The 61,750-nt window shown below is 39.2% G+C and overlaps 3 protein-coding genes across 3 annotated transcripts; 1 reads left to right on the top strand and 2 right to left on the bottom strand.

The window, feature by feature from the left end:
- The first annotated feature begins 9,374 nt into the window (after positions 1-9,374).
- Positions 9,375-11,375, top strand: LOC106056951 (fibrous sheath CABYR-binding protein-like). Its single transcript, XM_013213907.2, has 2 exons — positions 9,375-9,384; positions 10,702-11,375. Exons 1-2 carry the CDS (start codon positions 9,375-9,377, stop codon positions 11,373-11,375), a joined length of 684 nt encoding a protein of 227 aa, XP_013069361.2.
- A 7,548-nt stretch (positions 11,376-18,923) lies between these two features.
- On the bottom strand, positions 18,924-19,433 carry LOC106056952 (uncharacterized). The gene has a single exon (XM_013213908.2). The coding sequence runs from the start codon at positions 19,431-19,433 to the stop codon at positions 18,924-18,926; it is 510 nt and encodes a 169-aa protein (XP_013069362.2).
- A 1,411-nt stretch (positions 19,434-20,844) lies between these two features.
- On the bottom strand, positions 20,845-22,143 carry LOC106056953 (uncharacterized). The gene has a single exon (XM_013213909.2). It carries the CDS (start codon positions 22,141-22,143, stop codon positions 20,845-20,847), a length of 1,299 nt encoding a protein of 432 aa, XP_013069363.2.
- Positions 22,144-61,750: the final 39,607 nt, after the last annotated feature.

Here is a 61,750-nt window from a genome sequence, read left to right as displayed (position 1 = left end):
TCTAAGGGTCCTTCAGTAGGTACATATTCATTTATTATATTATTATTATTCAAGATTTTAATAAATAAATATTCTAAGAACATTTTGCATACCAATGATTTGTTTCCTGGCTTTATATATTAATTATCTAGCCCTTTCCTAATTTAAATACAAAACAATTCCACCTCATTGCATCCTGTAATCATAAAGAAATTTTGGGTAGAAATTGCAAATAAAAAAACATTTGTATTAAATTGAACCGCCGCTGTGGCTTTCATCTTGAAAATGTCTTTGTTGTCCTCGGCTTATGGTAAGCAAGAACAGGTTCAACGTTCGTATTGAAGTGTTCACGGCAAGTTGGAGGAACGTTATTAGGGGTCAGTGAGTGGTCAAGAATTTATAATGTCTAAATATTAACATAAGAAATAAAGATGAGAGTTGTTTTTTTTTCCCATTAAAATAAAAAAAAAAGCATCTGCATTATCTGTGTGTGTGTGTGTGTGTTGCACTAGCTGGGAATGCGCTAAGTAATTGTATGGACCAAATGACTTTTTGAGAAATTTAGTTCTTGAGTTTGTTTCCAGAAAGTTGTGTGAGACGAGATTCTCTGAGAGATACGCGAGTAATTCCTAATGAAAGTTCCTCTCAGCAGAACGATCCTGTGTAAGGCGATACCCAATGCTCCTCGCTTCTTCGACCCTCCTTGTCCCACCTCCCCTGACCCCCTTCACGTTGAAGGTTTGTTCTGGAAAGCACGGCTACTATGAGGAGGGAAGTGGTTAGGTGCATAGCGTGATGATTTCCTGATGACGTGCCCTTGCATAGTCTCCTCACCACGGTGCAGGCTCACTAGACAGTTTCTACCTCTTCCATCGTCCCTTTAGCCAGGCCCCTGCGAATTCTTGCGGTGCTGGAAAGGTATGTCGCGGGTTCAGAACCGAAGAACATTATTTGGGCTGGTGGAAATAAGAAGGAAGGGGGGGGGAGGTGAAAGTCCTCTTTCCCCCCTACCCCTAGCTTTTTTCTTTCCTCAACCATAACCATTTCTGCTCACTCCTACAGACATGAATACAGCCAACTCTTGGTCTCTTTTGTGTCTACTATCAGCGGGTGCGGAAAATGGGGGGGGGGGGGGGAGGGAAATAAGCGAACTGTTTTCGGGCCGGGGGGGGGGGGGGCTAAAGAAAAGATAAGTTAAAAAGGAGAACTGGGGTGGGATGGCGCGAGGTGGCAGGGAGCCAGAGCCATGTTGACGTGTGGCGTCTTTGAGTTTTGTTTATTGGTTCATCATGTACGGAGTCGTCACCGTGGCGCATTCCTTTCGCCCCCCTCCACCACTGGATACCCAGCAGAAGTCAATTTGTTGAATACAAATATCCATTTGTATGAGCCAGTACTATTATTTGATAAAGTTTGACACTTTGTATTGACTTGCGTGCACTATCTCGCGGTATACAGGGAAGAATTGACACTTCAGAAGGCCCTAGTCTGAGCTTTGGGGCCCTAGTCTGAGCTTTGGGGCCTTAGTCTGACCTTTGGGGCCCTAGTTTGAGCTTTGGGGCCTTAGTCTGAGCTTTGGGGCCTTAGTCTGACCTTTGGGGCCCTAGTTTGAGCTTTGGGGCCTTAGTCTGACCTTTGGGGCCTTAGTCTGACCTTTGGGGCCCTAGTCTGAGCTTTGGGACCTTAGTCTGAGCTTTGGGGCCTTAGTCTGAGCTTTGGGACCCTAGTCTGAGCTTTGGGGCCTTAGTCTGAGCTTTGGGGCCTTAGTCAGAGCTTTGGGGCCTTAGTCTGAGCTTTGGGGCCCTAGTCTGAGATGTGGGCCCTAGTCTGAGCTTTGGGGCCTTAGTCTTACCTTTGGGCCCTAGTCTGAGCTTTGGGGCCTTAGTCTTACCTTTGGGGCCCTAGTCTGAGCTTTGGGCCCTAGTCTGACCTTTGGGGCCTTAGTCTGAGCTTTGGGGCCCTAGTCTGAGCTTTGGGGCCTTAGTCTGAGCTTTGGGGCCTTAGTCTGAGCTTTGGGGCCCTAGTATGAGCTTTGGGGCCTTAGTCTTACCTTTGTGGCCCTAGTCTTACCTTTGGGGCCTTAGTCTTACCTTTGGGGCCCTAGTCTGAGCTTTGGGGCCTTAGTCTGAGCTTTGGGCCTTAGTCTGACCTTTGGGGCCCTAGTCTGAGCTTTGGGGCCCTAGTATGAGCTTTGGGGCCTTAGTCTGACCTTTGGGGCCTTAGTCTGACCTTTGGGGCCCTAGTCTGAGCTTTGGGGCCCTTGAAGAATCTACGCACCCGACTGGCTACGACCGGCGTCCATGTGCAACATCAGGCAATTTATACAAAGCTTATACCAACTCACTTTGTCTGCTTGTGGGCAGTTTTGACCAATAGCTTGTTGCCATGTCACAGGTGTGTCCTACGTGGCAACGAGCTATTGGTCTAAACCGCCACAGGTTGTCACGTTGCAGATCAGTGTTTAGACCTTCTATAACTACTTCCAATCCATAAATACAAATGTTTGATATTTCAAATTGTTCTTTCCGACTATACCATGGTCAGTGCGCTATGGTCTTGTGGGCGGAAGGTTTAGGGTTAGGCGTTCAGCATAAACAGCTCAGCAGGAGTGAGGATTCGAGCTCGGGCCCTCTTAACATGTCGCCAAGCGTTTGTTTGTTTGCCACTCAACCATATATCCACATCTTCTAACGTGATCCACAACACAACAAACAAAAACAAACAAAAACAAAGAAACAAACAAACAACTCTCCAATACAAAGTCCGCGATGTTGATATTTTCTAGTGCTTCACCTCAGACCTGAAGCAACAATTAAACTTCTCACGGCACTCAATCTTTCCCATGACTGACCTACGATACACGATACACCTACCTACATAGGAAACTATCTACTTATCATGACCTACAATACATTCCTCACAGAAGACTAACTATCATGCTTTAAACAACACACACACGCGCGCGCACACACACACACAACTGGTGATGAGAATGGCTTTAGACGTTCAGAATGTCTTTCCTATGTGTCTTGGCAGTGTTTCGCCAAGCGTGACCGAGAATGTGTACCGAATACCTGGCCAGCGCTGCATGTCAGTTCGCGAGTGCAGACTGTTAGAGGGCAGACTGTTAGAGGGCGTATTGACATGGAGATTTGTGGAAATAATGAAATATGCAGAATTATTAGATCTACTTACTTCATTTACATTCCCCGTTAAGTCTTAGAAATAACAGGTAGATGCTATTATTTTTAAGTAAAGCCTTTATTTCGTACTGACCTGTAACGTAGCAACGAGTTATTGGTCTAAACTGCCCACAGGTTGTGACGTTGCAGGTCAGTGTTCAGGCCTTCTCTAACGATTGGTCTCGATGTAGAGTGGATCATCACGAAAAAGGAATTGACACCACTATGGGGATCGAACCCACCACATACACGATATAAGTGTGACAATCTATCGATTGACAGTCTTCTTACCACCCAACATCTTCAACCCATGAAGCGACTACCAAATAAAAGTTGGCACTACAAATATATCTATATCTTTATCTATATCTATCTATCTATCTATCTATCTATCTATCTATCTATCTATCTATATATATATATATATATATATATATATATATATATATATATATATAACAATTAAGGCTACGAAAAGATACACTGACATATATATATATATATATATGAAATGATCTAATTTCCCTTAAAGTGTTTTTTTTTTAATATGACTAGTTTCTATCAATGAGCATATTAGAGTAGTATTCAACAAGAAGACAGACCATGATCTCTAAAACTTAAGTAGCTATTGAGGAGTGAAGCACAATACAACTTACTTTGAAATCAACTTTACCTAAGCTAGTTTTGTTTTCGAGTCAGTAACATGACAGACAGACACACACAAAGACAACTGAATAACAACTGTGTGTAGGATTAAAAAAAATAATCAAATAATGAAAAAAAAAGTGAAATTGAATAAAAAAAAATTGGATCAATCATGTAATTAATTTTTAACAGATTTAAGGTCTAGAGTCTAGACTAACAATAATACATTTGTGCTTCTCTTTCTTTTCTCTCTCTCTCTATCTCCACATATCACATTTATCACTGCCTATTACATTAGGTGTTAGAAAAATGTGTATACAACAAAAACACACTAGATCTAGTTGTAAAAACTTATTCCACCAAGAAAAAAAAATCTTGGAATTGTGACGTAAAAGGGCGGGACGGGAGGTGTGACGTAGGCGGGCGGAATGAAGGATGAGACCTAGGTGGCTCTGATGGGAAGGGGGGGGGGGGGGTTAGCTGCTGTGTCTAGTTTATGACAGCACTGATAGCGTGACATGACTTCAAGGTAACTGAGCCCTCGCCTCCACCTCATCTGACAGTCCGTTTGACTGACAGCTCATTATTTACTCGCGGAGACCTGGACTCAGCTTGGAACCAGTCTTCTGCCCTGGCATTAATTTCAAGACTGCAAACTACAATTTGCGTTCTCAGGTTGACTTGAAGTATTACTCTTTTTTGTTTTTTGTTGTTAAAGAGAGACACTACTTTTTCGTGTTCAGACCCAATAGCTACAACCCAGAACATTGGTCTGAAAAAACACTACATTGTTTCCTCGTCGTTACCGTAACCTACTCCATGTGATAAATCTTACAGAGAAGTGTGTTGATGGGTTTTCAGGGGAGATGATTATCTCTGCTCCTGATCTACCAGTCCGATGACCTCCCCTGGGTAATATAATTATGTTGACAAAAACATGGCGTTTTGTTGACCAAATTAGCGCCTTGTCAATATGACCTGGAGCCGAGGGTGAAAGATACTATCAATTATGACCTTTTTGAGGGTGGTTGAAACTCTGTCCGAGATACCCGGATGCTATCAAGTTGGTTGCACTGCAGACAAGATGCTGGTTTCCGTCCTGATATTAAATTAAATACGTCAGTTATTTGTGGAAACTTGTTGACTTCAAGATAACTTTAAAAGGTGATAAGAGTCGCGGTGGCTGAGTGGCAAAGTGCGTGGCTTCTGAACCGAGGCGGTCCTGAATTCGAATCCTGGTGTAGACTGGGATTTTAATTTAGGGATCCTTAGGGCGCCTCTGAGTCCAACTCTAATGGGTATCTGACATTAGTTGGGGAATGTAAAGAAGGTTGGTCATTGTGCTGGGCTATGTGGGCCATATGACATCGTTGTTAACTGTGGGCCATATGACATCGTTGTTAACTGTGGGCCATATGACATCGTTGTTAAGCGTGGACCATATGACATCGTTGTTAACTGTGGGCCATATGACATCGTTGTTAACTGTGGGCCATATGACATCGTTGTTAAGTGTGGGCCATATGACATCGTTGTTAACTGTGGGCCACAGAAACAGATGACCTTTACATCGCAAGGTCTGAAAGGAGAACTTGGCTCTTTTTTTTTATCTAGCTGATAGGAATAGGAAACATGTCAACTGTGTAGTTCGTTACCCACCCTAGCCCTAACCGTGGCCCTAACTCAAACCTAAACCTTAATGTTAGAAACATGTCTGTTCATTAGTTGAATTAAAACCAATGCTTAAAGTTTGAATCTAGAAGTTAAAAAGTTTCAATGTTTGTACCCATCACAATAAGAAAAAAGAAAATCACTATCACAAATACAATAAAAAAAAAACAGAGAATGAATACTCGTTTATTTCTAACATAATAATAATAATAATAATAATAATAATAATAATAATACTTTGTCTTACAATTTTGGCATTACACCAAACAAAACATGATAACTATAGAAAAACAAAAATATAAATTTATATTCACGAACATTAGCAGAAACATGAAAACTAAACCTGCAGAGAACACAAAGTATCTGTAAAGGGAGTTGAACTATCAAGACTTAGAGTTCCAAATGTTAATTAGTTAGTGATTAGAAAGCAGACAAGTACTTAGGTTAGTATGACATCCAAAAGTAGACAGACAGTTTATTTAGTTAACTATTTATACACGACGACTTCTTCTCATTAAATTTATATATATCTTGTAGTGTTTTATATTCAATGTTCAAGGAATAATGAGTTGGTTGTTGTGGTGTTTTATATTCAATGTTCAAGGAATAATGAGTTGGTTGTTGTAGTGTTTTATATTCAATGTTCAAGGAATAATGAGTTGGTTGTTGTGGTGTTTTATATTCAATGTTCAAGGAATAATGAGTTGGTTGTTGTGGTGTTTTATATTCAATGTTCAAGGAATAATGAGTTGGTTGTTGTGGTGTTTTATATTCAATGTTCAAGGAATAATGAGTTGGTTGTTGTGGTGTTTTATATTCAATGTTCAAGGAATAATGAGTTGGTTGTTGTGGTGTAAGTGTTGTCGACACCTAACCGAGGGACTCACAACTAGAAGTGTCTTTTGTTTAATGTCTCAAATCTTTCGCTTTATATTTCTATTTATAGCACACAGAAAAAATTAATGAACAATAAAAAAAAAAAGAAAAGAAAAGAAGAAAGATTGAAAAAAAAAAGTTAACACACACACACACACACGCTTCTGCGTGCGCGCGCAGACAAAATTGGTTGACCTGAGCTAACCTACGGGCGGGAAATATCCGTCAGCAGGCGACTTCCAATACTTCAGCATTTGTCTGGAGCCCGTGATAGATGCAGGCGATCTGGGGGCCCCTACGTGTCCTCTTGCCTGACAAATGAACGCTAAAAGTTGACACAGCAAAAGGCGCAATCATAGCAGACGACGAAATTGAATTCCGAGTCAGCCTGAAGTCTGGAGAGTTTTCCCGCTAAGGTTAACGGTTAAGGAAACAAAAAAAGTCATCTTAATCTCGGACCCAAAAGGGATTTCATTTTTAAAGATTTTTTCCCCGTCTCTTACTTTGATGGTCAATGTGTTTATTTTAAAATCTAATTTGTAGCAGAAGCGAGGAGATGGAATACATTTCAGCCAGATCAAACAGTGGCGCACAAACTACTGCCTGCTGGTCAGATCCGACCCGTGTGCCCCTGGAAACTTCTGCTTACAGTCCATGATGAAACCACAGAGAACGGGTTCCATCGGATTTCTGCTGGTGATACGGCTTGCTATATATATGTTGGTCAATTCTTTGGACCCGAGTTAATAATCTATTGGGCATTACTATGGCACAACTAAGACACCACTAAGACAATACTAAGATACCACTTAGATATCATGAAGATACCACTAAGATACCATTAAGATACTGTTAAGATACCATTAAGATACCGCTAAGATACCATTAAGATACCGATAAGATACCATTAAGATACCAATAAGATACCACTAAGACACCATTAATATACCACTAAGACACCACTAAGAACCAGCCAGGAAAACCAGTGACAAGGCAGAATTAAAGTTATTGGTTAAAATGCATGACTAAATGCATGACGCGTACGACATAATCATCTTTTTTTTTTGAAGTAAAGTCTGTATTATATAAGATAAGATAAGACACCTTTAAGATACCACTAAGACAACACTAAATTACAACTGAGACACCAATAAGGTATTACTAAGACAACACTAAGACAGCACTAAGACACCACTAAGATACCACTAAAACACCACTAAGACACCACCAAGATACCACTAAAACACCACTAAGGTACCACTAAGACACCACCACGATACCACTAAGACACCACTAAGGTACCAATAAGACACCACTATGACAGCACTAAGCTAAAAGCTGACTTCTTTAGTGTGAAATGTCCGCCCAAATCTAAAGGGTACCTGACATTAATTGGGGCAAAGTAAAGGCGGTTGGTCGTTGTGCTGGCCACATGATACGCTCGTTAACCGAAGGCTACAGCAATAGATGACCTTTACAACATCTGCCCTATAGACCACAAGGTCTGAAAAGGGAACTTTACTTTTTTTTATAGTGTGAATTGCAAGTGACAATCGATGATTTAACATCATCAAATAGGACATAACTAAATAGGACTACACATGATACAACTAAATAGTAGTATACATGATACAATAAATAGGACTATACATGATACAATAAATAGGACTACACATGATACAACTAAATAGGACTACACATGATACAACTAAATAGGACTACACATGATACAACTAAATAGGACTACACATGATACAATAAATAGGACTATACATGATACAACTAAATAGGACTACACATGATACAACTAAATAGGACTACACATGATACAATAAATAGGACTACACATGATACAATAAATAGGACTATACATGATACAACTAAATAGGACTACACATGATACAACTAAATAGGACTACACATGATACAACTAAATAGGACTACACATGATACAATAAATAGGACTACACATGATACAATAAATAGGACTACACATGATACAATAAATAGGACTACACATGATACAATAAATAGGACTACACATGATACAATAAATAGGACTACACATGATACAACTAAATAGGACTACACATGATACAACTAAATAGGACTACACATGATACAACTAAATAGGACTACACATGATACAATAAATAGGACTACACATGATACAATAAATAGGACTACACATGATACAATAAATAGGACTACACATGATACAACTAAATAGTAGTATACATGATACAACTAAATAGGACTACACATGATACAACTAAATAGGACTACACATGATACAACTAAATAGGACTACACATGATACAATAAATAGGACTACACATGATACAATAAATAGGACTATACATGATACAACTAAATAGGACTACACATGATACAACTAAATAGGACTACACATGATACAACTAAATAGTAGTATACATGATACAATAAATAGGACTATACATGATACAACTAAATATGACATACATGATACAACTAAATACGACTACACATGACACTATTGAACATGATCGAACATTATAAACAATGACTAAACATAACCGAACATGACACTTTTAAAACATTTTTAAAGATTTTTATGTTGCTGGAAATTTTATTGTAGAAAAACGTTTCTTTCCATTTTCCAATCTAATCTTTTTTTAGACAGGATTCTTTTCTTCCCCTAACTACAATGACAGCGACAAATGTTTATTTCAGATTGGTCTTTAGCATGAAACCGTTCAATGAAATCCTTACTCTCACTAATAACGACAAAATCAAATGACGACAATCAGCCTTTTAGTGTCACCAACTTTAATAATTTAGTGACAATTTAGTCAAATGTTTTTCTGTCCAATGAAAAAATAACTAATGCCAACTCTTCAGAGTTCTGTTCCTGGAAAAATGCACAATAGAGGCTACCCAATGATTTTTGGTTTTTAACGCATGTCTTTAAATCACTGGAATAGTCAAGTGAAAAGAAAACTGGAATCCAAATAACTAATACGTTGAACGTTTAGAATAATGTCAGAAGGTTAGCTACGATGGATATATTAATTTGATAGATCCAAGACCAGGTTAGGATTTTACCTCATCTAAAGTTGACGCATTGACTTTAAGATTTATTACAAAAATCAAAGCAGTTTCGATAATTTATAGACAAAATAAAATCGTAGGATTTCGATTTTAAGATTTTAGGGCGTCCTGGAATTCCTAAATGAATGGTCCATCTGTTAGGTGTGTTGACCACACGAGACCCTCGTTAACGTCGTACCAAAAGATCAGGTTAACTTAGAAAGAAACAATTTTTAAAAGTACACACACACACACACACACACAAGATTGGTGACTGCGTGGTCTAGGGGAATAAAGATCTTACTTTCTTCTAGCTCTCTGTCTCTCAACTGTGTGGTCTAGGGGAATAAAGATCTTACTTTCTTCTAGCTTTGTATCTCAAGCAATTCATTGTCAAATACATTTGGAAACATTACAAAAGGAAAGCTCGAGACAGTGTTTTGTGGAGAGTTATTTCCTCCCATGACAAAAGGAAAGCTCGAGACAGTGTTTTGTGGAGAGTTATTTCCTCCCATGACAAAAGGAAAGCTCGAGACAGTGTTTTGTGGAGAGTTATTTCCTCCCATGACAAAAGGAAAGCTCGAGACAGTGTTTTGTGGAGAGTTATTTCCTCCCATGACAAAAGGAAAGCTCGAGACAGTGTTTTGTGGAGAGTTATTTCCTCCCATGACAAAAGGAAAGCTCGAGACAGTGTTTTGTGGAGAGTTATTTCCTCCCATGACAAAAGGAAAGCTCGAGACAGTGTTTTGTGGAGAGTTATTTCCTCCCATGACAAAAGGAAAGCTCGAGACAGTGTTTTGTGGAGAGTTATTTCCTCCCATGACAAAAGGAAAGCTCGAGACAGTGTTTTGTGGAGAGTTATTTCCTCCCATGACAAAAGGAAAGCTCGAGACAGTGTTTTGTGGAGAGTTATTTCCTCCCATGACAAAAGGAAAGCTCGAGACAGTGTTTTGTGGAGAGTTATTTCCTCCCATGACAAAAGGAAAGCTCGAGACAGTGTTTTGTGGAGAGTTATTTCCTCCCATGACAAAAGGAAAGCTCGAGACAGTGTTTTGTGGAGAGTTATTTCCTCCCATGACAAAAGGAAAGCTCGAGACAGTGTTTTGTGGAGAGTTATTTCCTCCCATGACAAAAGGAAAGCTCGAGACAGTGTTTTGTGGAGAGTTATTTCCTCCCATGACAAACTCTGATCTGTGTTCGTCAACAGGAAGACACTGGTGTCGTGTAGAGATACAAGCAGAGTAACCAGCAGACATCACAACAGTCATACATGCAGAGATACCAGCAGATATACCAGCAGAGATACAAGAAGAGATACCTGCAGATATACCAGCAGAGATACAAGAAAAGATACCAGCAGATATACCAGCAGAGATACAAGAAGACATACAAGAAGAGATACCAGCAGACATCCCAACAGTGATACAAGCAGAGATACCAGCAGGCATCCCAACAGTGATACAAACAGATATACCAGCACATATACCAGCAGAGATACAAGAAGATATACCAGCAGGCATCCCAACAGTGATACAAACAGAGATACCAGCAGACATCCCAACAGTGATACAAACAGAGATACCAGCAGACATCCCAACAGTGATACAAACAGATATACCAGCACATATACCAGCAGAGATACAAGAAGAGATACCAGCAGACATCCCAGCAGTGATACAAGAAGAGATACCAGCAGACATCCCAACAGTGATACAAACAGAGATATCTGCAGATATACCAGCAGAGATACAAGAAGAGATACCAGGCCCAACTGATAAGCATCAAATTTACACTGATACTGATAAAGGAAATAGCAAGCTAACAATATTGAACTTATTGAACTACCGCTGCAGTGATTCTCAAAGTACGATTAACGGTTCCAAATCCGGACCCCTGAAGTGCACAATGAAGCCACACAATGAAGAATTAATTTGTTATAATTATTTGTAATTCTGAGGCCCGTGACTCGTATGTCTGTATTTCATAAGACCGCAAGTCTGATAAAGATATGCAGCACTTTAACACATTTTTTTTTACTGGAACTGTGTAGATCTCAGGTTACATTGACAAAGATCTAGTAGATTCTTCGTACCAGTATTTCGTTGTTTGTGTAAAATACACACATTCTAAGTATTTCTTTTTAAAGTCATGTTTACCTTTAAAGTAATGGGGGACCTTATGGTGGACACTGGTGTCTCTTTACTGTCAATAGAAGAAAAAAAGTGTATGCGTTCGAAATGTCAATAAATTGCTCTTCAGATAGATACACAATCTCTCTATTGCAACAAAGCTCACCCCCTCTCATTTACACACACACAATCAAATCATTTTTTAATAGAATACCCACGGCAAGAGATCGCCCACCCACCCCTCTTTTTCATTCTTTACACCTCTCCCCTGGTTTATCTGGTTCCCAGTATGTTCCCGTGAGCGTAAGGCGGGGGGATGGGACGCACTGAAATAAGTGTTTAACAGCCATATTGCGGAGAGCATTGCGGAGAGCATTGCGAAGGGCTTTGCAGGGCCGCATCGTATAATAGGTCCCTGTGTTGTTCCAATCAGTTTCGCGATGGGGATTGCCCGGCTTGAGATGCCCGTTGCAAATCACGTCTCCGCACGAGGAGTAAATTATGTGTGGCTTTATCTGGAATTGAAGATGTAAAGCCTTGCCTGAAAAACGACTAAACTTGAAGCTGAACAACATACACTGCCAGTTGGGTTTTTTAGTGTTTTATTTTTCTTCTCTTCCCTATTAGTCAGCATTCATTAGAAACGTATTGTCGTTTACCATTGGTAAGGGGAAGTACGGTGAACAAATAAATAGGATGAACTAAGGTTTAAGGTGAATTAATGAATAAGATGAACTAAGCTTTGAGGTGAACTCAATGATTAAGGTGAACTAAATGGGTAAGGTGAGCTAAAGAGTAAGATAAACTATGAGTTAAATTAGGACTGAGTTGAACTAAGACTTAAGGTAAACTAAAACTTAATGTGAACTAAGACTTGAAGTGAACTAAGACTTGATGTGAACTAAGACTTGATGTGAACTAAGACTTGATGTGAACTAAGACTTGAAGTGAACTAAGACTTAAGGTGAACTAAGACTTGAAGTGAACTGAGACTTGATTTGAACTAAGTCTTGAGGTGAACTAAGACTTAAAGTGAACTAAGACTTGAGGTGAACTAAAATTTTATGTGAACTAAGTTTAGAGGTGAACTAAGACTTGGTGTGAACTAAGACTTGAGGTGGACTAAGAATTAAGGTGAACTAAGAATTAAGGTGAACTAAGAATTAAGGTGAACTAAGACTTGACGTGAACTAAGACTTGACGTGAACTAAGACTTAATGTGAACTAAGACTTGATGTGAACTAAGGTTTGATGTGAACTAAGGTTTGATGTGAACTAAGATTTCAAGTGAACTAAGATTTGAGGTGAACTAAGGTTTGAGGTGAACTAAGGTTTGAGGTGAACTAAGACTTGAAGTAAACTAAGACTTGGAGTGGGCTAAGTTTTGAGGTGAACTAAGGCTTGATGTGAACTAAGACTTGATGTGAACTAAGACTTGATGTGAACTAAGACTTGAAGTGAACTGAGACTTAAGGTGAACTAAGACTTGAAGTGAACTGAGACTTGATGTGAACTAAGTCTTGAGGTGAACTAAGACTTAAAGTGAACTAAGTCTTGAGGTGAACTAAAAAAATTTCGTGAACTAAGTTTAGAGGTGAACTAAGGCTTGGTGTGAACTAAGACTTGGGGTGGACTAAGAATTAAGGTGAACTAAGAATTAAGGTGAACTAAGACTTGGCGTGAACTAAGACTTGACGTGAACTAAGACTTAATGTGAACTAAGACTTGATGTGAACTAAGGTTTGATGTGAACTAAGGTTTGATGTGAACTAAGATTTCAAGTGAACTAAGATTTGAGGTGAACTAAGGTTTGAGGTGAACTAAAGTTTGAGGTGAACTAAGACTTGAAGTAAACTAAGACTTGGAGTGGGCTAAGTTTTGAGGTGAACTAAGGCTTGATGTTAACTAAGATTTGGAGTGAACTAAGGTTTGAAGTGAACTAAGTTTTGATGTGAACTAAGACTTGGTATGAACTAGGACTTTAGGTGAACTAAGATTTAAGGTTAACTAAGACTTAAGGTGAATTAAGACTTGAGGTGAACTAAGACTTGCAGTGAACTAAGACTTGATGTGAACTGAGACTTCAGGTGAACTAAGGTTTGTGGTGAACTAAGACTTGATGTGAACTTATATTTGAAGTGAACTAAGATTTAAAGTGAACTAAGACTTAAAGTAAACTAAGGTTTGAGGTGAACTAAGATTTAGGATGAACTAAGACTTAAATTGAACTAAGACTTGAGGTGAACTAAAGCTTAAGGTGAACTAAGACTTGATGTGAACTACAACTTGTGTGAACTGAGATATGAGGTGAACATGGTGTGAAGTAAGATTTGAGGTGAACTAAGTCTTGAGGTTAACTAAGAAAGACTTGATGTGAACTAAGAATTGTAGTGAACTAGAGCTTGAGGTGAACTAAGACTTGAGGTGAACAAAGTTTTGAGGTGAACTAAGACTTGAGGTGAACTAAGATTTGGGGTGAACTAAGACTTGAGGTGAACTAAGACTTGAGGTGAACTAAAGCTTATGGTGAACTTAAGAGTACTGTGAATTTAAGAGATAGGTGAACTAAGGGTTAATATTAACTAAGAAGTCAGGAGAACTATGGATTAAGATTTACTAAAGGATTAAGGTGTATTATGGTGAACTAAGCACTAAGGTAAAGTAAAGATCAATGTGAATTAAGGATTAAGTTGACCTAAGACTTAAGGTGAACATACGAGTAAGGTGAATTAAGGAGTAATATTAACTAAGGATTAAGGTAAACTAAGAGAAATCGTGAACTAAGGATTAAGGTCATCTAAGAGTAATCTGATCTAAGGATTAAGGTGAACTAAGGAGTTTGGTGTGTTTTGTCTTCAATTATTCTCGAGGTTAGGTAACAACAAAGTAACCATCATGAAATAAGTCTGTCTGTGTCTGTGTCTGTGTCTGTGTCTGTGTCTGTGTCTGTGTCTGTGTCTGTGTCTGTGCTACCCCAGAAAAAAGCTTGAGTTCCTGGATACACCAGGACGACTTGATATGGACACACACACGTCCGTTCTGTTTGAATGCTAGTGTTCCAATGTTCCAATGTTCCAATGTTCCTTGTATTCAGAGACAATACGATTTTTCATGCATTTAAAAATGTCCGACTTCAAACACAAAATTATTGGGTAGAAACTATCAAGTTCAACTAGTTTTAATTTTTTTTATAATTGTTTTTTTTTAAATTATTTTTCGTAAATTGAACCAATGGATTTTTTTTTTAAATTAATTTAAGCGGTTCTTATTTCTGCGACAATAAAAAAAAAAAGACTCAGGATTTGGTTTGTTTGTCTCAACGAAGCAACAAAAAAAACCTGACGCTTAGAGATGGAGGCGGAAAAAACGAACTGTAACGCCTGGCAGCGAAATCACAAAACGTGGGATTGAACGACTCAAAGATTTAGAATCACGGCGTCGTTGGGGCGCCATAGGTTTGCGATGTGTCTGAAATGAGCAGGGAGTACAGGTGGCGGTAACTGAACCATGAGCATGATTTCAGAAGAAATTTAAATGTGAGCAGAATTCCATGCCGCGCTGGACGCCATTATTGGGATGCAAAAACATTAGGACCAAAAAAAAACAAAACAAAATATTTTCTAAAAGACGTGAAAAACTTAATTACATGCCGCACTTTATACACATGACTAATTAATAGATTGAACACACCCTCTTCAGACATAAACATGTTACAAACCTATCTTTGTGTTAATGTTATCTGTCATATGTTTCTGTCAAATGTTTCTGTCATATGTTTCTGTCATATGTTTCTGTCATATGTTTCTGTCAAATGTTTCTGTCATGTTTCTGTCAAATGTTTATGTCATATGTTTCTGTCAAATGTTTCTGTCATATGTTTCTGTCAAATGTTTCTGTCATATGTCTCTGTCATACGTTTTTGGTTTTGATAATACAAACAGTGTGAGGTAATTTCGGGTAGGAGTGTGGGGGTATTGTCTGTGTGAGGGAAGTTATGAGGAGGGAATCTCACATTTTCATGTGGGAGACTATACAATTGACGTCTCTACTACATTCCTTGTTAGCGGTGCTAAAAATTGTAGATACATACGGTATGCATTTGGGTACAATTCGTGTTTTTAAAAGTCACTTAGCTTTTGATGATACTATAGAGATTATAATACTTTAGGTTTGGTTTTAATTTTAGAAATAATTGAAAAAAAAAGTAATTTAGATTTGGTTTTAATTTTAGAAATATTTTTCAAAAATTGAATTTGTCTATATATTGAATTGAACAATTCAGAAATGTTAAATTTCTGGGGGGGGGGGGGGGGGGGGATTTTAAAATTATATTCAAAATAGAATTTCAAGTACTCAAGTACTCAAGTACTTCCAACTCAAATCAACTATAAAATCAAAGCAATTGTTTCGTTTAGTTTCTAAATCATTTTTTTAACTTTTCGTTTTGGTCGTGAAAATGTCCTCTAACCTCCAGCGCAGACTTTCTCATTTCATTCACACACACACACACACTCAGGAACACACGCGCACGCACACATATTCACAATAATCAATATTTTGGAATCTGCTGTGTATTGAAGTCCCCAGTCAATCAAATCATAATTTGAGTATTTAGGTCATGGGGCGGAATTAAAACCAAACCAAAATTGAAAGACTTTTTGTTTCTTGTCAAGCCCAGTACAGAATATTTTTTTTGTCAGCCCAAGCAGAAAATGACATTGGGTTGGGTTCGTAGAGTCTTTGGAAGAAATGTTCTCAATGAATGAGCTACTGATAAGTGCAGATGTACTCATCTTTTCTCACCTGCGTACGTGATGGGAATGAGTCGGCGGATATGGTGCGGGATGGTGAGCCATGGTGTGGGATGGTGAGCCATGGTGTGGGAGGGTGAGCCATAGTGTGGGATGGTGAGCCATGGTGCGGGATGGTGAAAGATAGTGAGTGGAGGGGATGGTTGAACTGGTGACAATGATGTCACACTACGTTGCGATAGAGTGACTTAGTGATAAGACTATGTGAGGATTTGTGGCAACAGTGAGACTTAGTGACGAAACAATATAACATATTGGGTTATTATGCTATAGTTAGATCAAGTTGCGATAGCGACACTTTATGAGATGAAACTATGTGAAATATTTATTTATAGTGAGTTGATAATGAGATGATGTGATGATAGTGAGATTATACTATGATAGTGAGACTTTACGGCGAAAGTGAGACTGTGAAGCGACAGTGAGACTTGTGAAAGTGAAACTGCGTGGTGATAGTGATATCACGTGATCTAAATGACGTTAGAGTTGATGTGAGTACATGATAGATGTGGTAGACAGTGAAACTAGATCTACAGAGTGACTGTGACACAATGTGTTGATGGTGAGGCTACTGATACAAAGCTAGAAGGCTAACCATTGCCTGTGTTAGTGTGTTGATGGGAGTGGTTGTTTTCGTCTGAGAAACAGATATACACTGACAGATAGAGAAACAGATATGCACTGACAGATAGAGAAACAGAGAAACAGATATGCACTGACAGATAGACAAACATAGAAATAGATATACACTGACAGATAGACAAACAGAGAAACAGATATACACTGACATTTAGACAAACAGAGAAACAGATATGCACTGACAGATAGACAAACAGAGAAACAGATATGCACTGACAGATAGACAAACAGAGAAACAGATATGCACTGACAGATAGACAAACTGAGAAATAGATATGCACTGACAGATAGAGAAACAGAGAAATAGATATGCACTGACAGATAGACAAACATAGAAATAGATATACACTGACAGATAGACAAACAGAGAAATAGATATGCACTGACAGAAAGACAAACAGAGAAACAGATATGCACTGACAGATAGACAAACAGAGAAATAGATATGCACTGACAGATAGACAAACAGAGAAATAGATATGCACTGACAGATAGACAAACAGAGAAACAGATATGCACTGACAGAAAGACAAACAGAGAAACAGATATGCACTGACAGATAGACAAACAGAGAAATAGATATGCACTGACAGATAGACAAACAGAGAAATAGATATGCACTGACAGATAGACAAACAGAGAAATAGATATGCACTGACAGATAGACAAACAGATATACACTGACAGATAGACAAACAGAGAAACAGGTAGGCTTATACACTGACAGTTAAACAAATATACACTGACAGATAGACAAACAGAGAAACAGGTAGGCTTATACACTGACAGTTAAACAAATATACACTGACAGATGAACAAATAGACAGATACATTGACAGATAACAAACTGAGAAACAGATATACACTGACAGACAGACAAACAGATAAAGAGACTTAGCAAAACGAGAGAGACAAAGATAAAGACTAAAAGAAAGAGAGAGAGAGTGCGTGTGTAAAATATAGAAAGTAGCAAATTAAAAGAAAAAAAAAAAGAAACACAACTAATACAATGAAAAAGAGAGAAAGATGAAAGAGACAGAGAAGAAGAAAGACAAAGAGCTAGAGAAAAGAAAAAGAAGAAGACCATTTTAAAAGCTCAATAATGAGTCAACCTGATTGGTCCAACCTGCTCGGCGTTCTACCCGAGGTGCTCTAAACAGGAGGAGCGCCATAAAGATAATTAATAACATTAGCACTCTGGAATTAACCGCTGGGGGTGTTAATAGTATTGTTACAGATCGTAGCAGGGAGGTGTGTGTGTCAGTGTGTGTGTGTAAAGACGATTGGTGTAAACGAGGTGTGCGGGGGGGGGCGATAAGAATAGTATAAACGATTCGAACTGTGCGGAACATGCCTGCAGGTTGTAATCAGACAAGACAGTCTTCAATTAAATCATGATTGAGTATGATCGCTTCCCTCCTGATGGGACAAACACACACAAAAGGTTATTGCCGAGGTTCAGTCAGGGACGGAGCCCGATGTCGCAGGAACCACGGAGGACCGAAGGAGGGCGATTTTTGTGTCCGAGGGCTAATGCTTTAGGACAAGAAGATCGAGAGAAAGAGCACGTAGAGCGAGGGTCAATCCATGGATGAAAGAGATGGATATGGATAATGGGCTTTCATTTCTTTTTACATCCCTGACACCTTTGTTGAATGTTTTTTGAACTTTGAAGTATCAAAATGACTACGTTAGGTTTTGCAAGAAATAATGAACACAAAATGTGTGTGAACTGTATAACCTTTGAAGTCTTAGGACAAACTTTCTGATTCTGTCGTTTGGTTGGATAGCTAGACAAAGATTTCAGTTTTCAGAGTAGTTTATTGTTCGAAATCAAACATTTAAATTCTGACAGGATAAATAGTAAAATAATGAGCTTTATTTAGAAAACAGCCAATATTTTTACTAACAAAGATGTCTTATTTCAGTAGAGTAGTGCCATGGGGATATTTGGCATAGTGCGTGATAACAATGGTGACAGAGTGGTATAGTGACACGGAGGAGTGGTAACATGGAGGTGGGGTGACATAGTGGTATGGTGACATAGTGGTGTGGTGACATAGTGGTATGGTGACAGAGTGGTATGGTGACATGGAGGAGTGGTAACATAGAGGTGGGGTGACATAGTGGTATGGTGACAGAGTGGTATGGTGACATAGTGGTATGGTGACAGAGTGGTATGGTGACATGGAGGTGTGGTGACATTGTGGTATGGTGACACAGTGGTATGGTGACAGAGTGGTAAGGTGACATGGAGGTGTGGTGACATAGTGGTATGATGACATGGAGGTGTGGTGACATAGTGGTATGGTGACATGGAGGTGTGGTGACAGAGTGGTATGGTGACAGAGTGGTATGGTGACAGAGTGGTATGGTGACAGAGTGGTATGTTGACAGAGTGGTATGGTGACATGGAGGTGTGGTGACATAGAGTTATGGTGACATAGTGGTATGGTGACAGAGTGGTATGGTGACAGAGTGGTATGGTGACAGAGTGGTATCGTGAAATGGAGGTGTGGTTACATAGTGGTATGGTGACAGAGTGGTATGGTGACATGGAGGTGTGGTGACATTGTGGTATGGTGACAGAGTAGTATGGTTACAGAGTGGTATGGTGACATATTGGTATGGTGACATGAAGTTGTGGTGACATAGTGGTATGGTGACAGAGTGGTATGGTGACAGAGTGGTATGGTGACATGGAGGTGTGGTTACATAGAGTTATGGTGACATGGAGGTGTGGTGACATAGAGTTATGGTGACATAGTGGTATGGTGACAGAGTGGTATGGTGACAGAGTGGTATCGTGACATGGAGGTGTGGTTACATAGTGGTATGGTGACAGAGTGGTATGGTGACATGGAGGTGTGGTGACATTGTGGTATGGTGACAGAGTTGTATGGTGACAGAGTAGTATGGTTACAGAGTGGTATGGTGACATATTGGTATAGTGACATGAAGTTGTGGTGACATGGAGGTGTGGTGACAGAGTGGTATGGTGACATGGAGGTGTGGTGACAGAGTGGTATGGTGACATAGTGGTATGGTGACATAGTGGTATGGTGACATAGTGGTATGGTGACATAGTGGTATGGTGACATGGAGGTGTGGTGACAGAGTGGTATGGTGACATGGAGGTGTGGTGACATAGTGGTATGGTGACATGGAGGTGTGTGACATAGTGGTATGGTGACATAGTGTTATGGTGACATAGTGGTATGGTGACATAGTGGTATGTTGACAGATTGGTATGGTGACATAGTGGTATGGTGACATGGGAAACTGGTGACATAATTGTATGGTGACATAGTGGTATGGTGACATAGTGGTATGGTGACAGAGTGGTATGGTGACATGGAGGTGTGGTGACATTGTGGTATGGTGACAGAGTGGTATGGTGACAGAGTGGTATGGTGACAGAGTGGTATGGTGACATGGAGATGTGGTTACATAGAGTTATGGTGACATGGAGGTGTGGTGACATAGAGTTATGGTGACATAGTGGTATGGTGACAGAGTGGTATGGTGACAGAGTGGTATGGTGACAGAGTGGTATCGTGAAATAGAGGTGTGGTTACATAGTGGTATGGTGAAAGAGTGGTATGGTGACATGGAGGTGTGGTGACATTGTGGTATGGTGACAGAGTGGTATGGTGACAGAGTAGTATGGTTACAGAGTGGTATGGTGACATATTGGTATGGTGACATGAAGTTGTGGTGACATAGTGGTATGGTGACAGAGTGGTATGGTGACTGAGTGGTATGGTGACAGAGTGGTATGTTGACATGGAGGTGTGGTTACATAGAGTTATGGTGACATGGAGGTGTGGTGACATAGAGTTATGGTGACATAGTGGTATGGTGACAGAGTGGTATGGTGACAGAGTGGTATCGTGACATGGAGGTGTGGTTACATAGTGGTATGGTGACAGAGTGGTATGGTGACATGGAGGTGTGGTGACATTGTGGTATGGTGACAGAGTGGTATGGTGACAGAGTAGTATGGTTACAGAGTGGTATGGTGACATATTGGTATGGTGACATGAAGTTGTGGTGACAGAGTGGTATGGTGACATGGAGGTGTGGTGAAAGAGTGGTATGGTGACATGGAGGTGTGGTGACATAGTGGTATGGTGACATAGTGGTATGGTGACATAGTGGTATGGTGACATGGAGGTGTGGTGACAGAGTGGTATGGTGACATGGAGGTGTGGTGACATAGTGGTATGGTGACATGGAGGTGTGTGACATAGTGGTATGGTGACATAGTGTTATGGTGACATAGTGGTATGGTGACATAGTGGTATGTTGACAGAGAGGTATGGTGACAGACTGGTATGGTGACATAGTGGTATGGTGACATGGGGGACTGGTGACATAATTGTATGGTGACATAGTGGTATGGTGACATAGTGGTACGGTGACATGGAGCTGTGGTGACTTAGTGGTATGGTGACAGAGTGGTATGGCGACAGAGTGGTATGGTGACATGGAGGAGTGGTAACATGGAGGTGGGGTGACATAGTGGTATGGTGACATAGTGGTATGTTGACATAGTGGTATGGTGACAAAGTGGTATGGTGACATGGAGGTGTGGTGACAGAGTGGTATGGTGACAGAGTGGTATGGTGACAGAGTGGTATGGTGACAGAGTGGTATGTTGACAGAGTGGTATGGTGACATGGAGGTGTGGTGACATAGAGTTATGGTGACATGGAGGTGTGGTGGTATCGGTGACAGAGTGGTATGGTGACAGAGTGGTATGGTGACAGAGTGGTATCGTGACATGGAGGTGTGGTTACATAGTGGTATGGTGACAGAGTGGTATGGTGACATGGAGGTGTGGTGACATTGTGGTATGGTGACAGAGTGGTATGGTGACAGAGTAGTATGGTTACAGAGTGGTATGGTGACATATTGGTATGGTGACATGAAGTTGTGGTGACAGAGTGGTATGGTGACATGGAGGTGTGGTGACAGAGTGGTATGGTGACATGGAGGTGTGGTGACATAGTGGTATGGTGACATAGTGGTATGGTGACATAGTGGTATGGTGACATGGAGGTGTGGTGACAGAGTGGTATGGTGACATGGAGGTGTGGTGACATAGTGGTATGGTGACATGGAGGTGTGTGACATAGTGGTATGGTGACATAGTGTTATGGTGACATAGTGGTATGGTGACATAGTGGTATGGTGACAGAGAGGTATGGTGACAGACTGGTATGGTGACATAGTGGTATGGTGACATGGGGGACTGGTGACATAATTGTATGGTGACTTAGTGGTATGGTGACATAGTGGTATGGTGACATGGAGCTGTGGTGACTTAGTGGTATGGTGACAGAGTGGTATGGTGACAGAGTGGTATGGTGACATGGAGGAGTGGTAACATGGAGGTGGGGTGACATAGTGGTATGGTGACATAGTGGTATGTTGACATAGTGGTATGGTGACAAAGTGGTATGGTGACATGGAGGTGTGGTGACAGAGTGGTATGGTGACAGAGTGGTATGGTGACAGAGTGGTATGTTGACAGAGTGGTATGGTGACATGGAGGTGTGGTGACATAGAGTTATGGTGACATGGAGGTGTGGTGACATAGAGTTATGGTGACATAGTGGTATGGTGACAGAGTGGTATCGTGACATGGAGGTGTGGTGACATAGTGGTATGGTGACAGAGTGGTATGGTGACATGGAGGTGTGGTGACTTTGTGGTATGGTGACAGAGTGGTATGGTGACATGGTGGTGTGGTGACAGAGTGGTATGGTGTTATGGAGGTGAGGTGACATAGTGGTATGGTGACATAGTGGTATGGTGACAGAGTGGTATGGTGACAGAATGGTATGGTGACATAGTGGTATGGTGACATGGAGGTGTGGTGACAGAGTGGTATGGTGACATGGAGGTGTGGTGACATAGTGGTATGGTGACATGGAGGTGTGTGACATAGTGGTATGTAGACATAGTGTTATGGTTACATAGTGGTATGGTGACATAGTGGTATGGAGACAGAGTGGTATGGTGACAGAGTGGTATGGTGACATAGTGGTATGGTGACATAGTGGTATGGTGACATGGGGGACTGGTGACATAGTGGTATGGTGACATAGTGGTATGATGACATGGAGCTGTGGTGACTTAGTGGTATGGTGACTTAGTGGTATGGTGACAGAGTGGTATGGTGACATGGAGGTGTGGTGACATGGAGGTGTGGTGACAGAGTGGTATGGTGACAGAGTGGTATGATGACATCGTGTTATCATGGTGACAGTTAGGTGATGACATGGGTGGTGTGGTTACATGAATATGTGGTGACATGGAGATGTTGTGACATGGTGATGTGTTGGCATGATGATATGGTTACGCAGCTATGTAGTGTGGTGACATGGCGATGTAGTGACAGGGTAGTGTGATGACATCTAGATGAAAAAACACACAGACACACGCAACGTCTTGATGAGAAAACACACACACACACACACGCCACGTCTAGATGACAAAACACACACACACACACCACGTCTAGATTTGGAAACACATGCGCAAAAATTATTTTATATAAAAACGTACATATATGTAACAACACTGATCTATGTATTGTACAGCACTACATCATTGTATTGTCGCTACATGTTGATTCCATTTATTTTTTATTTAACATTCGCATTTGAAATATGCTCTTTCTCGTGTACAGTCTTGAGAAGGAAGCATTCAAATTAACATATTTTTTAATGTGTGTGTGGATGTGAGACTGACAGGCTTGGTTAAGAGGCCTCTTTTTGAATCCTGACGCGAGCATAGTTGTGTTTGCTGAAAACCTAAAGGTAGCTTTTGAAACTTTCTTCCAGTTCCCCCTCCTATCATTGGTCCACAAAAGAGCTTGGACCATATCGTTCTGAGCATGCTGTAAAAAATATAATTTAGCTTATGAGAAAGATATTCATTTTTACGCTAAATACATTCAATCGTTGTCAGAGTTACAGACAATGCAAAACAAACCCCCCAAAAAATTTAACAACAATCGCGCGCGGAATCCTTAGTGTTCCGCGAGGCCTGAATACGTGTTCCGCGAACTACTGGATTAATTAACCAGTAGTCCACCACGCGAATTTGTTCTCTCTAAAAAATTGGCAAAGTCTTCAGTTAAATACTCAGTATGTGCGAAGTGTTAGGTTAATGAAAAAAATTGGGAAATACTTCCGTAATATATACACAGTGCTTTTTTGTGACGGTACGCTCTTTTTCAATGTGGGGAAAAAGTATTACTTTTCTTGTATTTTAACGTTTATTATTAATTCATTAGTAGTTAAAAGTTAGGCAATCCATCACTGAGTACCGGCATCTAATTTTTTACAAAAAAAGCACTGTGGTATATATATATATATATATATATATACAAATATATCTATATACAACGTTATACATGACCTGTGAATGTTAGCGGTGTATCTTTTTTTAGGTTTAGGGGGAGGTCGCCACTAATACCAACTAAACACCAATGACCGTTAGAACTGACCAATTGACCCATCCAGCGATACATCTTTTCGCTTAGTCCGAATTGGATGACAAGACAGTTTGACCTCTCCGCGAGAGGAAATGAACCCTCTGAGGGCGGTCGCGTCCCTAGAGATGGCCCTGGAGATGGTCTCGCTGTTAAAGAAGTGTGTGTGTATCGGGGGGGGGGGAATGAGGTTGAGAACGAGTGACCAAATAGATGGATGTATATTTTATCACGTGATTAGAGCAAACAGCTGCGGACCCTAATGACTCAGCGATGTAAATATACATTTGTTCTCAAAGACAGCGGTTCTCGTAATCTGTAGACACAAACTCAAGAATAGTTTCAAACATCTTTTACAGTGAGAGAAAAAGAGGGAGAAATAAAGGGAGGGGAGCGAGGGGAAGGAACATTGAGATAAAGAGAAGGAAATAGAGATAAAGGGGAAATAGAGGGAGAGTGCTATTGAGATGGGAAGAGGGAGAGATAGAGAGAAGGAGAGTAAGGAAAGACAGAGGGAGAGATAAAAGGAAAGTGAGGAAAGATAGAGGGAGAGATAGAGAGAAGAAGGGTGAGGAAAGATAGAGGGAGAGATAGAAGGAGAGTGAGGACAGATAGAGGGTGAGATAGAAGGAGAGTGAGGACAGAGGGTGAGATCAACGATGAAAAAGGGAGAAAAGGAGAAAAAGTGAGTAGAAGAGAGTTAGTGAGAGGCGAAGTGAGATAGATGGAGAAAAGAAGAGAGAGACAGAGAGAGTTTAAGAGAGCGAGAGAGAGACATGGAAAACGTGAGAACAGGGATACATAGAAAGACGTAGACAGAGTGGAGAGTCAGGTAGATAGATAGATAGATAGATAGATAGATAGATAGATAGATAGATAGATAGATAGATAGATAGATAGATAGATAGATAGATATGTAGATAGATAGATAGATAGATAGATAGATAGATAGATAGATAGATAGATAGATAGATAGATAGATAGATATGTAGATAGATAGATAGATAGATAGATAGATAGATAGATAGATAGATAGATAGATAGATAGATAGATAGATAGATAGAAAATATCTATATTATAAAGTAGAATGTGTGATGTATCTATGTATGTTACTTATAGACATCAAAACCGCTTGACCAATCTTGATAAAACTAGGCAGGAATGTTCCTTGGGTACCAACTTAGACTGTAGTGTATGTATTGTAGCCCCAAAACAAACTTAAGACCCTCAAAAAAAATAAAGTTGTCCGACTCTATTACATCTATAGTATTTTATGGATCTAGGCCATGTCTACAATGTTGACATGAGAAAAGATAGAAAGGATTTAGATCTAGATCTAATTTTAAGAAATACACTTTGCGCAGATAGTTTTTTACCTTGACACATGAAAATACAAAAGAAGATCCATTGATTTCATTATATAATAAAATTAACCTTCAATTTTGTGTTTCAAAAGCATTTTTTACATAAATTAGTTCCTGACATCTGTGACTACAGATTTCCTGACGAACATTCTTTCATTAGACAATACCGTAATGAATCGCGTACTAAAAATTAATTCGTTTAATTGTTTACTTTATAATCCCATCCCTAGATCTAAAACTCTAATTCAACTCTAAGATGATAAAACTTCTGTTCGCACAGATAGTTTTATACTTTAATTAACACATAAACATATTAATTAAAGTCCATTCATTTCATATTTTGATCAAATAAACATTCAAATTTGGTTTTCTAAAGCTACATTCTCAAACGAAAGCTGCGAAGCCGAGTTGAGATAGGCCTAGATCAGAGATGCCCAAACTACGGCCCGCGGGCCAGATCCGGCCCGCGACGTGCTTCTATCCGGCCCGCCAAAGCATTAGAACAAAATGTAAAAATAAAAAAATAAATTTAAAAATTAGAATGTTGAAAAGATATTCTATTTCAGTTAGGATTCTCACTCATTCTTTGATGAATTCCATCTTTATGTTTGGTATTCTAATATTCACAGTAAATATTTTTTTATTGTAAGAACACAAGTGTTGTTGTGTTGTTTTGTTCAATGGCGATAAAACTAGACAGCTATTTTTAATTCTTGGAAAATTCCGATACTGTCTTGAGCTAGCCGTGTCCTTGACAGCTTGTGTGTGCAGCACAGAGCATCATTGATGTATCATTTTGGGTCGTGTTCTTTTGATGTCAAAGCGATTGGTACCGTAGTGTTTAACGTTTGTGATTTAATGAAATGGGAGAGAAACGAAATGTGGACTCTGAATGTAGAAACTTTCAGGAAAAGTGGACAGATCTTTACTTTTTTGTGGAATAGGATAGTAAGCCAACATGTTTGATTTATAAAGAAAGTGTGGCTGTTTTTAAACAACATAACATTAAAAGGCATTATGGAGCCAAACACATAAACACATATGGTGGCATTCTTGGTTTGAACCGCGAAAACAAGATTGCCAAGTTACGACTAGAGATTGGGGGATTGACAAGAATATAGAACAAAAAGAGACAAGAAAATGAGTCTGCAACAAGGGCCAGCTACAGAGTTGCTCACATCTTAAGTAGAGCAATGAAGCCTTTTTCCGATGGCGAATGTGTAAAAAAGTGTTTGCTAGCAACGATGGAAGAAATGTGTCCTGAAAAGAAGAATACAGTAGATGCTGTCAGCCTTTCTTGCTTGACAATTACAAGGCGAGTGGAAGATATTGGGGTAAATCTTCATTCACAATTAAAAGACAGAGTGTGACAGGTGGGGAAATGTGACGTGTGTTTGGCACGTTTTATGTCTAGGGGATGATTATTTTTAAAGCTATCACACCCCCCACTTATCAGCATATGAATCGGGAGCAGACACGCAACGAGACAAAGCAATGAAAGATAGATACAAAAGTTAAAATGAAGAATATTTATTTACATAAATATACATATAAGAATAAAAAGGGGGAGGGTTTGCATCTATCTCTAGTATATTCTATGTTTAATCATCACTCTTGCACATAATAAGAGAGTATGTCACTTTGTCCTCTGACTTAGCTGGTTGTCCTGTTGATGTCGCAGCTGGCTGTGTCCTGGCTTGAGGTTCTGCAGCTGGAGGTGGCGCTCTAGCGGATAGAGGGACGCCGGGATATAGTTCTTGTGGAGTCTCAATCCCCAAAATCTAATATCTGTAGTGGGCACAGTAGGGCGGGTGGCCGGCTACCGTGGGCACAAGGATACTGCGGGCAGAGCTGATCTGCCGTGGGCAGCGTAGTTGACAGGATATGTCCAGTGAGTTGCAGAGGGTTGGCGTAGCTATGACGTCTCACACAGATCTGAATCTATAGGGACGTCGCACCTAATAGCTTGACAGGTGGGCTGTCGAATAGGCGGGCAATGCCGATAGCGCCAAGTGGTAGAGTTGAGTAGATCTCAGTAGGCAAGTGCAGCGCTGAATAGCACTAAGCACAGATGCAGGTAAATAGATCGTTGATCCAATGAATAAATAGGCAAGTAATCCGATAAATAGGCAATAGGCAGATACCTGAGGGAGGCTGCGGATAAATAAAGACAAGTTAGGACATGTCTCTCATACATCTTATCGATGCCCTCGACTGAGGTGCATTCGTCAGATTGGTGAAATTGCTTTAGAGCACAAAAGGGGAGATGATGACAAATGGGATTTGGAATAATAGATGGCTGATAGTAACAATATAAAAAGGTACATAAAAGGGGAAGTAATAATATAAAATGTACATAGAAGGGGAAATAATAATCTCAAATAAACAACACAGGTGGATAGAGAAAGAAGGGGGGGGGGTGAAATGGGCGGTGGTCAGTGACCAAGATGGTTTGTTTACATACAACCGTAGGTCGAGAACAATGGAGCGCGCTTGAATGTGTCATTCAAGCGGCGCAACTCTCGTTAGAGTGAAATGACTACAGGGGAGATAATTCCTTACACAAAAAAAGGGGGGGGGGGTAATTCATATCTCTTCACTAGACGCAGTATCAGTGCGCTAGTAAAATTATCAAGGCGGCCAACCGAGATAAAGGAAATAAAATAAGATGTACAAATATATACATGGTTGCATCAACGATCAATTGAGCAACGTAGCATTAATAGATTAATGCAATACATAAAATATACATTAGCCATGTTCATGTTTTCTACTTACGCCAGTGAGAAATACACAATGCACTAATTAAATATAAATGAACTAAGCAAAATACACATGATGATATCCAAAGGAAATATACACAAATGTAATTAAGATGGAACTTGTGATTAAGTTCGGCTTACCACCAGGTATTCCTCTAGGAGAAAGAATGTATGAAGTAGTCCAGACTCAATAGCTCAGCTCGAATGAGAAATGAAGGAGAGTCTGATTTGAGTTGGTTTACTTTATATAAGCCTGGAAAGTGCGGGCGGACACAGGAAATGCCCTAGGCTAAGAATTATCTTACACGTGGGTGAAGTAGCCTTAAGATGGGAGCGTCGAGAGGCGCTTTGACTCGAGTAATCTCCTAGATCAAAGAGAGACGTAGGAGAAAGGGGGGGGGGAGGAGTGACTTGCATTCCACACAAGGTGGTGTCCACTGCGGCTGTCAGACATCCTGCCGATAAGATCAAAGAGTCTGTGCGTATCTTTGCCCCGGTCAAGGGAAGATAAATGAAAGGACGCGCCTTAACTATCTCCAATGTGGTCAACTAAGTCTAGCCTGGAGAGGAAAAGGTGTGGCGGGTGAATGATTTAGGGGTAGGATGGACAAATAATTAAAATAAAATAAATAAATAATGAAAAATAATAATTAATGCTGTGATAATTTAGAGTGACTCTGACAGCGAGTTTTTGACTTGTCACACAGAGCAGCAGAATTCGAAATGTTTTCTATTGCAGCTGACGAGTCCACTGACATAACTGATACTGCGCAACTCTTGGTACTTATTCGCGGTACAAACATCAATTTTGATATATCAGAAGAGTTAGCAGCTATGCGGAGCATGCATGGGACTACAACTGGAGAAGACCTGTTCAAAGAAGTGTCAACCATCATAGAGGACCTTGCTCTTCCTTGGAATAAATTAGTTGGAGTGACTACTGATGGCGTTAGAAATATGGTTGGATGTCACAGCGGAATGACAGCAAGAGTTATTTAAAAAGTTGTTCAGTCAAATGGAACTGAACCCCAGCGGCTTCATTGCATCATTCACCAACAAAGTCTCTGTGGAAAGGTTTTGAATCTGGACCATGTGATGTTGATTGTGCTCAATCCGAATATGAAGACGTTCTATTTCACAGTGAAGTGCCGGGGGAGGGGGGCTGGTCGAGGAGAGGTATTAAAACCGTTTTTTTTTTATTTGAGACACGAAATTGAAATATTTATGACCGATAAATCAAAACAAGTGCCACAACTGAACGACCCCTTATCTTTGTGGGATTTGGCTATTTTATGCGACATCACATCTAAATGAACTCAACACAAACTACAAGGGAAAGACAAATTGATTTCGCATGTGTATGCAGACATATGTGCTTTCCAAACAAAATTGCAACTCTTCATTCAACAGGCGGAAAAGGTGCATGTTGTCCACTTTCCAACCAGTACCACTCTAAAAATGATAAGCAGCTAAATATGTGTTTCCATAAAGAAAGAATGATCCAACTTCTGAGGATCTTGATGAATTTTTTCAGTGAAAGATTTCTGGATTTTCAGAATTTAAAACATCCCTGCTTGACAAATTTCAAGTGATGCAGATCATTGACTTCTACTCCATGTTACCTGAGGAAGCGTTTCCAAATCTTCGAAAACAAGCGCTAATGATGATCACAATGTTTTCAAGCACTTATTTGTGTGAATAAACTTTTTAAATGATGAAACGGCCGAAAACCATGTGACGTAATCGCCTCACGGGTGAACATCTACATTCAATGCTCCGACTTGGTGTTTCATCTATGCAGCCAGATATTCTGAAGATGGTTTTGGATAAACTTCATGCATCACTTTAATTTATGTAAGTAGGTCCACAAATAAAACTATTAAAAATAGCTTATTGTATATTACATTTTTTTTTCTTTTTGGTGATATGGCCCGCGACATGAATGCCGAAAATTAAAATGGCCCGCAGACCTAATAAGGTTGGGCATCACTGGCCTAGATCTATATTCATTCATGAATCGCGTACTAAAAATTATTTCGTTTAATTGTTTACTTTATAATCCCATCCCTAGATCTAAAACTCTAATCCAACTCTAAGATGATAAAACTTCTCTTCGCACAGATAGTTTTATACTTAAACACATAAATATATTAATTAAAGTCCATTCATTTCATATTTTGATCAAATAAACATTCAAATTTGGTTTTCTAAAGCTACATTCGTTTACGAAAGCTGCGAAGCCGAGTTGAGATAGGCCTAGATCTATATTTATTCATGAATCGCGTACTAAAAATTATTTCGTTTAATTGTTCACTTTATAATCCCATTTATTTAACAAAACTATCGCTCTTTTCGTTTTTAATAGATAAGAATGTATCGACTTCGGGTAAACCAATTTTTGCAAAACTAATTTTATTTTCGTAGCGAAAGAGAAATAACGTGAAAGGATCATTAGCTACGTTTAACATACATCTAAATCCAATCCACTAGATTATTCAAAAGCAAATGTTTGAATTTAAAAAAAAAATGGATTTAAGCCTATTAGCTATTTTTACATTGACACATTCGCTTTACTTATTACATTATTATTTCGTTTAATTGTTTACAAAACACTCTCAGTGACTATATCGAAAGTAATGCGCAAATAAAGACCCGCGGGTCGCGGGTAACATATGTTTAGTCTATACTATAAAGTAGAATGTGAGGTGTATGTATGTTACTTATAGATATAAAAACCGCTTGACCAATCTTGATAAAACTTGGCAGGAATGTTCCTTGGGTACCAACTTAGACCTTAGTGTATGTATTGTAGCCCCAAAACAAACTTAAGACCCTAAAAAAAAAATTAAATTGTCCGACTCTATTACAGCTATAGCATTTTATGTATCTAGGCCATGTCTACTATGTTGACATAGAAAAGATCGAAAGGATTTAGACCTAGATCTAATTTTTAGAAATACACTTTGCGCAGATAGTTTTTTACTTTTTCACATGAAAATAAAAAAATAAGATCCATTGATTTTATTATATAATAAAATTAACCTTCAATTGTGTGTTTCAAAAGCATTTTTGAATTAATTAGTTCGTTATATCTGTGACTGCAGATTTCCTGACAAACATTCTTTCATTAGACAATACCGTAATGAATCGCTTACTAAAAATTAATTCGTTTAATTAGTTTACTTTATAATCCCATCTCTAGATCTAAAACTCTAATTCAACTCTAAGATGATAAAACTTCTCTTCGCACAGATAGTTTTATACTTTAACACATGAACATACTAATTATAGTCCATTCATTTCATATTTTGATCAAATAAACATTATGGTTTTCTAAAGCATTATTTTTAAGAGACTACATTCGTTTACAAAAGCTGCGAAGCCGAGTTGAGATAGCCCTAGATGATAGATCTATATTCATTCATGAATCGCGTACTAAAAATGATTTCGTTTAATTGTTCACTTTATAATCCAATTCATTTAACAAAGATATCGCTCTTTTCGTTTTTAATAGATATGACTGTATTGACTTCGGGTAAACCCATTTTTCGCAAAACTAATTTTATTTTCGTAGCGAAAGAGACAAAAACTTGAAAGGATCATTAGCTAAGTTTAACATACATCTAAATCCAATCCACTAGATTAGTAAACACAAACTTAGGCCGCGGGTAATGTCAGGCTAGTATATATATATATTGATAGATAGATAGATAGATAGATAGATAGATAGATAGATAGATAGATAGATTGATTGATTGATTGATGTCGTAGAAACCCTGTGTACTGATGTGTCTGTATGCTTAATTGTTCAATAATCTGTTCCACTTATTCTTTTATTAAGAGTGAGTTTTTACTTGTGATAATCTTCTCGTCTTTCTGGTGGGTCTGTTCTACTTCCTTTATGTTTTCTTGAGTTGCTCAGTCTCAAACATAGCGCTGGTGTTTAGAAACCCTGGTTTTTCATTATTGAAACTCTCTCTCTCTCGCTCTTTCTCTCTCTCTCTAGCTCTCTCTCTCTCTATCTCTCTCCATTTCTTACCTCCCCTCCCTATCGCTAGTCTATTTCAGACTCAGTCCCACAATCCTTTTCAGTGCTCTTAGATCACCCAACTTCCTGGATGTCGAGGAACAATAGGCGCCAAGAATTGACCACAATCAGATCACTTCCGTCGTCTGCAAATGTTTTCTAAATAGACGATTCGTCATTGTCGCTGGACACATTCATCCGATCTCCCACTTACTTCTAAAAGGGATGTCGTCCTTTCACTTCAAACAATTGTTTTAGTCATAGTTCAGTTGGTAGTTTGCTGGAACTGTTCATACTTAAGACTCGTTCAGATAGTGCGGTCGGGCTGCGAGCACGGAGCAGCTACTCCAACCTTGTCTGAAGGTACTAGTATGCATCATTACTGGTCTCTTACTGTCACATCCAACAGAGTCATGAGAAACTTGAAAAAGTAAAAAGCACATTGTATTGGAAAGAAGTTTTCAACAGCAGGCAAGTCTGTACGTTTCCGCCTTTTCTTGCTTTGATTCTTTTGGTTGTAGTTGATGTTTTGACAAACAGAAGTAACAAACTTTGGACATTGGGGATTATTACCTCTTAGTTCAGATCTCTTGCAAGACAACAGTAAATGACACAGGTTTGAACCTCTTGAAAGATAACAGTAAATGACACAGGTTCAAACCGCTTGCAAGACAACAGTAAATGACACAGGTTCAAACCGCTTGCAATACAACAGTCAATGACACAGGTTCGAACCTCGAATAGAACTGACGAAAATTTGAAGCTCATACAAGACGACAGATCATGTAGCTCAACAAGACACAAAGATAAGTTGAAACAAACAAGACACAAAGATAAGCTGAAACAAACAAGACACAGAGATAAGCTGAAACAAACAAGACACAGAGATAAGTTGAAAGAAACAAGACACAAAGATAAGTTGAAAGAAACAAGACACAAAGATAAGCTGAAACAAACAAGACACAGAGATAAGCTGAAACAAACAAGACACAGAGATAAGCTGAAACAAACAAGACACAGAGATAAGTTGAAACAAACAAGACACAAAGATAAGTTGAAACAAACAAGACACAGAGATAAGCTGAAACAAACAAGACACAAAGATAAGCTGAAACAAACAAGACACAGAGATAAGCTGAAACAAAAAAGACACAGAGATAAGTTGAAACAAACAAGACACAAAGATAAGCTGAAACAAACAAGACACAGATATAAGCTGAAACAAACAAGACACAGAGATAAGCTGAAACAAACAAGACACAGAGATACGCTGAAACAAAAAAAAAAGAAATTGATCTTTGTCTTTTTTTTTCTATATAGTTTATGTTCATCTGTTATTAAAATTATTTTACATGTGTGATATCTTATCTAAAATTGTGAGACTGGGAGATAAGGCAAAGGGTTGCCCTGTGGTGGCCCTGTCAGACTTGTTAAGTCAGAGATTAAGAGTTGGAGTTCATGTACATAAGCAGCATCGGAACAAGCGATGGCGCTGCCTATCATGACGTAGCGTGCCGAATAGGAAAGGCAGCGAGCATTATCCAAAGGCTGCGGCCTATTTGGACACGTCAAGGTGTTGGATTTGAGATACAATGACACTTTCTTAACGCAATTGTCATCCCAACAGCAACGAATGTATGCGAGACATGGAAGTCATCTGCCTAAATTGAGAAAAGACTAAATGTGGCTCAACAAAAAATGTCTAAGACGGATTATATTATTATTATAGCTTTTATATAGCGCTACTTTCATGCTTATAGCATGCTCAGAGCGCTTTTGGTCCAATCTCATTTGTGGACCGGTGGGGGGGAGGGGGTATCTAGGAGTTGGTTTTCCGTGCTGCCTTTAGGCGCTCAGTAAACACAACTCTGCCCGAGTCGGGTGTCGAACCTCGAGCCCCCTTCTAGGCAGCCAAGCCAAGCCAAGTTCAAGCGCACTTGGCCAAGAATTCCTATGCCGAACTACTTAGTAAGGTTGTGACAGAGCTTCCCATGAGGTTTTTGGGACATGTTCTCCAACAAAATGAACTACACATACCAAGAGTTGCGATGGAGGCCAATACGAGGAAAGTGCAAACATGGACATCCTCGTATAGCTTGGCACCACACTTTCATGGAGGACCTCAGAACAGTAGACCCCAAGTGGGAAGAGGCTTCAGACATTGCCAGTGACAGATCTCTATGGAGACAGCTAGCCGCCCCCAATGCGCCGAACATAGTGGGAGGATCTAATTCTAAAAAGTATAAAATATCTTATCTTATCTTATCTTTCTAGATATTATTCTTTTATTCCGCAGTTAATACGTTTTCCTCAGCATTGATCTATCTTACAAAGAACCATAATCTGGTAATACATCTTCTAAGAAATAACAGAAAAGACCTATAGACCTAAGGCATTTGACCTATGACCTATGACATATAATCTGATGAAATGAAATTTACTAAAACTGTTTCGGTCGTTATTCTTGAATTAATGAATTTTGAATAAGTATACTAGAACAATTTGTTCACTATTTTTAGTACTTCGGATCTTTATGTGAGTAAATCAAACTAGATAGATCTATGTATTGACCATTACCTCAATCTTTCTCTGTATTGGTCATCGGTATACTGGTCATCCAAACCAGAATATCCCACGCTCAAGAGATTTGATTTCTAGAATAATTATCATTGTAAAAAAAAATGTTGGGGAGTTGGGGGGGGGGGGGGGGGGAGTAGAGGCCTAATAAAACGAAGGTCGCATCAGGGACAAGCGGTTTGACTGCTCATGAACGGTCACTTCGGAATGACCACGAGGCTTCTCCTGATGGCCGAATCACTGCCATAACAATATTTGTGCGCCCCCCCTCCTCCAATCTAACCCCAGTCCTACAATCGCGGCTGTTGTAATCTAGGGCCTTGCCCCGGGATTACTAATGTGACGGTGGGAAGAATTTCTTCCCGGAGAAAAACTAATAACACCAAGCGACTATGATCACTGGCGTCCGGCATCCAATCATTGTGATTGATCCGGACGGTCCTAATCTTCTGTCGGACTATAAGCAAGTCGGTGTTCCCATGCTCAAATACGCCATCAAGCGCCCCCTCTTCACCAGCACACGCCCCTCCTCCCTCATACCTTCTTTCTCCCGTTCCGCCCTGTCTTTAGCGTTCTTTCAATCTCTTCAGTAGTAATGGAATCTCTCATTTCTAGTTTCCCATAGAGAAGCTCCTGGCAGGGTTCTATCACAGACAGACACCTCATTACATTTTCTCTTCTGTGACAATCACGGGGAGTTCTCAGGCGCCCTACCTCCGATGTACTCAGCTATCCTCTTTCAACATTCTCTCGCTCTCCCTCCCCCTCCCAACCTCTAGCAACCGTGCAGTCGCCCGTCATAACGCCCCATCGAACACAGCGCTCACCCTATACACCACTGTTTTGCTCCTCACTACCCCCCCCCCATTCAGCTTTTCATTGGCAACATTCACCCTGAATAAGGCGCCCCCACCCTCCTTTTTCATCCTTTCTCGTGCTTTCAATTCCAAGATATTTGCTTGTAATTCTTCAAATGCTAGGCGTCATTACGCTGATGGCCAAAGCTGGACGCGATAAAAGCGGCCTGTCCACTTCTGCCCTCTAAGGGGGGGGGGGGAGGGGCTGTCTGCAAGGTCGAGCGGGTTGAGGTGGGAGAAGATTCTCCCTCCCCCCCCCCCCCCCCCCAATATATTCACAAAAGCTTTTACTTGGCACAAGTGTTGTTTAATGCCAGGGTCTATCTCCTGAACACAGATGCAATCAGCCTGTTAATGCAGTGTCATCGAATTCAATGCCCTGGCAATACGTTTGATCTAGAACGTCCAATCCATTTCACTTTGAAAAAATCTTCAACTCACCCCCTTCCCCCTCCTTATTCACATATTATACAGCAGCTCGAATCCAACGGATCTGATAAGTCCTTGAATGAAGGTAAGAAAATACTATGATCTAATCAATATGTTGAGCCTAGAGAAATACATAGAAACATATTTCAAACTGAACGAGTCAGGTTATTGCTATTTAAAAAAAGAAGGGCGTTGGGAGGGGGGGGGGGGGCGCTTGACGATGTCCCAGTGTTTGTGTGTTTATCTATATTGTGTATTGGAGATGTTCCTATATGGAGGCTAGTCCATACATAGCAAGCTATTTGGTGTCTCCGGTGTATAAAACACGAAAGTTTTGATCCGTGAAATATTTGAATAAACATTCTATTTTTATGTCTTCAGCTTTCGGAATAAAGTCATTTTTATTATTTTTGGTTAGCAAGAGAGATTTGTGTCAATTAGTTTACAATCTTTTCATTCTCCAAGGTTTCCTTTAGGTTCATTTCTCCATTTCGCTTTCTCTTCTTTTTCTAATTCAATGAGTTTTATTGCATAAAGAATGTCAAATGTCAAAAGTGTAAACAAAGTGTGAAAAATCCACCAATTGGTCAAAATCTGAAATTATCGAAAATGTAAAAACTTCTGTTCTAATTTTGGGCATTGTTTCTATCTGTTTGATGTCTAGAAAGACGAATTGAAACGAAGAGGTCCTTGTATTGTAGTGTAACTTGTACAACTTGAAGTCACTGGAATAACTTCGTTGTGAACCAAACTCAATAGAACTTTGATTAGAATATTGACAGCTAATTAAATCAAACAAACTTTTATTTCAAGCGAATCTAACTCACAATAAAAACAAGTCTTACACTGTGGCAGCCTGGAGTCGACTGTCTTGCATTACGCGAGATCCTATTTTAATGTCAGCATCCTGACTTCCTAGCCACCAACCACTCGTTGACATCTTTTCACCGTCACCTCAGAAACACACACACACACACACACACACTCTACGACAGTTACGTTCTCAAAGACTTGTATATGTATATGGTACTAGTTGTATTTCCTTCCACAGACTTGACTCCACCATGAAACACAGACTTGTTCTTTTATTGGCACTGAGAAATATCTTGAATTGGGTGTAGCGCACTACGGGCACTTGAATTTGGATTCTCCCGTCAAGAAATGTGTGCAGAAAGAATATAACACCAACTGTAGTGGGTTACAGCAAACTTAATATGAAATCAACACACACACACACACACAAACACACACACACAAAAGTACAGAAAACAAAGAAGCAAATAGCAAACCAAAAAATCAACGACAAATCAAATCAACAAATTAACAGACATTTAATATACAAGCGAAGCAAAAGACAATCAAATACAAGAACAAATACTAATGCAAGAACAAATATTAATAATCATGCCATTCACAAACAACAAACAAAATAAGAAACAATGTCATAGGCTTTTAAAGTAATTGCGTTTTTAATCACTTTTTTAAAATTATGTGATAGTCTGTTAGGCTCAGTGGTTCGTCTGTTGTTTTCTGTCTACAAAATGTCAGACATTTTCTGATTTCTAGTCAAATTTGTTAACCCAAGAACTCATTCAAGTACAGCCCCACACCAACACACCACGACCTAATACATTAAGACAACTCAACTCTATCTTTGATTAGCCATGTTGGTCTTTTTTTTTTTTTGTTCAGTGTTGACAAACGCCCCAGACTTGACGGAGGGGCGCTGTATTCTGTCCATGATCAGTGCGGTCAGCACTTAGCAGGAATTGCTCGTACGTCATGTGTCCATTGTTCTTGACCTTACCACACGCGCGCGAGCAACGATGTGATCAATTGTGTTTTCCCACGAATCTGTGAGTTGCGAGTAAAAAAAAATTCTTTGACATTGATATTCTATACATCTCTACCCATAAAGATTCACATTTTTTTTTTCTTAAGTCATAAGACAGTCAGTAAATAATAATTACCTACACAATAGAAAGCTAAACGTGTCGTTATGACTTAAAGTTCACATGTTTATTCGCTTTGTTAATATAGAAGCAGTGCCGGACTTAAGAGTTTGGGAAAACCAGAAGCTCACTACAGTGACCAAAATGAAAGTCTACAAGGCATGCGTTATGAGTACACTGCTGTATGGCAGTGAATCATGGACCACCTACGCAGAGCAAGAGAGAAAACTAAACTCATTCCATGTGCGATGTCTCCGTAAGATCTTGAAAATCACATGAAAAGAAAAAGTGTGCAATATTGAGATCCTTGCGCGAACAGGTATTCCCAGCATCTGTACAGCCCTCAGACAACGCCGCTTGCGCTGGATGGAGGACAATCGCATCCCGAAAGTCATCCTCTACGGACAACTCGCGACTGGCTCAAGAAAAACTGGTCACCCCCACTTCCGTTGCATAGATGTAATAAAATGGGACCTCAAATCAGTGAACATCAATACTGACCATTTGACATAGCTCTAGACAGCACCAGATGGAGATAGACAGTGACCAAGAAAGCTACGGACAGTGAACGAACATGGGTCTCAGTTCAGGAAGAAAATCGTACAATACGAAAATAACCAGCTCCTCTAATCTACCACGGAAGAAAAAGCCTTAACCTGCGATATTTGTGGACAGGGGTGTCTCAAAAAAATAGGGCTCCACAGCCACACGAGGAAGTGTGCTAGATGAACCATAGTCGTTCTACGACTGAATGAGGCCAACAAGCCGAATTAAGTGTCAGGATTTGTATGAAGGCACCTAGCCTCTTGAAGCTTCAGTGTAAATGCACTTAATAATACAAATAAACGTGAAATTTAAATAGAGCATCAGGGCGTCGTAATGTGAAAACTGGTGCCAAAATGGTAGGGACAAGAGAACAGCATTGGAAGAAGACACAAAATCAAGACGACAGACGCAAGCTCCAGATGAAATAGCCTCTGCCCAGCGTACAGGTGAAATAGCCTCTGCCCAGCGTACAGGTGAAATGGATCACGTCCTGGTTCACACATCTTGCAGGATGGTTTGGTCGAGACCGTTATAGAAGACCTTTATCACTGACCTGCGACGTCGCAACCAATGTTGAGGCCTTCTATAACTGTTGAGCTCGGGACCATCAGGTCAACTTTCCGTTACTAAGTCATGGTTGTAGTTTTGTTGGTTCTGTCAGCCGTTTCAGGCAATATTTGAATTGAGTGTACACCAACGAGTGTGTGGCTGTGTGTGTGTCTGTGAGTGTGTGTGTGTGTGTGCTTTCCCCAAGGCCTTGGAGCTTCCAAAATATTTCCAGCTAGGCTGACAGTCGTAGTTGATGGCGAATGAACTACATTGTATAAATCGATGGTTTGGCTTTATATCTATTGGAATTATTGGTCGAATATGACTGCATGGTCGTGTGTTGACTACCATTTCGACGGTACCAGGTTCGAATTCGTTCGTGGGAGAGGATTGGGCTAGGATGTAATAATCTTAGAAAAAACATTTCTTGTTCCATATGTTAGGTAAGATTCTTACCATTGCTTCACCTTCCCTAGTGCAATCAAAGCATGTAATGGGTTGCCTGAATCAGCCAGGAAAACCAACAATTTATCATAGTCTCTTCATAGCATGCATGACTAGACTGATCCATGGATACGCTTAGGACGTAATTATCTTCTCTTTTGAAGTAACGTCTGAAATTTATTAGACAAGAGGATCAAATTTAATTTGAAAAACAAATTCCGAAACATGTAAAACAAATCTAAAATATTTGAAGGAAATATGTCGAAATGTGCTACATTTCTAAGAACTGAACCCACCATTCAGAGATGTAAAGTTCCCCCTTTCAGACCTTGTGGTTTATAGGGCAGATGATGTAAAGGTCATCTGTTTCTTTGGCTTACGGTTTACGAGGGTGTCATGTTGCCAGCACAATGACCAACCGCCTTTTCTTTTCCCAAATAATGTCAAGTACCCATTAGAGCTGGCTAGACTCAAAAGTGGCCAAAGATCTCGAAATTAAAAATCCCAGTCTTCACCAGGATTTGAACCGGGGGTCGCCAAGTACTTTACTGCTCAGCCATCGCGCCTCCTATACGTTGAATAGAGCCTAAAATTCAGCAGAAGAGTAACAGTAGGAGTTGTCTCTGTAGAAAACAAAAAAACCTCTTGAACAATGAGACAATGACTGACACACTAAGCCTGCACAATATATAATAGGCATCTCGCCCTGTACTCAATCATAATACAGAGTTCTTTCCCATTAAGAATGTAAACACAATGTTTCACTGGAGTTATCTCCCCTGTCTCCAATGTAAACTAAATAACAGTAACTCTGTCTTCACCTACATTAACTTGCTCACGCAGTTCTCTTTTCCTTTCAGTCCGAAAATAAAAATAATAAAAATAAGTTAAAACCCGAAAAGAAAGAAGCGCTACAAAATTGAACCTTTTATTTTTAGTAAAACGTGCAGAAAATGTCGACAGCGAGTCGACAGAACATGTTGAAACTTGTCAGTTTCGACTTTCTCGTCCCGGTGGCGTCGGCTGGACGGGAATTGCAGAGGATTTGTTTTCCTCTAATTCCAAGAAGAATTTGTAACTGAGTAGCCAGGAGGCGCCGAGAAAGTAGCGAGGGTCTGAAAAAGTAACGCTCGAAACAAAAAAAAAGGTTTTGTTTTTTGATTGTCAGTTGTCAAATCAACAAACAACCGAATGAAATGAGTTTGGTCTTTTTTTTTTAAAGCAAATTATTTTGGTCAATGTCCAGCCCTGGTAGGATGTAACGATGACTTTGTTAAGTGTAAAGGAACTATGTAATATGTGTAAACATGACTTTGTTAAGTGTAAAGGAACTATGTAATATGTGTAAACATGACTTTGTTAAGTGTAAAGGAACTATGTAATATGTGTAAACATGACTTTGTTAAGTGTAAAGGAACTATGTAATATGTGTAAACATGACTTTGTTAAGTGTAAAGGAACTATGTAATATGTGTAAACATGACTTTGTTAAGTGTAAAGGAACTATGTAATATGTGTAAACATGACTTTGTTAAGTGTAAAGGGACTATGTAATATGTGTAAACATGACTTTGTTAAGTGTAAAGGAACTATGTAATATGTGTAAACATGACTTTGTTAAGTGTAAAGGAACTATGTAATATGTGTAAACATGACTTTGTTAAGTGTAAAGGAACTATGTAATATGTGTAAACATGACTTTGTTAAGTGTAAAGGAACTATGTAATATGTGTAAACATGACTTTGTTAAGTGTAAAGGAACTATGTAATATGTGTAAACATGACTTTGTTAAGTGTAAAGGAACTATGTAATATGTGTAAACATGACTTTGTTAAGTGTAAAGGAACTATGTAATATGTGTAAACATGACTTTGTTAAGTGTAAAGGAACTATGTAATATGTGTAAACATGACTTTGTTAAGTGTAAAGGAACTATGTAATATGTGTAAACATGACTTTGTTAAGTGTAAAAAAAACTATGTAATGTGTGTAAACATGACTTTGAATGTTTTTTGATGGAGCAGTAAATACTTGTTAACTTGCAGTTTACATTTGTAAACAGGTCGCCCTGAGTGTACCATACGGTAATTCAATAAACAATCACTAAGTTAATCAGTCAATCACCTTATCACCCTATCTATCTATCTATCTATCTATCTATCTATCTATCTCTCTATCTGTCTGTCTGTCTGTCTGTCTGATCGTCCTTCCATCCATTTATCCATATATTCTATTATGCCACATTTCACAAATGTATCCTATTTTAAAATAAAGTCTCTATAACACTTGCAGTGAAATTTTGTTTCTCTGTATCCACAATCTCCTTCTAGTCTCTGTATCCAGTGAGTATCCACAATCTAGTCTCTGTATCCAGTGAGTATCCACAATCTAGTCTCTGTATCCAGTGAGTATCCACAATCTAGTCTCTGTATCCAGTGAGTATCCACAATCTAGTCTCTGTATCCAGTGAGTATCCACAATCTAGTCTCTGTATCCAGTGAGTATCCACAATCTAGTCTCTGTATCCAGTGAGTATCCACAATCTAGTCTCTGTATCCAGTGAGTATCCACAATCTAGTCTCTGTATTCAGTGAGTATCCACAATCTAGTCTCTGTATCCAGTGAGTATCCACAATCTAGTCTCTGTATCCAGTGAGTATCCACAATCTAGTCTCTGTATCCAGTGAGTATCCACAATCTAGTCTCTGTATCCAGTGAGTATCCACAATCTAGTCTCTGTATCCAGTGAGTATCCACAATCTAGTCTCTGTATCCAGTGAGTATCCACAATCTAGTCTCTGTATCCAGTGAGTATCCACAATCTAGTCTCTGTATCCAGTGAGTATCCACAATCTAGTCTCTGTATCCAGTGAGTATCCACAATCTAGTCTCTGTATCCAGTGAGTATCCACAATCTAGTCTCTGTATCCAGTGAGTATCCACAATCTAGTCTCTGTATCCAGTGAGTATCCACAATCTAGTCTCTGTATCCAGTGAGTATCCACAATCTAGTCTCTGTATCCAGTGAGTATCCACAATCTAGTCTCTGTATCCAGTGAGTATCCACAATCTAGTCTCTGTATCCAGTGAGTATCCACAATCTAGTCTCTGTATCCAGTGAGTATCCACAATCTAGTCTCTGTATCCAGTGAGTATCCACAATCTAGTCTCTGTATCCAGTGAGTATCCACAATCTAGTCTCTGTATCCAGTGAGTATCCACAATCTAGTCTCTGTATCCAGTGAGTATCCACAATCTAGTCTCTGTATCCAGTGAGTATCCACAATCTAGTCTCTGTATCCAGTGAGTATCCACAATCTAGTCTCTGTATCCAGTGAGTATCCACAATCTAGTCTCTGTATCCAGTGAGTATCCACAATCTAGTCTCTGTATCCAGTGAGTATCCACAATCTAGTCTCTGTATCCAGTGAGTATCCACAATCTAGTCTCTGTATCCAGTGAGTATCCACAATCTAGTCTCTGTATCCAGTGAGTATCCACAATCTAGTCTCTGTATCCAGTGAGTATCCACAATCTAGTCTCTGTATCCAGTGAGTATCCACAATCTAGTCTCTGTATCCAGTGAGTATCCACAATCTAGTCTCTGTATCCAGTGAGTATCCACAATCTAGTCTCTGTATCCAGTGAGTATCCACAATCTAGTCTCTGTATCCAGTGAGTATCCACAATCTAGTCTCTGTATCCAGTGAGTATCCACAATCTAGTCTCTGTATCCAGTGAGTATCCACAATCTAGTCTCTGTATCCAGTGAGTATCCACAATCTAGTCTCTGTATCCAGTGAGTATCCACAATCTAGTCTCTGTATCCAGTGAGTATCCACAATCTAGTCTCTGTATCCAGTGAGTATCCACAATCTAGTCTCTGTAGTATTAAAATGTATTGTCCCATCGTTTGATCTGAGTTAAACAAAACAAAAACTTTGCTTGAGAACGTTCACAGAGTCTCTTTGCTATTTTCTTTTTTCTTCCTTTGCTGTCGGGGATGTCTCTTTCTTAGACATTCGTTTCCTTTCATTTTTTCTTCAACCGGAAGTAAAGACAAGCGGAAGCTGCGAGATTTTTCGGGGCACGAGGCGGAACGTTGCTAAGGACTCTCTAACTCCACCGCGACACACTTTCAAAGATAGTGCCGAGTGTCTCTGTTCTATATTTAGATTTTAGCTGAAAGCAGGTCAAATGTCATAGAGAGGTTTTGAGTCGTGGAGAAGAATATTCTCTATATTTCAAAATCCTGATATATATATATGCAGGAGGTTTGAACTAGGGTGTAATAATCACAAATACAGATTACATCATCAATACAGGTTACATCAACAAAAAATGGACAACATTGTCAGGGAAAAAGCCTTGTCAATGTCTTTCAAAGCTCACATCTGCAGTATTTTAAGTTTCAACACCAGTGGCTGGATGCGAAATAAAAATAACATCCTCTGGTTCAAGATATTTTTAAATTGTACCATTACAAAAGAGATATAAGGCACCTATCATAGAAACTTGTAGGCCCAAGAACTATTTTAGACTTTTGGCAAATAAACCCTTGAAAACAAAAAAGTAAATGAATGTTGTAGATTCCACATGTAATGTTGGACAGAAACTGGGACAGGGATGTCTATTTTGTGTGCTAGCGTAAGTTGTTTCCTCTACTAATACACAATTGTAAAACAAATTTCATCAACGATAATAAGATTATTATTATAATAATTATTATCATTATTATTAGATACCACATCGCCTTACACCCCTCAGTTCTTCTAGGACTAAAATATCTTTTGAACTTTCCCCCAATTGTCCAAGGTGCAACAAGAAAGGCGTCACTAAGGAGTATACATATATTCCAAAAGCCTCCTCTAGTGTGAGGAGAGAGGGACTTCAAGAGGGTGGGGATGTTTTAAAGATGGTTATGGGCTTTTTACTTGCGACGCCACTATAGGGTAGCGGGTTTAAACTCCGAAACGTTTCTATTGACTACGATGGTTCAGGGCGCCACGACCAGCTAGCCGCCCTGAATACAAAGCGGGTCAGATCTGTACAAACTCATTGAAAAAAAAAAACCAAACAAAAAACACCGAGTCGGGTAAAGAAACAAATCTGTTCGCCTCGATCTGGACCTAAACGGAGGAGATAATTAGCATAGAGCAGTTCTCGAGCCTGCCCAATTGTTTATCGTCTGGATCAGACACAATCATTCCAGAAACAGGGCAACAATCAAGGGGCGGCACAATCCAATCCATCATTTCTGCGCGGCACGAAGAGCCGGTGTTGGACCAAGCTGCTGTTATTAGCTCGCTCTGTTTACTCGAAGCTGCTATTTTCTAGGACTGCCATCCAGGGAGCCGGCAAAACGTGTTTTGTTTGTTTGGTGAAATATTTTTTTGTTTCGTTTGTTGGTTCTTGCAGTTGTTGTTTTCTTGTCTTTGAAATAGTTTGCTCTTTAAACTGACATTGTTCTCCACCTAAATGATCTTTTTGTTCGTATTAATTAAGTTGATTAATTAAAAATCGATTGGAATTTCAGTTAGGCTATTACAATAAATACAACACAATACCACCGATAAGGATTTTATTTTGGAGCATTTCATTTTTTCCCAAGTTTCTGTCATATATGCCTACTTCAATTTTTACTTTTCTACATAGGAGGGGCTTGACCTCTTTTGGGGGCCCTGCATTTTGCGTAATATTTAATGTCGAAAACACTCATTTGGGAGTGGGGTCCCGGGGTATTTTTTAATTCTCCCCCTCCCTCCCCTAACCCTAGCTACACCTCTGATAAAAATAATAGTTGTGTTATTGTTTTGGTTATATATGTGAGTAGCTACATCGTACTATGTCAAGTCACTACATTGATATTTGTTTTGTTTGGGAGTTGTTACATCGTACTATGTCAAGTCACTACATTGATATTGGTTTTGTTTGGGAGTTGTTACATCGTACTATGTCAAGTCACTACATTGATATTTGTTTTGTTTGGGAGTTGTTACATCGTACTATGTCAAGTCACTACATTGATATTTGTTTTGTTTGGGAGTTGTTACATCGTACTATGTCAAGTCACTACATTGATATTTGTTTTGTTTGGGAGTTGTTACATCGTACTATGTCGTCACTACATTCATATTGGTTTTGTTTGGGAGTTGTTACATCGTACTATGTCAAGTCACTACATTCATATTTGTTTTGTTTGGGAGTTGTTACATCGTACTATGTCAAGTCACTACATTCATATTGGTTTTGTTTGGGAGTTGTTACATCGTACTATGTCAAGTCACTACATTGATATTGGTTTTGTTTGGGAGTTGTTACATCGTACTATGTCAAGTCACTACATTGATATTTGTTTTGTTTGGGAGTTGTTACATCGTACTATGTCAAGTCACTACATTGATATTTGTTTTGTTTGGGAGTTGTTACATCGTACTATGTCGTCACTACATTCATATTGGTTTTGTTTGGGAGTTGTTACATCGTACTATGTCAAGTCACTACATTGATATTTGTTTTGTTTGGGAGTTGTTACATCGTACTATGTCAAGTCACTACATTGATATTTGTTTTGTTTGGGAGTTGTTACATCGTACTATGTCAAGTCACTACATTGATATTTGTTTTGTTTGGGAGTTGTTACATCGTACTATGTCGTCACTACATTCATATTGGTTTTGTTTGGGAGTTGTTACATCGTACTATGTCAAGTCACTACATTCATATTTGTTTTGTTTGGGAGTTGTTACATCGTACTATGTCAAGTCACTACATTCATATTGGTTTTGTTTGGGAGTTGTTACATCGTACTATGTCAAGTCACTACATTGATATTGGTTTTGTTTGGGAGTTGTTACATCGTACTATGTCAAGTCACTACATTGATATTGGTTTTGTTTGGGAGTTGTTACATCGTACTATGTCAAGTCACTACATTGATATTGGTTTTGTTTGGGAGTTGTTACATCGTACTATGTCAAGTCACTACATTGATATTGGTTATATATGTGAGTTGCTACATCGTACTATGTCAAGTCACTACATTGATATTGGTTTTGTTTGGGAGTTGTTACATCGTACTATGTCAAGTCACTACATTGATATTGGTTTTGTTTGGGAGTTGTTACATCGTACTATGTCAAGTCACTACATTCATATTGGTTTTGTTTGGGAGTTGTTACATCGTACTATGTCAAGTCACTACATTGATATTGGTTTTGTTTGTGAGTTGCTACATCGTACTATGTCAAGTCACTACATTGATATTGGTTTTGTTTGGGAGTTGTTACATCGTACTATGTCAAGTCACTACATTGATATTGGTTTTGTTTGGGAGTTGTTACATCGTACTATGTCGTCACTACATTCATATTGGTTTTGTTTGGGAGTTGTTACATCGTACTATGTCGTCACTACATTGATATTTGTTTTGTTTGGGAGTTGTTACATCGTACTATGTCAAGTCACTACATTCATATTGGTTTTGTTTGGGAGTTGTTACATCGTACTATGTCAAGTCACTACATTGATATTGGTTTTGTTTGGGAGTTGTTACATCGTACTATGTCAAGTCACTACATTGATATTGGTTTTGTTTGGGAGTTGTTACATCGTACTATGTCAAGTCACTACATTGATATTGGTTTTGTTTGGGAGTTGTTACATCGTACTATGTCAAGTCACTACATTGAAATTGGTTATATATGTGAGTTGCTACATCGTACTATGTCAAGTCACTACATTGATATTGGTTTTGTTTGGGAGTTGTTACATCGTACTATGTCAAGTCACTACATTGATATTGGTTTTGTTTGGGAGTTGTTACATCGTACTATGTCAAGTCACTACATTCATATTGGTTTTGTTTGGGAGTTGTTACATCGTACTATGTCAAGTCACTACATTGATATTGGTTTTGTTTGTGAGTTGCTACATCGTACTATGTCAAGTCACTACATTGATATTGGTTTTGTTTGGGAGTTGTTACATCGTACTATGTCAAGTCACTACATTGATATTGGTTTTGTTTGGGAGTTGTTACATCGTACTATGTCGTCACTACATTCATATTGGTTTTGTTTGGGAGTTGTTACATCGTACTATGTCGTCACTACATTGATATTTGTTTTGTTTGGGAGTTGTTACATCGTACTATGTCAAGTCACTACATTCATATTGGTTTTGTTTGGGAGTTGTTACATCGTACTATGTCGTCACTACATTCATATTGGTTTTGTTTGGGAGTTGTTACATCGTACTATGTCAAGTCACTACATTCATATTGGTTTTGTTTGGGAGTTGTTACATCGTACTATGTCAAGTCACTACATTCATATTGGTTTTGTTTGGGAGTTGTTACATCGTACTATGTCAAGTCACTACATTCATATTGGTTTTGTTTGGGAGTTGTTACATCGTACTATGTCAAGTCACTACATTGATATTTGTTTTGTTTGGGAGTTGTTACATCGTACTATGTCAAGTCACTACATTCATATTGGTTTTGTTTGGGAGTTGTTACATCGTACTATGTCAAGTCACTACATTCATATTGGTTTTGTTTGGGAGTTGTTACATCGTACTATGTCAAGTCACTACATTCATATTGGTTTTGTTTGGGAGTTGTTACATCGTACTATGTCGTCACTACATTGATATTTGTTTTGTTTGGGAGTTGTTTTTTTTACATCAATCAGTTCCGGCTTTAGGCATTGCCAAACTAGGCAGCCGCCTTGGGCCTCTGATTAGAGGGGAACATTTTTTTTTTTAGAGAAAACATTGCAAAAAAAAAAAAATTGGATCAAATCTCAAACATGGCAGCATCATATGGCTCTGTGTCTACTAGCCTCGCTCTAAGTCTCTACTAGCATAGGAGGTTTTTTGGTCACGACTATTAGACTAATAAAAAATACTACTACCAATAATAAGGCTTGTCTTCAAGTCCGAAGATTAATGAGGAATACAGTATTTCCCGTGGCTACGCAGCCCCAGCTGTGAGCAACATACTTTGCCACATCCAGGGCATTAGACTACATATGTTAGAAATCCATTGTGTCTTCCTATTGGTCATTTCTCGTCTGGTGATCATGACTCGTCTATGGAGTACATTGGTGCTGTTGGCGCTACACGAAGTCAATTGATTTGTTGATTTAGATAAAGATACAGGAAATTTTTTTAATTCATAGCGGCCTAAAGTTTTTGTTTTTTCTATTTCAATTTATATTTCACCTTCAATTAACTAAGGCCGGCACTGCTTCAATATTTATACATAGTCGCTACATTTATTTTGGTTTTTGTGTGTGATTTGCTACATTTGTCTTGATTCTGTGTGTGAGTCGCTACATTTATCTTGGTTTTGTGTGTGATTCGCTACATTTGTCTTGATTCTGTGTGTGAGTCGCTACATTTATTTTGGTTTTTGTGTGTGATTTGCTACATTTGTCTTGATTCTGTGTGTGAGTCGCTACATTTATCTTGGTTTTGTGTGTGATTCGCTACATTTGTCTTGATTCTGTGTGTGAGTCGCTACATTTATCTTGGTTTTATGTGTGATTCGCTACATTTGTCTTGATTCTGTGTGTGAGTCTCTACATTTATCTTGGTTTTGTGTGTGATTCGCTACATTTGTCTTGATTCTGTGTGTGAGTCTCTACATTTATCTTGGTTTTGTGTGTGATTCGTTACATTTGTCGTGATTCTGTGTGTGAGTCGCTACATTTATCTTGGTTTTGTGTGTGATTCGTTACATTTGTCTTGATTCTGTGTGTGAGTCGCTACATTTATCTTGGTTTTGTGTGTGATTCGTTACATTTGTCGTGATTCTGTGTGTGAGTCGCTACATTTATCTTGGTTTTGTGTGTGATTCGTTACATTTGTCTTGATTCTGTGTGTGAGTCGCTACATTTATCTTGGTTTTGTGTGTGATTCGCTAAAATTTGTCTTGATTCTGTGTGTGAGTCGCTACATTTATCTTGGTTTTGTGTGTGATTCGTTACATTTGTCTTGATTCTGTGTGTGAGTCGCTACATTTATCTTGGTTTTGTGTGTGATTCGTTACATTTGTCTTGACTTGGTGTGTGAGTCGCTACATGTATCTTGGTTTTGTGTGTGATTCGTTACATATGTCTTGACTTGGTGTGTGAGTCGCTAGGATGAATCTATGTATGTGTATGTGTCAGTACATTTTTGTGTGTTGGTAGTAAGAAATAAAAACTTGACATTTTTAGTTAAGTGGGTGGGGCCTAAGTGGAAAGTTCATTACCAGTCTTAATACACTGTACGTGCAGCACTGAATCACGTGACCAGGGAGCTGCCAATCAAAGTTATTGTGAAAACGTTTATTTTATCGGTAATCTGAGTCGCCCAAGGGTCATCAGGGCCTTTTTTTTTCTTCTTCTTCATCTTCATCTTCTTTCCTCGTCCGCGGGACCAATGCGTAATCGTAATGGCCCCATTGCTGGCACCAGAGGGCGCTCGGGTCGTTACAGGATATTTACCAAAGCGAGGAGACGCAATCAAATTTGGCGCGATCTCCCACGGTTGTCGAGCGGGTCTTTTGACAGGTGGTAAATATTTGATAGAGTATAGGAGTCTGTAATGAGAGATGAGGGAGAGAGAAAGAGAGAGAGAGAAAGAAAAAGAAATGTTTTATATTTGTGTGGCATTTAATGCAGAAGTATACGCCTGCTGGAACCGGCGTGGGTCGCGGGTTTAATTCTCAGTTCAAGTGTTTGACCCTCTTGTAGATGAAAGAGTAAATACACCTCAAAATGTCTTCAAATTGTTTTGTATTTTGTTGTCAAGTCTTGACACACAATAAACACGAGCTCATTACATCCTTGTAGAAATGTTTGTTTAGGAAATAGTGGCAGTACTACAATCTCTTTCTCTCTCTCTTATTATTATTATTATTATTATTATGTTTGACGATATATATTTGAGTGCCAGATGATACGATGTCTTGATGTTACGATGAGATTGTATTGATCAGATAATGCGTTTCTGTTATTATAAATGTGCATACATCTCTCCTATGAAACTATTACTGAACGCTCAAACAATTGCGTGATGCCGAAGATACTAATGTAAAGTATAAACGTAAAAACTAGGTCCTGCAACAATAAATTCAAAGCTTTTATTCTGGAGCAAGGCGTCACTTAACTAATATAAACACTGTACAATACAATTTAATTAAACACATTTACTGTTGCCATTCAAGCTCCTTAATTATTGATTCCGCCCTTTAAATACTTTTGACCATTTATGTCCCCCGCCTTTTGGAAACAATTATTCAATCAATGAAAGCATTAATAATTTGTTATTCTAAATGTCCTTGCACGATTTCCTTCCACGACACTCGTCAACAACATGCAAACATGACCTTGCGCTGCAGAGATACAATCTAAAAATAAACTTAATGCAACAGCTGCTTTATGTTTCGTGACACTATTATTTATTTATTATAATTTGATTTGCACAATACCAAACTACTCAAATAATTCAATGAGACTGTCCAACTGTCAATACAGGAACTAGAAAGTACATCCATTCAAACAATTCCTCTCATCAGTTCTTCAGGGGCTCAACATGGAAGTCGAATGAAAGGAACCAAGACACTCGACGGCTATTTTCAAAACGGCGTTAACAATTTTACAAGAAATTTGACAATTTTTTAGGTATATCTTTGGGAACAAAATTACTACTTAATTGGGCAAACAATGAAGACCGTTATACTTTTTCAAAAATATAATCATCTTAAAATTAAATCTGGCTATTTTGAATATGTTTTTATTTTCAGCGGGTATTTCCGTACTTGACTCAAATGTTTCCTTGTATTCAGTAAATAGATGTAGAACTAGCCGTACATTAACATTTTGCGCAATATGTAACAATGAGCTGGACTGGAATGGAAGAACTGGAGTGGGCTAACTCAATGGAAAGACTCTGTGCAATATGTAACAATGAGCTGGACTGGAATGGAAGAACTGGAGTGGGCTAACTCAATGGAAAGACTCTGTGCAATATGTAACAATGAGCTGGACTGGAATGGAAGAACTGGAGTGGGCTAACTCAATGGAAAGACTCTGTGCAATATGTAACAATGAGCTGGACTGGAATGGAAGAACTGGAGTGGGCTAACTCAATGGAAAGACTCTGTGCAATATGTAACAATGAGCTGGACTGGAATGGAAGAACTGGAGTGGGCTAACTCAATGGAAAGACTCTGTGCAATATGTAACAATGAGCTGGACTGGAATGGAAGAACTGGAGTGGGCTAACTCAATGGAAAGACTCTGTGCAATATGTAACAATGAGCTGGACTGGAATGGAAGAACTGGAGTGGGCTAACTCAATGGAAGAACTGGAGTGGGCTAACTCAATGGAAAGACTCTGTGCAATATTGATGCCTATCAAGAAAGAAATAGAATGAGAACTTACAGATCACCGTAAAGGAAGAATTGATTTTAAAATCATTGTATTTTAATGCTTGTCTATATACATTGTAGATTGACTTATCAGTCACTGACAGACATTTCAAAGTTCTTTTTACACGCTTTATTTGTTTTTAATGTAATCTCTAGGCAGACTAACAAGTTTTTATCTTTAGTGCTTTTATGTATGGCTTGTATCAATTACTTCTATCAATGATTTGAATGTATAAATTATATCAATAATATAAATCTATTAATTGTAAAAGTGTATCCAGGATTTTTTTTGTCTGTGGTTTCTAAAACATTTGAGCTTATGCAACGATCAAATCTATCGATAGAGTATATCTTTGTTCTTGATTTTCTCATTGGCAGCATCTAAAAATATTTCCTTTTTTTTTTTTTTTACAATTTCAGAAGACCAAACCAGGCAGAGATGTCGAGATGACCTAACAAGGCAGAGATGTTCAGATGACCAAACCAGGCAGAGATGTTCAGAAGACCAAACAAGGCAGAGATGTTTAGAAGACCAAACCAGGCAGAGTTGTTCAGAAGACCAAACCAGGCAGAGATGTTCAGAAGACCAAACAAGGCAGAGATGTTTAGAAGACCAAACCAGGCAGAGTTGTTCAGAAGACCAAACCAGGCAGAGATGTTCAGAAGACCAAACAAGGCAGAGATGTTTAGAAGACCAAACCAGGCAGAGTTGTTCAGAAGACCAAACCAGGCAGAGATGTTCAGAAGACCAAACCAGGCAGAGATGTCGAGATGACCAAACCAGGCAGAGATGTTTAGAAGACCAAACCAGGCAGAGATGTCGAAATGAACAAACAAGGCAGAGATGTTCAGAAGACCAAACCAGGCAGAGATGTTCAGATGACCAAACCAGGCAGAGATGTCGAGATGACCAAACCAGGCAGAGATGTTCAGAAGACCAAACCAGGCAGAGATGTCGAAATGAACAAACAAGGCAGAGATGTTCAGAAGACCAAACCAGGCAGAGATGTTCAGATGACCAAACCAGGCAGAGTTGTTCAGAAGACCAAACCAGGCAGAGTTGTTCAGAAGACCAAACTAGGCAGAGATGTTCAGAAGACCAAACCAGGCAGAGATGTTCAGATGACCAAACCAGGCAGAGATGTCGAGATGACCAAACCAGGCAGAGATGTTCAGAAGACCAAACCAGGCAGAGATGTTCAGAAGACCAAACTAGGCAGAGTTGTTCAGAAGACCAAACCAGGCAGAGATGTTCAGAAGACCAAACCAGGCAGAGATGTTCAGAAGACCAAACCAGGCAGAGATGTTCAGGTGACCAAACCAGGCAGAGATGTTCAGATGACCAAACCAGGCAGAGATGTCGAGATGACCAAACCAGGCAGAGATGTTCAGAAGACCAAACCAGGCAGAGATGTTCAGAAGACCAAACCAGGCAGAGATGTTCAGATGACCAAACCAGGCAGAGATGTTCAGATGACCAATCCAGGCAGAGATGTTCAGATGACCAAACCAGGCAGAGATGTTCAGAAGACCAAACCAGGCAGAGATGTCGAGATGACCAAACCAGGCAGAGATGTTCAGAAGACCAAACCAGGCAGAGATGTTCAGAAGACCAAACCAGGCAGAGATGTTCAGATGAACAAACCAGGCAGAGATGTTCAGATGACCAAACCAGGCAGAGATGTCGAGATGACCAAACCAGGCAGAGATGTTCAGAAGACCAAACCAGGCAGAGATGTTCAGAAGACCAAACCAGGCAGAGATGTTCAGAATACCAAACAAGGCAGAGATGTTCAGAAGACCAAACCAGGCAGAGATGTTCAGAAGACCAAACCAGGCAGAGATGTTCAGAAGACCAAACCATGCAGAGATGTTCAGATGACCAAACCAGGCAGAGATGTTCAGATGACCAAACCAGGCAGAGATGTTCAGATGACCAAACCAGGCAGAGATGTTCAGAAGACCAAACCAGGCAGAGATGTTCAGATGACCAAACCAGGCAGAGATGTTCAGATGACCAAACCAGGCAGAGATGTCGAGATTACCAAACCAGGCAGAGATGTCGAGATGAACAAACCAGGCAGAGATGTTCAGATATCCGAAACAGGCAGAGATTTTTAGATTTTTCAAAAGGCATATTTGATTATTCTCTCTAAACATGTACATAATATTTAAGTCAGTTCTCTAGGTATCAAATAGATAGTCTCAATGTCTGTTGTACAGCGGCGGACTGGGTGTCAAAATCGGCCCTGGCATTTCTATAAAATTCGGCCCACAAATTCTCTATCATGTGATGGGCATCTATGTCTATGTGTATCGGTCCTTAAAAATCATTGTTAAGTTTGATAATGTATCGATATGCATGCATACAGTGAACTCTATATCTTAATAAGCAATATAGCGTCTTTTTAAATCAGCAATTATTTCCTAAAAAGATGAAGCCTACTAGTAGCACTGTCTACATTCTACATTTTATTTTCGGAAAATGTGTTTGATTAAAAAAGTATTACACTGTTATGTCTGTGAAAGATTTTTTGTTTAAACACGACCCTCAGAGGGCCTTTTTTAAAAATAATAATAACATAATAAGGACATTATAAAACCTTTAACAACTTGATATGTGCCATAGTGACTTCGATCAGGCATTTCGGTGGTCCTACCGGCCCATTTGGGTACCGGCCCACCGGGCATTAGCCCAAATGCCCATATAGCCAGTCCGCCCCTGCTATTGTATATAGAAAACAGTGGAAGACATTTTAAAGGATAACTGTAGAAGACTTTCCCAACAATTGCGTGACGTGATGTTGGACACAGAACAAAACAAGTACTAAAATGAATCGTCAACACTAATTAAGCTTTAAATTTGAAAACTTTTTTTCCCTAAAGACATTTAGTGGCTGATGCTGCACTTTTTCGTACATTTAAGAGACATGAACATCTAGAATCATCTGTAGACAAAAGTACATTTAAAGGGATCTCCTTCAGTCTCAGCGGAGTATGTAGGAAAACAAAAAGTTCTACTTGTAATCTGGACTCTTAATGTGTTCACATTTATAAGCCAATATCTCTTTTGTGTTATCCACAGACTACAACACATAAGCACACACAAACACACACACACATACACACACTAAAACGGGTCTGTGTGTACTACAACAAGTCTCCAAGCTCAGAGTTCAAGTCTCAGCACCAGAAAATGGCAGAAAGAATTACGACCCCCCACTCCAGACAGAACAAGATCAAAACAGAAAACGTTTCAGCTATAACCAGGGGGTGCTATAAAATAAAATATATGGCGACGTTTGGCACTGCCCGGTCTGACTGACTATTTGCTAAGCAGTGCATGTCGTGGTCATTTGTACGCGGCAAGGAATTAGTTTCAACCAATGTCCAGTAAACCAATGTCCAGTAACTCAAAGCTAAGTAAGCGTTATAACCTTGGTCACGATGTAAATCTTCGCTACTCCAAATGGGTCATCATTTCTGTACCCATAGCAAATAGATTATTAACTTTATCAATCATCAGATGGAAAACGACTTAAACTAAAAAAGATATGGAAAAATATCAGTAGAAAAGCTTCAAATTTTGTAATTGCATTTCGTTGCGAATTGATTTGTATAAGAAATATTGTAGTGAATGTAGTGAATGTGTATACACTATTAGCATCTCTCCCCCACTTTTCCCTTTTTTTTTTATTTTGTTTTGTTTTTTGTTTTGTTTTCGTCTGTGAGTCGCTGACTTTCTCTCTGTATTTTTAACATTCCATCGTTCGCTCTCTCTCTCTCTTATTTTATTTGCGTGTGCTTTGTGTGAAAGGTATTGTTAGAGCACTCCTGACCCCGAGGGGTCGCTTGCGAGTTTGAACTATCACAAAACTCCGTTTATCATTTTGTTTACTCTGAATATACCTCCATTAGTCCAATCAGTTTTAATACGTAAATACTCTTTATTTGTTACAAAACATGTATCTTAAGTCTGATATATTTAGTAATTGTAAGATTCTGGAATATACAGAGAGAATGACATCATTGGTCATCAGACTTGGGTTCAAACCCTTTCAGTTTCAAATCAGTGGTTAGAAGCTCTACGATAAGTGACAAATATAAACGATGCTTTAATTTCCCCTTTCTTAGTTTACTTTACAAAACAAAAGTAATTAGCGTAAATTTTAATATATATAGATATGCAAGATTATGTTATATAAGGCAAACATTAAAAAAAAAACGTTTTTAAACAACAAAACGTACGTGCAGTTGTATCAGTTCGTTTGGGTCAGTCATTTCATTCAATGTGTAATACATGTAGACTAACAAGAATAAAATCTGTGTGATAAAAAAATATTTTTACCAATAATTTTTGTTTATCGATTTGTCATGATTATAGCTTTCTCAATGCGCTATGGACCTATCAATTGTCTGGACCAGTTGGGAAATTGTTTGGGGGGGGGGGGGATATCTGTGTCAATGTGACCCGCTATTTTAATGGCAGTTTATAAAAAAAATGTTCTACGGCTTGACTTTGAACTCCTGAAGCTAATACACTCAATCCTAGACCGGTGAACTTGACTTTGAACTCCTGAAGCTAATACACTCAATCCTAGACCGGTGAACTTGACTTTGAACTCCTGAAGCTAATACACTCAATCCTAGACCGGTGAACTTGACTTTGAACTCCTGAAGCTAATACACTCAATCCTAGACCGGTGAACTTGACTTTGAACTCCTGAAGCTAATACACTCAATCCTAGACCGGTGAACTTGACTTTGAACTCCTGAAGCTAATACACTCAATCCTAGACCGGTGAACTTGACTTTGAACTCCTGAAGCTAATACACTCAATCCTAGACCGGTGAACTTGACTTTGAACTCCTGAAGCTAATACACTCAATCCTAGACCGGTGAACTTGAGCGAAGTGATTAGGAAAATAGAACATTTTATAGATATAATATTGTTAGTTTCAAACCTTTTAGAGACGACCTTATTCTCTGCACAAAGTATAAAGGGAACTAATTCAATTTTTACCGCCACATCTGTCGAGTATAATTTCTTTCCCTTGTTCGATATCAAACAAAATTAATTAATTAATTGGTTAATTTATTTTTTTTTTGCTTTGATTCCTGTGTAGTCAAGTAAAAAAAATAATTGTGCTAAATTGAAACTTGATCCGAGATTGGGTGTGGGAGAAATCACGTGTACAGACTCTTTACCATGCAGTCAGACAGTGAGTAATATAAGCTTTGTAAAAACTGTCTAGACAATTTCTCAGAGTTAACATTACCAGCTTATAAGTATTTTAACGTCAAATCTGAGCACAAGTCATTACCACTTATTGTAGGGAAAAAATGTTTTATACCCGTTCCAAGTTTCCGGATACTATATTTTGAATAAATGGCGTCCTTGGTTACGACGTACAAGTATCAAGTTGAGTAACTCTTTGGGATCAAGGGGAAGTCATTCTCACGTCTGCTACACGAGACTGCAATATGCGCCAACTTCCTTGCAGAAGTCCTACAAGACCTTGACCCTTTTGTTTTTAAAGCTCTCCTGTTCTGGCCATCTACTGTCTGCCAGACAAGGAATACAGATCAGGCAAAGGACGTTTCGTTTGTGTGTGATGTGAGTCTGTGTGTGTGTGAGCGTGTGTCTGTATGTTTGTGTACGCGTGTAAAAAAAAAACACACAATCAAAGACGTAAATTGTCTTGGAACACTGTTGCCATTTACGACTTCTGCAGTGACAAGTCAGATTGTAGAGAGTCAACGCATCGGCCAGAGGTGTCACATTCTAGTAGGGAACTTTGGATCCCGTATCAGGGGCGTAACCTGTCTCTTGGCAAGCCGAGACGACCCTTCCCCTCTCCCTATTGACGCACGGAATAGTATAGAAAAGATGTCTGACCTAGCCCAGTGTGACATTGTGGTCCAAAGGCGCGGATTACACTTTTCCCCTGGCTTTCCAGTGTCGGCTCCTATTACAACACGTGACATTAAACGACATTAAATCTTCAACAAATCTTGGCAACAAAAAAAAAGTAAACTAATAGAACTATTTCCTTTTTTCCCTTGGCACTTCCGCTACGAATTTCTCAAGAAAAAAATCTGAGATTCTTATCCTATGACATAGGCGAGAAAAACGGAACTTGTGTCAAGCTCGTCCTTGAAGAACTGACCAGCGTGAATGTGAATACTATCCCAGCATTCTTCCATTGAAACATTCCTTGCATTTTACCATACCTGAAATAAACATTGGAGCAATGATAGCAAAAAATAAAAACTGACCCCTGGTCAGTCCCACTTGTCAAGACATAAAAAAAAACGAGAACTCCCCCGCGTCCGGACGATATTTATGGTCGTCTTAATGACCAGTGTCTTTTTTTTTTGACACTTGAGGTGTTGCTCTGGTCAGTTCGGCGTGATCGGCGTACTTCTCCTCCCAGTTCCTGGCCGCTGGTCAGGGATGGTCATCTTACGTCCACTTATTCTCTCCTCCCCCTTTTCAATCAAGTGTAATTGCTACCGGTTTTCTCTTCTTGGTACGCCATGTTAATTGTTCTCCGTCACTGTGACGCTTACAGACAAAAAAAGGAAACAGCTGACACCGAGTGTCCATGGTATTTATTGGAACAGCCTGCCTTACTGCATAGAAAAGACTGACCACTGTCCGAGAGTTGACATTAACACACGCTCACAAAAAAATTGCCCCCGAGAATTTTAAACCAACACTAACGGCCGTGTATCCAATCAACTTCAACTATTAAACAGAATGTGAAACATGAAAGACAGTCAAGTCTCATGAACAGATAGACAGATAGACAGATAGATAGCTAGATAGCTAGATAGATAGATAGATAGATAGATAGATAGATAGATAGATAGATAGATAGATGGATGGATGGATGGATGGATAGATATAATATTGTTTATTTATTTATTTAAATAAAAAGGTTTTGTAAAAAAAAAAGACTTCTTATATCTTAACTTATTTTTACAAATAGCATAGCGTGAACACTCCAATACCTTAGGCACACATATTTAATGTCAACAAGAAAAGACTTTGCTTTCAGAAGACCACCATAAGAGGGAGTTGCGTCTATTTCAAGGCTTTCAAAAGCGCTGTTAGTTATTCATATCCGTACGTCACAGACAGACAGACAACACAAAAACCAATATCGTCTTCTCCCTACGGGAGGTACAGATACAAATATCACGATTTCAAATCTGAATGAAGAACTAGAAATGTGATTTCTTCTTTGTAGTCGGAATATTTCATTTCTGCCGGTATCGGATGTTTGAGATTAAATTCTAAGAGTCCTGTCATGAGTTAAATCCTGCCATGAGTTAAATCCTGTCATGAGTTAATTCCTGGGCAGTTATTTACATCAAACTATTTTTCTGGTTTCAGTACAATTAGAAGGACGAGGCTGTGATGAATTGATGATAAAAGGCCAATTTTTTAGGACGCAGAGTTGGCCGTTACCCATCCTTATATACAGACTAGTTGTAGATCACAATTCTTATCTGGGAATGTATGTATCGCTATTCTTAAATAAGAATCATGTAGGTCACTACTCTTAAGCCTATATAGGAATGTATGTAGGTCACTGTTATATACAAGGATGTATGTAAGTCACTATTCTTATGTCGAAATGTATGTAGGTCACTATTCTTATATAGGGATGTATGTAGGTCACTATTCTTATGTCGAAATGTATGTAGGTCACTATTCTTATATAGGGATGAATGTAGGTCACTATTCTTATGTTGAAATGTATGTAGGTCACTATTTTTATCTGGAATGTATGTAGGTCACTATTCTTATGTTGGACTAAATAAGTTAAAATTCATATAAATGAATGTTTGTTGGTCAACATACTTATATAGGATCGGGCATGGTGATAAAGCGCTTGGCTTTCGAACCAAGGGGTCTCGTATTCGAATCTGGGTGAAGACTCTGGGGTACATAAAAGAGGTCCCCCACCCAACTCTAATGGTTAACTGACATAAAAGAGGTCCCCCACCCAACTCTAATGGTTAACTGACATAAAAGAGGTCCCCCACCCAACTCTAATGGTTAACTGACATTAGTTAGAAAAAAAAAGTAGAGGCGTTTGGTCGTTGTGCTGGCCACATGAGATTTTCGTTAACCGTCAGTCATAGAAACAGAAAAGCTTTAAAACTGTGGGAGTGCGGTGGGGGGGGGGGGAGAGAATCTTCCACGTGTTATCATCCTGCTGTAACTAGACGTTATCCTAGCTAGGGAGACCAATTCATTTCCGTATCCAACATGTATTGGATCTTTTCAATGTGTGCATAGTCATGAAATAGAAGAAACAATGAGGTCTATAGGTTGTTGCATTGGGCCATGAAATAGAAGAAACAATGAGGTCTATAGGTTGTTGCATTGGGCCATGAAATAGAAGAAACAATGAGGTCTATAGGTTGTTGCATTGGGCCATGAAATAGAAGAAACAATGAGGTCTATAGGTTGTTGCATTGGGCCATGAAATAGAAGAAACAATGAGGTCTATAGGTTGTTGCATTGGGCCATGAAATAGAAGAAACAATGAGGTCTATAGGTTGTTGCATTGGGCCATGAAATAGAAGAAACAATGAGGTCTATAGGTTGTTGCATTGGGCCATGAAATAGAAGAAACAATGAGGTCTATAGGTTGTTGCATTGGGCCATGAAATAGAAGAAACAATGAGGTCTATAGGTTGTTGCATTGGGCCATGAAAACATAAAACCAAGTCGGTTCTGCCATCACAAGCTTTAACACTCATAAACACAGACATGTCAGTAACTGTATATAGCAAAAATCTATACACATCTTATAAATTTGATCTTTACACATCTTATAAATTAGATCTATACACATCTTATGAATTAGATATATTCACATCATGGGCGTAGCCAGGATTTTTTTTCGGGGGGGGTTTTGGGGGGTGAATTTTTTTTCTTCCCCCCCCCCCCCCAGCGAAATTTTTTTAAATGTATTTATGTGTGTATGTGTACATAATCTTTATTACATTCTGACCCTTCATTCGGAAGACGTTTATTGTGCCCTAGAATAGGTTCCCGACATTACCAGCAAAGGGGTCTGGGGGAGCGCTAGGAGCTCCCCTAGCGCGGGGCGAAGCCCCGCCGCCAAGCACTATTTCTGATATTGAAAACCAACAAAATGCATATTCTGAGGTATCTACAGTGCATTTTCCTGCAATTAAAAAGTTCTATTTCAAAAACATTATGTGCTATTCTTACTGACTTAGACCCTCCCTCGTCGTTCGGCGCATTTGCCATCAAGCT

This window comes from Biomphalaria glabrata, chromosome 3 (assembly GCF_947242115.1).
Source record: "Biomphalaria glabrata chromosome 3, xgBioGlab47.1, whole genome shotgun sequence".
In the NCBI taxonomy this organism is placed as follows: domain Eukaryota; kingdom Metazoa; phylum Mollusca; class Gastropoda; family Planorbidae; genus Biomphalaria; species Biomphalaria glabrata.
This window is presented reverse-complemented; position numbering and strand designations above follow the sequence as displayed.

What these genes read in the sequence shown, in the direction of transcription:
- LOC106056952 (XM_013213908.2), bottom strand. Translation starts at nt 19,433, where the DNA reads ATGTCACCACACCTCCATGTCACCATACCACTCTGTCAACATACCACT.
- LOC106056953 (XM_013213909.2), bottom strand. Translation starts at nt 22,143, where the DNA reads ATGTCACACACCTCCATGTCACCATACCACTATGTCACCACACCTCCA.